Raw genomic sequence first — 62,427 nt, forward strand, 5'->3', positions numbered from 1 at the left:
TAAATTCTCCATCGAATAAACCATAAATAGAAACACAAATAAAAATGGCACATAAAAACAAAAGTGCGCGAATCATCTTTCTTGAAAAATTGGAGGAGAGCGATTTGAAATTTTTGAGAGAAGATGAAATGTTTTGGATGATGAAATGAAGTGAAAATGAGTTGTATTTATAGATGAAAATTACTGTTCATGACCGTTGGAGAAAGGGGAAATTTTTGAAAAAATTTCTTTGTGACCGTTGGGTTAAATCGAGTGCACCAAAAATTAGTCTGAAAATATCGTATTAAACGGTCAATCAAATCTATAAAATTTCATAAAAGTGAAAAATTATGACAATGAAATATTTATGTTATATGACAACAAATCATGCGACGGCTCAGCCGATCAATGCAGAATAATAAATAAATTATACGGCGGCTCGGCCGACCAATTAATAATAAACAGAATATAAGGCGGCTCAGCCGACCAATAAATAATAAACAGGATATAAGGCGGCTCGGCCGACCAATAAATAATAAACAGGATATAAGGCGGCTCGGCCGACCAATAAATAAATTAAATTACTAGTAAATAATATAGGCGGTATTCCGGCCATTATAACATGATATAAATAATAGTAGAGGCGGTATACCGACCATTATAACAGGGTATAAATGATACAAATAAATTTTACCGAATCGCAGAGTGATCGTGCTGATAACGTGTTATGAAATAACTTATAATTTATAGTATCGAGAAATTTAAATAAGAGTAGAATTTAATACCCGTAGGAAGCAAATAACACTACTATGAGTGAGAGAGTTTATTATAAGTAAGAAGAAGAAGATGTAATGGTTCTTTGATTATAAACTCTTGTTCTTGTTTTTTTGGTGTACAAAATAGTGAGATGAGTGATGATATTTATAGTGAACAACAATGCATAAAATATCAAAGATGGTGCTTGATTTGGTAAATGAGTGGGTGATCATAGTGCTTGATGAGTAGATGATCATAGTGCTTGATGAGTAGATGATCATAGTGCTTGAGTTGGTAAAGGAGTGGAGGATCATTTCAAAGTTTATCTTATAACAGTAACCACTAATATCAACCCTAAATTCTTTTTTGACGGAAAGTTATTTTTCTCTCCTCCTTTCCTCTCTCTAGCCAAACATAAGAAAGAACTAGATATAAAATTGATTTCCGGCGGCCGACGCCGTTTAGTCGTCGGTCTCCATCCCCTTCTTTTTTTGTGTTGTCTTCTCCTCGCCTCTCACCTTCGCTCCATCTCTACCGATATGCTCGTTGTTCTGGGATTTGGCCGTCACCGCGGTTCAGATCTGTCGGTCTTGGTCTTTGGAAGCACGGCAAGGTTGAGAAAGCTGGGGGCTCGAGGTCTCTTTGGTCGTTTGAAGGTGGCGGAAGCTCGGTCTGGGGTCCAGATCTGAGTGTTGAAGACGGCGGCCGCTTTCTTTACGCCCCTCTTTCCTCCTTCTCGGCTAGGGCGAGCGCTTCTCGCAGGTCTGTTCCGGTGGTGGGTTCGGTTTCGAGTCCGGGGGAGTGTTTCCTTGGTCTTGGCTCTCTTTGCCCTCTCCTGGTTTCTTTGGGCTTGTCAGTTGATCTCGTGGTGTCTCTTCCGGTGAGGCCATTGGCTCTGGTCTAAGGTTATCTGCTTTGGGTTCTCCGTGGTAGTGGCGCGTGGAGTTAGGATTTGTGAATTTGACAATTGCGGTCTTGTGCTCTGTGGCGGCGCGTGCGGTCCCATCCAGTTTTGGAGGCTTGATCTAAGGCGTGTCCCTGACATTTCTCTTGGGGAAGGTGCTGGTTTGGTCTGTCTCTTTGGTTTTCAGGTGCGGTGAGTGGAACTTCCGGCGGGTTCTCCTTCTTGAATAATCGCTCTTCCATGCTGCTCATCGTCTTATGTGGTCTGCCGTGTTGCTTTGCTAGCAGTCACCTGGTGAAGCTGTCAATGTTCGTATTGGCTCCTTTGTGTTGAGGTCATCCTTCAGAACCGGACTCTGGGCAAGCCGTATTCTACCGGGTACGGTGTCTCCGTGTGATATGTCGACCACCTATTGTGAGCTGTTGTGGCTCAGAGACAGCTTTCGCTTTAGCTCGCTAGCTTTGTCTTCTTGTCTTACTCCATGCGTTTGTCGTTGGTAAGGGTGGGTTAATGTAGTTTTTAGAGTAGTGCTGTCTAGTCTCTTATGTAACCTTCTGTCACAAATCAAAAATGGTAATAATACTTAACATGTTTATCAAAAAAAAGAAAAAAGAGATTTCCAATAAATGTGTTTCCAATGCGTTTTCCCAAGTTTCTAAGCGAATCCGATTCTAAAATGTTTCCGAAACATAAAACAAATCTCGGATGAAATTTCCATGCAACCTAGCTCCTCACAAACTATTTCGTAAGCTCCTCACACTACAAGAAAATACGCCGAATTCCAACGGAGGTTCCGACGGACACCAATGTCGTCGGACATTTGTGACGGATTACTGACAAATTTCTGACCAAATCCAAAAAAATGAAGTCGTCGGAATTCCGTCGGCCATTTCCGACGGAATTCCGACGAAACAAGGTTCGTCAGAATTTTCTGACAACTTTTCGACGACATTCCGATAAAAAATGTAACCGTTGTAGTCGTCGGAAGTTCGTCGGTATATTCTGACGAATTTCCGACGACATTCCGATTAACAGTAAAGTCGTCGGAATTCCGTCGGTATTTTCCGACGAATTTCCGACGAACCAAGTGACCGTTGCCGACAAATATATATGACCGTTGTATAGCCGTTTGAGATTGGACAATACCGACGAAATTCCGACGGACTGCTTTACATCCGTCGGAATTTCGTCGGAAAGTCGGAGGAGGTCCGTAAGCAATTTCCTATAAATACAACCCCTCCTCATTCAACTCATTCACACTTCATTCTCTCTTCATTCTCTTTAGTCATAACAATTTCGTGAAAATCATGTCTTCAAAAGTTTATTATCGTTCGTGGATGGATAAACCTCATTTGGATCCGAACACCAATTTGCTTACGGAAGAATACGTTCAAGGGATTGGAGAATTCATGAGGCTTGTTCAACAGCAACCGGATGCAAAAAGTGGTATGTTAAGAAGTCTCTGCTCTTCTTGCAATAATAATAAGGTTATAAAAGAATTTGATGTTTGGACTCATTTGTATATGAAAGGGTTTTCACGTAATTATAAAGTTTGGTACCTTCATGGGGAAACTGGTTATGAATATGGTAGTACTAGCGAACCTCAGCCTGTTAGTGAACTTCAGCCTGATATTAGGTTAGAAGAATCTAGAACGGATATAGATTATTGTGTAGGTACTGAGCAGATGGTACATGATCATTATAGAGGGGAAGAACCAAATCCCGAATCTAGGAGATTTTTTGACATGTTGGATGCAGGAAAACAACCTTTGTATCAAAATTGTAGAGATGGTCATTCAGTGTTATCATCTGCAACTAGATTAATGGGTATTAAGACAGACTATAATTTGGCTGAAGAATGTATGGATGCGATTACTGATTTTGTCAAAGGTATTCTACCTGAGGATAACCTTGCACCGGGTTCATACTACGAGTTTCAGAAACTTGTTGCAGGTCTTCAACTACCGTATGAAGTGATAGATGTATGTATTGACAGCTGCATGATCTACTGGAGAGCGGATGAGACACGGAATGTATGCAAATTTTATGGGAAACCTCGTTATCAGGAGACGAGGGGAAGAGTTCCGATCCCATTCAAAAGAATGTGGTATTTGCCTTTGACGGAAAGATTGAAGAGGTTGTATCAGTGTGAGCGCACAGCAAAAGTAATGAGATGGCATGCAGAGCATTCCACAAATGGTGAGATTAGACATCCTTCAGATGCGAAGGCTTGGAAACATTTCCAGTCAACATATCCAGAATTTGCGGAAGAGAGAAGAAATGTTTATCTTGGATTATCTACTGATGGTTTCAGCCCATTTGGAAAGCATGGAAGACAATATTCTCTATGGCCAGTTATTGTGACACCGTACAACTTACGGCCGAGCTTGTGCATGCGACGAGTGACGTACAGAGACGATCCATGGGTTACTGTAACGCAAATCAACCCAAGATGACGAGTGGATGGAACTTCTGATGATGATGAACCATTGCAACCAGAGTCTACCAGCAACGCCCAAGCAGTTGAAGATTTGGAAAATGTTCAACTCGTTGAGAATTTGACTGTGTTTGGACATGATTCTGTCGTACATTCAGAGCCAGAAGCCGAGGTTGGGGAGTTTGATGAAGATTCAGAAGATTCTGATTAGTTTTTTTTTATTTTTTTTATTTTTTTATTGGTCCGTCGGAAATCCCTCGCAATATACCGACGACATAGCGACGACATTGGGTTTCATTGAAATTTGGAATGGTCGTCGGTAATTCGTCGGAATGTCGTCGATATATTCCGACGAATTACCGACGACATGTGTTTCTATAAAATTTCAATCATAAAAATCTATAAATTTAGATGCCAAAACTATGAAAATAACACATAATAAGTGTTTAGTATAGTATTAGATCGCAACCGTTCAAATATAACAACTTATTAAAGTATTTATGTATGCATATCATTGTTTTCATAACATCTCATCTTAACATTATATACTTATACAATCATATTCATATAAGCTTACACTACAAAAAATGTTATTGTGTAAAATCGTGTTATAAAATATTTTTAATGTTAAATCTTTATGCAAATACTATATATATTATCAAAGATTTGGATTTTGCATTTAGAAACTTGAAATCAACACCCTAAACACTAAGTCGTCGGAATTCCGTCGGAATATACTGACGGACACATTCCGTCGGAATATACTGACGGACACATTCCGTCGGAAATTCAATTTGCCCGGGAGAACCAAACCGCTTGAAAATTTTCGCGAATCGGCATTTGGTATATTTTAATTATACCGACGGAATACCGACGAACCCGTGTCCGTCGGAATCCTCAGATATAATAACCCTCCTTCTTCCTTCTTCGTTATCTCCGCGGCCTCTCTCTCTCAAAACAAACACTCTCCGGCGATTTCTCCATCTCTCCGGCGATTCCGGCCCTTCTCCACCTCTCTTCACCGGCGAATCCTCTTCTCACCCTCATATCTCTTCCCCAAGCCCCAAATCATGTAAGAATCATCCCAAACCTTCTTTTATATCAATTGTTTAGGGTTTTGGAAGTTAGATCTCGGATTTTAGGTTGTTTGATTGAAAATGTTAGGATTGAATGGATAGTTTAGGATATATAAGTTAGGATTGTTGTTTGGATTGTTGTTTTAGTTTTTTTGGAACATTTTTTGATTTTTAAAAACGTTTTATGATTTTTAAAAACGTTTTTTGATTTTTTAAAACGTTTTTTATTTATTTTTTAAAAACGTTTTTCAAGTTTCCAGTAATGAAATATATATAATAAAACGTTTTTAAAATTTTTTAAAAATATTTAACAACATTTTTCTATATTTATAATTTTTTATATAATTTTGTATACATATATATATATATATATATAAATCATGTATAATAAAAATTTTAAAATTTTTTATAATTTTTTATAAGTTTCCACTAATAAACTATGTATAATAAAACGTTTTAAATTTTTTTTTATAAATATTTAACAACATTGTTCTTCATTTATAAATTTTTTATAATTGTGTATACATATATATATATATATATATATATATATATATATATATATAAATCATGTATAATAAAAAATTTTAAATTATTTTATTATTTTTTTATAAGTTTCTAGTAATAAACTATGTATAATAAAAGGTTTAATAGTTTTTTTTAAAACGTTTATAAAACTTTTTGTAAATATATAAATGAAAACATTAAAAATAGAAATGATTTGAAAATATGTTTGATGTATTAATTTTTTTTTTTAGGGCCGAGGATGAACCCCGCCCCGCAGCCCGTCTTCGACGTAGTTCGGTGAGCAGTTCCCGTGCATCGGGATCGTCTCATGACTCGGTTCCCGCATATATTCCCGCTCCAGCTCCCGCTGCCCCTCACGCTGCTGCTCAACAGGATCCGGGGGTCATGCCGGTTCATCTATTGGTTCAACAACCAGGTCGAGAGCATCTCTCGGTTCTCCAACCCAACCCACGACGAGGCTATAGCACTTGGTTAGTATTTTTTTTTATTTGTACCGTTATGTTTTTTTCCTTTAATTAACTTGCTAACTTGTATTTTTTTTTAAAGGTTCACCAAGTCGAAAAATGGCATTAGCCGGAGCATCAACCAGATGATGTACTCCATGCTCCGTTTTAGATATCCAAAGTGGAGTGTGATCCCTTCCGACGAACGAGAGTTGTGGTTTCGTCAGTTTGCGGTATAGTAACTCTTTATTTTTTTAAAGTTTTTACATTTTTTTTAATATATTTACTTATTAAGTTGTGTTTGTTTTGTAGTAAGAGTTCAACTGGCACTCCGATCTTACGAAAACAGTCCGTAAGAAATTCAACGAAAAGGCCATGGACTCTTATACAAAGCAGATAAACGCGTGGAAGACAGTTTGGCAGAAGAACAAGAGGCCACGGTTCATCAACGGTACGGTGTGGGAGCAGTTGATAGCTCATTGGGAGAAGGAAGAAACTGCAGAGACGTCTTCTAGGAACTCCAAGAACCGGAAGAGCGATCGTGGCGGGAAAGGTATGTATGTGCACAACCTCGGCGCTTGCTCTATGTCTACTAAGGAGGATGAACTTGTAAGTTTTTTATTATTATTTATCTTTATATTTTTTAAATAAATATTTTATATATTCCTTGGCTAATAATGGCGGTTTTTTTAGATCGAAGCAAATGACGGTAATCCCGTTGATCGTCTCCAACTCATTAAGGTGGCTCACACTAACAAGACGACAGGTCAAATTCAGGACCCCGTGATCAAATGTGTCGTTGATTTGGTGGAAGCTGAAATAGTTTCTCAATCTCAGCCTCTCTCTGATGACGGCGACTCTACGGGAGCTTCAACCAACTTGTCTCTATTGCAAATAAATGAGATGGTTGAAAAGGTAATTTTTTTTATTAATATTTTTTTTTATAATGTCGATTACTAACTTGTCCCTATTTACTTACTTTAAATATTTTTGTAGGCGGTTCCTAAAAGGAAAGGAGGCCGTTTAGTTGGGTTGGCCCACCGTGCTTCTTCGTATCCGGCATCTTCTTCGCAAGCTCCGTATGCCGATCCCATGATTCTCGAGGAGCTACATGACAAAGATGAACGGATTGGGGCATTGGAGGAGCAGAACACCACTATCCTTTCGGAGAATGCCACTATCCGTTCGGAGAATGCCACTATCCTTGCTGAGTTGGCATCCCAGAAGAAGTTCAACACCGAGATAATGCAGAAGCTAGATCGCTTGATGTCTTCGAGTTCATCATAGTTTTTTCGGCTTTTTAAAACTTTCGGAATGTTTTTTTTTTCTATTTCGGTTTGTATGAATTTTAAACTTTCTGAATGTTTTTTTTCTATTTCGGTTTGTATGAATTTAAATTATATAATATTATTAGTTTTAAATTTCTGATTTTTTTAATTTATTAATATAAAAAATATATAAAATTGCAAAATCAATTCGTTTTTAAAATTTATATAATTCGGTATATTCCGACGACCATTGTCCGTCGGAATACACATTGTCCGTCGGAATACACCGAGGAATCCACTACGTCGGAATTGTCCGAGGAACCTTCTCAGTCGGTACATAGTTTTTCCGATGAACTCTGGTCTCGTGTGTCCGCATCGTAATATCGTTGGAAGTTCGTCAGAATGACGTTTCTCGGTATTCGTCAGAAAGTCGTCGGAAGTTCTGACGAAATTCCGACGAATTTTTATTTTCCGACAAAATGATACCGACGGACAGGTTCGTCGGAAATTCGTCGGAATCGGTCTATTCCGACGAATTTCCGACGATTTCGGCCATGAGAATCCCCCTGTTTTCTTGTAGTGTCACAAACTATTTCGTAAACTACCACAGTAGGTATGGAGAATGTAACTGAACCTAAATAGAAAAACATGAATCTGGACCGATCTGATTTGTAAAAACATATAAACAGATTTTGTAAAGTGATATTTCAGGTTATAATATGAAGTACACTTTGAACGGATACGTGAAAAAACTGAAGCTGAATATTTGTATTCGAAACCTAAACAAGTAACATAGATGTTTAGTTTTATATTTGTTTTGAAATATATCTAAAATACTTAAATTTAACCGAACAGGAATGAGATCCAAATAGATATTTGACATATGTTTCAAAATTCATTAGAATCCATAATTTTATCAACTGAATCTGACCTAAACATATATAAAATCCAAATGAGAACTCCATAATCCCACATTTATTGATCTTCTTCGTTAGGCTTTTAATGGGCCTCAAACGGGCCTTAATAAACCATTCGACAGTCGTGTAATGTCAATCGGAGCATCGACTATTACGGTTACCCCGTCGACGCATATCTTCAAAAAACCAAATCACGATTCGAGCGACGGACACCAACTCGAAGGTATTCATTCGTCCATCTTCTTCTTCCTTATACTATCCGTCTATTCTCTGTTTGTGTTTAATTTAGGGTTTAGTCCATCTCTGACTTTTGATTTTGCCTTTGTTGTAGTGAAGATGAGCGTGGCGAGTGATTCTCCAGTGCATTCTTCTAGTAGCGACGATCTCGCTGCCTTCCTTGAAACAGAGTTGGATTCTGACTCTGATTCTTCCTCTGAGTCCTTCCCCATCGGGCAAGCCCAGGATGATGATGATGCTCAAGTTTCGAACCATAGGTAGATTCACGCGCACCTTTCAGAATATAACGCTACTATATATCTTCCATTCACTCTACTACTGCAGTGTATTTAATACTGGTTATCAGAACAAATTTTGAATTCTCGTTTGGTGGTTTTAGCATTGTGCTTGCTTTTGATGGCACGAGAACGTGAGTTGTCTGAATAGTATAGAATATTAGATTCAGGGAGAGAGAGAACAGAGTTGTTTCTGTGAGTTCTTCGTGTTGGTCATTATTTCCCTTTTAATTGTTGATTTTTAAATTCATCAAGGAAACTGTTTTGATTCTGTTCCTCACAGAAACATAGCACGGTTGCGTTGCTATCCTTGCCTAATGAATTGAATTCCGTTGTTTCAGATATTAAGTGGGTCAGAGAATCCATTGTCTCTTTGTTTTCAGTGTCGTGTATTTTTTTTTTTTTTTGGTGAGACTTTTGATCTGTGACGTCATGGCTGTTTTGAAAATAATGCCAACTTGGTCATCCGCTGATTGTGGAATGTGCCCTATTTTAGTTCATCTTGTGTTAGCTGTTTCTTCTACTCTTCTTGCTTTGCATCGATAATATAACTTATCCTTTAATGGAAAGTCTTTAATAAGTTCATAAACCATCCATGTTTCTCACTCGTCTTGTAGGTTAAAGAGACAGAAGTTGGAGTACCCAGAAGATGAGACTGAGAATGTAGCTTCCGTGACCTTTTCAGAAGAAATCTCAGGTGATAATCTCTTTCTTCAGCCTTACTTTGATGTCCGTTTATAAACTATATCATATTGAATTTGGAACTGGTTATTGCTTGCAGAAGCATCCTCGAGCAAGGTACCATGCGAACACCCAGGTACCTTTGGAAACATGTGCTTTGTTTGTGGCCAAAAAGTGGAAGTAACTGGTGTTTCATTTGGATACATACACAAGGTATACCAATCTATTCGATTTCCTTATAAATTTTCAGTAGAGCTTCAAGTCTTGGTTTTGATTTATGAGCTTTGGGAAATCTGTTTTCTTAGGGTTTTAAGCTCCAGCAAGATGAAGTCACCCGGTTGCGTGATATCGATATGAAAGCCTTGCAAAGCCAGCGGAAGTTATGTTTAGTTCTTGATTTAGACCACACTTTGCTTAATTCAACCGTACTTAGGGACCTGAAACCAGAGGAGGAATACTTGAAAAGCCATACGCATTCTCTTCAAGGTGATACATTCTGCTACATTGTTTTGCTATCAACAAATAATATCTCCGTACTTCAGTCGTTTGTTTGTTTTTGTGATCTTCAACTTTGCATGTCTTATGCACAGTTTTAAGAAGTTTGTTTTTTGGTTGATTTCAGATGTTTCTGGTGGCCATATCTTCATGCTCGAATTCATGCATATGATGACCAAACTAAGGCCATTTGTTCATTCGTTTCTTAAAGAAGCCAGCACGATGTTTGTGATGTATATATACACAATGGGAGACAGGCCATATGCACGACAGATGGCCAAGCTGCTGGACCCAAAAGGAGAGTATTTTGGAGAACGAATCATTTCTCGAGATGATGGCACAGTGAAACATCAGAAAAGTTTAGATGTGGTGCTGGGGCAAGAGAAAGCTGTTCTGATTCTTGACGATACAGAGAATGTGAGTTTTTGGTCTGCTTTGTCAACGTTTCATGTCATTTTAATAATGATATTATTTTGTTAGATAAGATGTTCTGATACTTGGTTTGATACGCAGGCATGGCCAGGTCACAAGGACAATCTGATCGTGATAGAGAGGTATCACTTTTTTGCTTCAAGCTGCAAACAGTTCGACCACAGATTCCAGTCTCTCTCGCAGCTGAAGAGCGATGAGAGTGAACCGGATGGAGTACTTTCCGCTGTTCTTAAAGTCCTAAAACAAACGCATAGTCTATTCTTTCAGGTATGCTTAATAATATATAAAGATAACTTTTCTCTTGTCTGGACTGTTTCTTTTCTTAATTATTACTAGTTCCTCAGGATGGAGGAGAAGACTTATCGAGCAGAGACGTCAGGTCACTATTGAAGCAAGTGCGTAAAGAAATCCTTAAAGGATGTAAAGTAGTGTTCAGTCGAGTGTTCCCAACCAAGTGTCAGGCTGAGGATCACCCGCTGTGGAGGGTGGCCGAGGGATTGGGAGCTACCTGTGCAACGGAAGTGGACGCATCTGTAACACACGTGGTGGCTATGGATGTGGGAACAGAGAAGGTGCGTTGGGCCATAAGAGAGAAGAAGTTCGTGGTGCATAGAGGGTGGATAGACGCAGCTAATTACTTGTGGAAGAAGCAACCAGAAGAGAACTTCGGGTTGGAGCAGCTGAAGAAGCAAGGAACGGATGATGTAACAGTTGAAAAGTAGACCGAGGAAGAATAGTTAACTTATGTAATTGGATTCTGATTATGTCGAAACTCGAAACAAAGCAAAGTTAGAAGTTTAGAACAATAGATTTTGGAGTGACATGTCTTGGTTCTTTGTGTATATACGCATCTTGGTTCTGTTGCTCGTTGCCTCTTCATATTGGGTCGAACCGGGCCGACTATTTATGAATTTGGGCACGTCTTCTTTTTAGTATTTGTTTTTTTCTTCGTTTTTGCGTTCTTTCCGTCTTCGTTAAGACTCGGAGAGATGGTGGTCGATGCTTATACTTTGTCGAACCCTAACCAGGTTCACGAAGACGTTATTCTGAAAGCTACAGATGCTTGCTACATGGGTCAGTTCTCTTTCTCTACGATGATGGGGGACTAGTGTCATCGTTGGACTGATCACTAGGGACACTGTAGCAGCGACACTATAGTGGCGTCGAGCAATACTGTTTATCAACGAGAAAAGACGAGAAGGAGAGTCGAGTATCAGACAGGACTTCATCCAAACGTAGATTGGCAGTTATCTCTTATCTGCATCGATGCTCATCACAAAAGTTAGGTTTTTTATAGTTTTATTTATTTATTTTGCCAATTTTGGACAAGATAACAATGGGGATATTGTTGTTTTAATCTGTGGGAAGTATGGATTGACATTGTATTATGTTTTGAGTGTCAATATGTTGTTTTGTTTTATTGTGTCAAAATTAAGTCAGTTAGACATGATAAATTTTTTTTTCTGGAACATACAACTTTACCACTTTCTAGCACTATTTTTTTTCTGAGTTATTAACTGCAAAATGTACCGAATGAGAACACCGATGCTGATCTACCTGCCAAATCTACTCTTACTGAGAATATTTGAAGGAATCAAAACTGACATCCAACATAATCTACTCAATTTACTTGTCTCGGACTTGAAATACACTCGATCGAATTCTTCTTTGCATGCATGCCTGTAAGGTAAAACTCTGTGTGTTGAAAAAAAAAAAGGGATAACAGTTACAAAGAAGGGAACATGAGCTGATGGCTGAAACTAATAGAGCTTGATTCATGGAAGTTTGTTTAAAAATTTTAGTCAACTAAAAATATAAAATGATAAATTTCAAAGAACAGTGTCTGAGTGGAGTGAGAAAAGAGAGAGGAAATGAATCAGATAAAACTACATGTACGTTCAGAAACATGTTGGGGTAAGAGTACATGTGTCCAGTGATCGATACTCCCAACAAAAAGTCTACATTTATCTCAGAAATGAGGACAGTAGATGGATATCTCAGATGGTATCTAATAAGTTGTAGGCTGGATGGTCAGGTTGCTAAGCTGATGCTAAGTATATGGAAGTGACTTCTATGGTTAGTACCAATTTTACGTGGTTCGGAACACTATGTAAGTGATGGTGGTTCTAAAAGCCGGTGAGTTCCTATGTTTTCAAACCTCTTCTACAAATTTATTCTATGATTTGATTGAGGTCAAGCAAAAGATAATTATGAGGGAATTGATCTATCATGGTTTTTACCAATTTTTGGCCATGATATAAGTCCTATTTAAAGTTTATATTATATGTTTGGAGACGTTTTTAGATTCTTTTCAGGTTCATGTACGTTTTGGACAATTTTAGAGATTTTAGAGCTATTTGAGATGCAAAATTGCACATATATATACCAGAAGTTTAACTATGTATGGAAGACTTTCCACAGTGCGATTGAACTCATATTTTGACCGAAACTAGAGCTTTGAGTTATCTTTCCAATGCCACCGGTGTCGAACAAACCCCCTCCTGACCAAGTGACCAATTTTTTTTATTAAAGTTTCAAAAATTGTAGTTTTAGCCCAAGGCTTACCTTATTTACAAAATAACACATAAGCGTTTTAAACCTTATATTATGTTTTGTAAGCCATCGTTGACAGCTACACTTTCATTTAAGTTTTGTTTTGAGATTGGAGAGAAGAGAAAAACTCCTTCGGGAGTCTTCTTGGAACTCCAGTGGATTTATCTATGATATTTCTTCATTCTATGATTATGTTTGCATCTATCATGTCTGAGTAATCACCTTCTAGATTGATGGATTTCATGTGGTTTATGTCAAACTGATAGATATTGATTTCTAGGATTATTCATTGATTCCTTCACCAGGACTGATCTTTATGCTTGTTACTAGAATACCTAACTAAAAGCCTGATCTTATGATAGTTGTGAGACACGAGAGTGTAATCAACACCTTAACTGACACCTGATGAACTAAGTTGTGAGTCGCAACTAGTGCTGGGTTCGCGGGTCAACCCGCCCCGACCCGCCCCGCCCCGACCCGCCCCGCCCCGCCGCGGATCGAATCATTTTTTCGATTCAAAAACTCGACCCGCATAACCCGCAAACAAAAACTTTTATATCCGCACCCGCCCAGCCAAAACCCGCGGGTAACCCGCCAAACCCGCGGGTAATATTAATTATATTAAAAATAGTTATTTTAATTAAAAATGATTATTTTCTAATTATATAATAATTATTTTATTTAAAAATAATTATTTTTTATTTATTTAATAGTTATTTTTAAAAAATACTATTAAAAAATATATTTATAATTAAAATTATACAAATATTTATTGTTTTTTTATATATTTTACGAAAAATGTTTTTTTTTCAAATTTTTTTTTTTTTTTAATTTGCGGGTTGGCGGGTACCCGCGATTCAAATTCGGCTGACCCGCACCCGCCCCGCTCAAAATAATCTCGACCCGCACCCGCAATTTAAAAATTTCAAATGGTTCGACCCGCACCCGTCCCGCGGCGGGTCAAACGGGGCGGGGCCCGCGGGCAATGATTAAAATTTCCAGCTCTAGTCGTAACGAGAGTTGATCTAGTACTTAGTAAACATATCAAATTGGTACTTAATGCTTGTCTAGAGTATTTGGATCGCACAACGAGAGTTTACCTTCGAGGATATAAGCATCTGATAGTAATCACTGTGAGATTTATATGGCTTAATTATGAATTTGAGTTCTAAGATTGTTCTTTATAAAACCCTTGACATCTGTTGATTTATGTTTTTAATTTCTTGTTTGATAAGTCTCTGAATCTAACACTTTACCTATCTATTTACTTTCTGTCTGTTTTATTGTTTTTTTATTTTCTGGCTTAACTTAGACTGAAACCATAAGTCTATTGTGTGATCTTCAGTCCATGTGGATTGGATCCTAACAAGGTACATGAAGCCAAAATCAATTTCAAACAGCCATGTTAGATTGAAGTTGGGGTTGCAGTTCAGCCGTTAAAGTCATGAACATAGCCGCAAGTCTGCATGTAGGATACTTAATGGTAATGTTGGGTTCAACAGTGTCAGTGAATCCAGTTCCCACACCGAAATCAAGAGCCTTGAGTCTCAATCTTATAGCCAAAATTTAGTCTTTTCATATATACAATACATTGATCTTTAGAGTTTTATAAGTCATTGCATATCTAAGTGATTCTTTCGTGCTTATATATTTATATAATATTTACAAAATATTTAAATTATAATAATTAATTAATTTCATTTTATTTGGTTATAAGTTATGAAGAGTACTTCTACCCTTTCTCCAACTAATTATAAGAACAAACTCTGGAAATCAAACCTAAAATGACATATAGTTTGATAAAAACACATTTGTATTAAAGTATTCTTATATTCATTTTTAATATTTATAACTTATTTGTGAAATAGCTTTTGATTACAAATAATAAAGAGACGCTTAATATAATTTTTAAATAAATTATTTATTAAATATTGATTATTGAAATTATTAGTTACTTAAAATGAAAATAATGAATATTTCCAATAAGAAATTATATGTTTCAAAAAGGCTAAAAGAACATCTAAGTTATATCAATACTCTTACATCATACTTTTACATAACAAACATAAGAAAAATATAAGAATTTTTTGAGAAAAACACGAGAATGTTATAAATCAATTGGTGGATGTCCATAACCGGTCCGGTCCATAACCGGCCCATACATTTAGAGAGAGAGACGGCCCAACCCTATAGAGAGAGAGGCGGCCGCGAGACTTGGAGAGGAGAGAGAGGTGGCTACAACTTGCATATTTCCTAATTTGTTTATGTTTATGATTTGTAATATTTCCTATTATTGTATTTCCATTTATCTCTCTTGTAACCCCTATATAAAGGAAACACTTATTCATTAATAATATACAGAAACTTACAGTTCTAAATCCTAAGTTTCACAACACGTTATCAGCACGATAGCCTCTAACACCCTGAGCCTAAAACCAAATCGCTAAAACCCTAAATGAAAAGGAATCTGCCTCGGAACTTCGAAGATGCCGTTCTCCCAAACCGTGAGGACCCAGAAAACGATCAAGATATCAAATCGAAGCCCTGGCCGAGACGAATCAGTCAGTGCAAACCGCTTGTCGATCTGACCACCGACGCGCCCTCACACACAAATACAGTGCGCGCTGATTTGCTTTGGAACCCTTATCCGAACCCGACGATACCGACGAGCCCTAATCTGTTTGCGACTCCGTTCCAGCTCGCGTCCAAGACAGCTCATGTCCAGCTCGCGTCCCAGCCAGCTCGCGTCCCAGCCAGCTCGCGTCCCGATCGTGTCTAAGCTCGAGGTTCATTCTTGGTGGTCCGGTTTCTACAAACAACTAAACTAAAGGTATTTCGAATTCTAAGAACATAATGAATCGAATTTGGTTGATTGTAAAGAATGAAACCCTAAAATATATTCTCTAAAATGAAAGCCATAGGAATATAGATCAATCCCTAAGCGAGTAAATCGAAGCTCTATAAGTTCGATCCTTAAACCCTAAAAATCGAGATTGATCCATTGATCAATTAAAATCATAGCCTTAAAGGTTTTGAATCTTAAATCAAATCCCTTTGATCTAAGATCAAATTTTCGAAATCCCTAAACCCTAATTCGAAACTATTGATTAATTAAACTGATTGATTGATTTGATTGAATTTGATCATCCTGAAATTGAAATTGCTTGTTAATAAAATCGAAACCCTAAAACCCTAATTCTGAAAATCGATTTTGATTGTTTAAAATTGAACATTGATTGGTTGATTTGATCACCTAGAACTATTGTTAGGATTGTTCAAACTCGAATCTGATTGTTTTGCTTGTTTAAACTAAAACCCTAATGATCTAGTTTAGATTATTTTAAAATCGAAATCTGAAACTACATATTAGGTTAAACTGTTCTAGACTCGATCATACTCGTGGCCATGTGGCCTTGTTGCATTCGTACCATAACTTAATCACATTGATTGATTGCAATTACACTTAGAACTTATTCTAGGAATGGTGTTGAATTGAATCAAATAGCCGTGTGGCTTGATCTTTGCTTGGCCGATAGGTTTGCTTGTTTTGATTGCATCATGAACTGATAGAAACAAACCATGTTAGGATTGCAATTACACGACAAACTAAATGCATAAAAACGAACTAGTTTGCATCCATGGTCGTGCGGCTTGCTCATTGGCCGTGAGGCATATATCTTGGCTGTGAAGGTTTGTTTGATTGTTTGAACATAAAACCCTAATCGTTTAAACATTAAAAACTATTCCTAAAAGATCTAAAAATATTAATCTATAACTTCAGATGTCAAAAATCAACAACCTTGATTTCGCTGCCCTAAATCTATCTGGAGACAATTACCTTTAGTGGGCGCTCGATGCGAAGATCATCCTGAAATCCAAGGGACTCGGTGAGTGTATCACCGAGAACAATAATGCCAATGAAAAGGATCGTTACAAAGCCATCTTGATCATTCGTCATCATCTAGCTGAGAGTCTCAAGGATCAATATCTAACTATTGAGAATCCACTAGATCTTTGGAATGAATTGAAATCGAGATATGATCACCAGAGGACGGTGATCTTACCAAAAGCTCGGTTTGATTGGACGAATCTGAGGATCCAAGACTATAAGTCTGTGGAAGAATATAACTCTGCACTGTTTAAGATTGTTTCATTAATGAAACTGTGTGGTGAAAGTATTACGGAACAGGATATGCTTGAGAAAACCTTTTCCACTTTCCATGCAAGCAATGTGCTGTTACAACAACATTACCGAGAGAAAGGTTTCAAAACCTATGCTAATCTTATTTCTTGTCTCTTGCTCGCTGAGCAGAACAATGAATTACTAATGAGAAACAATCAGATGAGACCACTTGGATCAGCTCCACTGCCTGATGCACACACTACATAGGAAAATAAAGAGTCCAACCACGTCCAAGGAAATGGCCAGCATGGCCGTGGTCGAGACAAATCGAACGGACGTGGCCGCGGTCGAAGATTCTTTGGCCGCGGGCGAGGAAATGGTCGAGACCATGGACGGGACCGTGGCTCATTTGGACGAGGCCATGGTCGTGGCCGTGGATCTTCTTTCAAACCCCAACACTCGACTAAATCAGAGAAATACGTGTGCCATAGATGTGGAATGAGCAATCATTAGGCTAAGTCTTGTAGGACTCCCAAGCATCTAGTTGACCTCTATCAAGAGAGATTGAAAGAGAAGAATCCTGAAGCCCATATGACTTACCAAGATGATGAAAACGACTTCAATCATGAGAAGGACGATCTTATGGATTATGAAACTTCAGATTGTCAAAAAAAAAAAAAACTGAAGATTGATTTCGACATTTGTAATCTAAATTATATTTTCTTTGTTTTGATGTTTTTTCATTTCTATGTTTTTCATTTCTATGAACTTTTTTTATTAAAACTTAATAAAAGGAATGAATGATTTTTGAAAACGCCAATGTGATTTGCGGGTATGGTACACATTAAGGGCTATGGCAAGATATGTATAAGGGCAAGCATTTAGATGCTTTATATTCACCCAGAAAAACCCATTGAGATTATATAGAGATATAAGAATGAATGGTTTCCATATTGAAACAATGGGCGAAGGAAACAAAGAGTTCCTTCTGATATATGTATAAAATCGCCCAAGGCCATAATGAGTCCTAAAAAAAAACTATACATGCATTCTCTATTGATCTAGACTATGCCAATATCAGCATGATAGAGGCAATAGTCATGGTAACCAAAATGGTTTACCCACGAAATTATACACTTTATGGTATGACCGGATTGGCCATCCTGGTCCAAAACATGATGCGAAATTGATATTGGAAAGGGCACAAAGAGTTATCCCATAGAATCTCACGTGTGTAGAGCATGAACACAAGGGAAATTCATTAGGCCATGATGTCCCAAAGCACTTAAAGATTATAGTATGTACATGAGGGGCAGTGAGGACAAATCCGCACATGTCCATACTATATATAGCTTGGCTGAATCCTTTATAAATATGTATTGGCCATTACCCATAGGTTCAAACTCTCAGACCAAGGCTTGGGGACACACAAATTTACATGCATCTTAACTAATAAACATCAGACCATTAAGTGAGCATAGATATTCCCATCTCAAATTTATTACAGGTCATGAGCCAGACATATAACATCTTGAGATATTTGGATAAGCCACCACAAATATATGTACCGTCTAAGATATATCCTTAGAAGAGGATGAGGATGGAGATATATGTTGGATATGAATCTCCCACAAATAATGAAGTACCTTGAGCCAAATATGGGTGATCTATTTAGTGGCCAAGAACACGGATTGCAAAGTTTAATGGATCCGATTATCCAACATTAGGGGGAGAAAATAAAAAGCTGGTAAGAGAAACAGAATGGCATCGACCATCATTGTCTTGGCAAGATCCTCGGACTAAAGAATGTGAAATAGACGTCCAAAGATTATACATTTACAAAGCTAGCTAATCAAATGCCAGACACATTTGCTGACCCGAAAAAGAATGACTAAGTCATATATAAACCAGCTTGTAAAGCACCAACTAAATTGATGTCCAAGAGAGACACAGTCAAGTTGTTACAGAGTCTATACAAGATAGACCAATAAGTTCCAAAAGATAAGAATCCTCGGAAACAAAAGAGAAAGATGCATAGAATGATAAAACAAATCCGAGGTCAAGGAAACCATACCAGACATAAAGATAAGGCCGGCCGGCTCTAAGGTACAGGTACCAAACAATGTAGCTTGGGACGCCAAGCTATAAAGTATTAAAGGTCCTGATAATAATGAATCTCAATCGATTATATCATGTTTGGAACATAATGGAACACAATAAGGAATGTCGACATAAGATGATACAAGTTAGCACTTGAATTTATGAATATAAGCGAGGATCATGAACCCACGTCAATATAAGAGTGTGCACTCGTAGAACAGATTGAATGAAAACGTGGGGTTAAATAGTTTAAAGAAGAAAGGCGTATTTGGCCATATGATTAAGACGCCATATGATGTTAAAACCAGTGGATATAAATGAGTCTTGTGAGGAATAGAAATCGTGAGATATACAGCTAATGTTGCAAAAAGATTCTCACAAAGACCAGTAATAGATTATGAGGAGATACACTCCCATGTGGTGGATGCAACTACTTTTAAGATTTCTCATAAGTCTGGCTATATAAGAGAGAAAATTAGACTTGCAGCAAACTGATGTAGTGACTCCATATTTATATGGTCCACTGGATAATGAAAGTACTAGAGGGTATTGAGCTGAATGTACAGCAAGTTCTCGAGAAAAATATTGATAATCATCAAAATATATGATCTGAATATCCTAGGAACCTCTGGATACAATTTCCCAAGCGGCTGAATACCTTAAGAAAGAATTCGAGATGAAAGATCTCGGAAAAACAAAATTCTGTTTGGGATTATAACTTGAGTACATAAATGATGAGATCCTTGTGCATCAGATGGAATACACTGAAAAGGTACTCAAGATATTCAATATGGCCGATTGCCATTCTCTGACCAGTCCCATGGTCGTGAGGTCTCTCGGCCTGGACACTGACTCATTCCGTCCCAAGATGGACGATGAAGATGACCTAGGTCCCGAAATACTATATCTCAGTGCCATAGGAGCTTTAATGTATTTGGCAACTCACACACGACCTGATATAAGCTTTGTTGTGAACCTACTTTCTAGGTTTATCTCCTGTCTGACCCAGAGGCATTGGAATGGGATCAAACATGTTCTTCGTTACCTGCAAGGAACGAAAGACTTGGGTCTATATTATACTAACCATAACAAAGATGGTTTAGTTGGCTTTGCTGATGCTGGTTATTTATTAGATCCACATCAAGCTCGATCATAGACAGGATATGTCTTTACAGATGGAGGTATGACCATATCATGGCGTTCCATGAAACAAACCATCGCGACAACTTCATCTAATCACTCGGAAATCTTGGCCATACATGAGGCCAGCCGCGAGTGTGTTTGGGTGAGGTCGATGACCCAACACGTCCGAGCTGATTGTGGGATGGCCGAGTGCAAAAACCCAACCGTGATGTATGAGGACAATGCTGCGTGCATTGCTCAGCTCAAGGACGATTACATAAAAGGTGATAGGACGAAGCACATATTGCCTAAGTTCTTCTTTACTCACGAGCTTCAGAAAGCCGGTGAGGTCCAGGTCGTCCAAGTACGATCCAGTGACAATTCAGCTGACTTATTCACCAAGGCACTTCCTACATGCACGTTCAGGAAGCTCACGCATCAGATTGGGATGCATAGGCTGAAGGACCTCCACTGAGGTTCACATCAGGGGGAGTAGTACGTGTTGTACTCTTTTTCCTTCATCATGGTTTTGTCCCACAGAGTTTTTCCTGATAAGGTTTTAATGAGGCAACATTAAGCGTATTACAATCTCTGTATCGTTATGGCATCCAAGGGGGAGTGTTATAAATCAATTGGTGGATGTCCATAACCGGCCCGGTCCATAACCGGCCCGGTCCATAACCGGCCCGGTCCATAACCGGCCCGGTCCATAACCGGCCCGGTCCATAACCGGCCCATACACCTAGAGAGAGAGACGGCCCAACCCTAGAGAGAGAGAGAGACGGCCGCGAGACTTGGAGAAGAGAGAGAGGAGGCTACAACTTGCCTATTTCCTAATTCGTTTATGTTTATGATTTGTAATCTTTTCTATTATTGTATTTTCATTTATCTCTCTTGTAACCCCTATATAAAGGGGACACTTATTCATTAATAATATGCAGAAACTTACAGTTCTAAATCATAAGTTTCACAACAGAGAAAAATATATCTTTTACATAGAAAACATAAACAAAATCTATATATATATATATATATATAATATACTTTTCTCTTTTCTCTTTAATCCACATCATTAAGTGGTCAACCAAAACTTGACAACTCATCACAACTTTTTAAAAGTTTTAAAATCTCTCATACCTATTATTTTCTTATTAACTAGACCAAATATATTATTGCAACATGTAATAGTTTATAAATATTTAGTAATCAATAATACAATTTAAAACCTAATTAATTTAATTTTTTTAATCATTTATTTTTTCACACAATATCCTAACAAAAAAATTACTAAGTTTAGTTATACTGATACACACACATATATATATATATATATATATAATGATAATTGAATTATATATATGAATTTAAGTATTCTCAAGATAACATCTTACTTTTTAAAAGAGATATGAAATCACTAATAAATAGCATCATCATCAACATATCGTTTTAATATTTAATTATATATATATATATAAGAAATTAATATGAAATTTTAATATTGGTTCTTAATTTTGATATATAAGTAGATTTATCTCCCTTCTCTTTAAGCCACATTATCAAGTGGTTCACCAAAACTTGACAATTCTTCACATTTTTTAAAAATTCATAAAATTTCTCATGTCTATTATTTTCTTATTAACAAGAACAATATATTAGTGCAACATGTATTTGCTTATAATATTTAGTAACCAATAACACAATTTAAACCTGATTAATTCAATTTCTTAAAATCATTAAATTTAACGTAATTTCCTAACAAACATAGAATTACTAAATTTAGTTATACTAATACATATAAATAGTGTCGTCATCTACATATCATTTTAATAAATAAATTTGTATATATATATATATATATATATATATATATATATATATATATATATATTTTTTTTAATATATTAAAATGAAATTTTATTTTCATTTTTTAATTTTTATATATGAATAAAATGAAAGAAATATGAAAGCTTATTTGACATTTATATATCATAAACCACAAAACTAGCATAAGTTATTAAATATAATAGAATAAATAAACTTAGTTATACTAATATATTATATTAAATTCAAAATCTTCTATTCGACGTTAATATATTTAATTACTAAATATTATTAGTTCAAAATTTGAGTAAAATAATATTATGTATAAAATAATTTATTTCGAACAAAAAAGTAAAAGTTTATATTAAAAATAAGATATATTAAGTTATCAAATTATACTTTTTTTTACAGCAAAAACATTTACAGACTCATGTAGACTCTGTAAACCAAAGTGGCAACTCTGCATCCATGTGTATGACGAAAGACGGTTATATCCGAGCACTGCGTGCCAAGCGATCCACCTTTATGTTTTTTCGTCCTAGGAACATGAACGATCTCTGAGTTGATGAAGCTTCTTCTCAAAAGCTTAATATCCTCCGGATATCTTTCAAATGCTGGCCATTCTTCTGGTTCCGAAACCATCTTCACCAATTGAGAACAATCCGTTGCAAACATGACCCGGTACTGTGTTAAGTTCTTCACGCATTCCATATTGTCCGAATTAATGCCTCCATCTCCGCATGAAGAGGTGAGAGACTTGCCCTTACATTCTTTGCCCCTAACAAACACTCAAACCCCGGTAGGGTGCTGAACCAGCCTTGTCCTAAAAAGAATCCTTATCTTTCCAAGAACCGTCAGTGAAACACCATCTTCCTGTAGTCTCTAAGGTAGATATGATATGTACTTCAGGTGCCAACCTAGGATTATTGATAACTTCTGCCTCAGCCCAAATTGTTGATTCCAATTCTGCTAAGTTAAGCGTTTCCCTCAGATCAATATCAATATTACTAAAAACTTTATTATTCCGGCCCTTTCAGATGTACCATAGTATCCATGCAAACTGATGATCTTCCATTTTTGGGTTAACTCTCCAAAACAGATGATCCATATTAGCAAATAGAGAGCCAATAGGAAAAATGTTTGGGTTCAATGGAATCTTAGATAGTGCCCACACTTGACGTGCCGGAGGACATTCGAAGAACACATGATTTATTGATTCATCCGGGTCTCCACGCCGTGCACAAAATGTATCTCCTTGTATTTCTCTTGATTTTAAATTTTTTGTCACTGCTATACAACATGTCAGCAACTGCCATAAAAATGTCTTAACTTTGGAGGGCACTTCACTCTCCAGCAGAATGCCTTAAGTATGTCCACATTGGGTCCATAAAATTCTGGTGGTTTTTCCTTGTCAGGATATATCCTTTCTACTTGATAACCTGATTGTACCGTGTATCTCCCATTATTAGTGAAGTGCCAACCATTCCTATCTTCCATCTGATTTCTACTCAGAGGAATACTTTCAATCATTTTTGCATCGTGGGGTTCCACCAAAGTCCTAAGTGCCTGGAAATTTCATGTTCGGGATTCCTGGTGAATGAGGGAATCCACTGTGAGATTCGGGTAACTGTTCTGAAGGTTTTTGTTAGCTGGTCTCGGACGAGTGGATGTGATCCAATGATCATTCCATACTGAGATAGATGACCATGTTCCCACCCTTTTGATTAGTTCTTTACAAACCAGAGATCTAGCAGAGATAATACTCCTCTAGCCATACGACGGGGAATATGAGCGAATCGGTTCCAGGGGTAAAGCATTCCTGTAGTACCGTCCTTTGAAAACTCGAGAGAAAAGAGAATTTGGCTTCTCGATCAGCCTCCACAATTGCTTACCAAGCATTGCCGTATTAAAATCATTCAAATCCTTGAAGCCTAGCCCACCATTATCCTTATGTACACACAATTTATCCCATGTTTTCCAATGCATACCTCTTATGCTTCCTCCTGGGCTCCACCAAAACTGAGCTACTGCACTCGTTAGTTTCTTCACTGTAGCTTTCGGTAACCGATACACAGACATCACATGGTTCGGTAGAGCCGTTATTACCGACTTAATAATCACCTCTTTTCCCGCTTTGGTAAAAAATCTAAAGGTCCAACCATTCACCATATTATTCAGACAATCTTGTGCAAAACCAAACACTTGTATCTTAGATCCTCCTAAACTTTCTGGCAGGTCTAAATAAAAACCCATTCCTCTTAGGTTCTGAATCCCCAAAATATCTCTCAACTCCTGACGGCTGGATTCTTCAATCTTATGTCCAAATAACATACTAAATAAGTTATATATAACAAAGTCAATGTTTAGTCTTATTCTAAAAATTAATCAATATCATTTACACTGAATATTCTAATAATGACTCCAAATTTTTTTGGATTACATAATTTATTTTGTGTGTAAATGTAATAACATATACAAAATTCAAACGAACATGTATGTATTTTAATTTGGTTGATTCATATAAAAATTTCATGATGGCTACCTAACGTAAATGTAATACCACTACAAGAAAACATATTTTTTACGAGGGCGGTATTCGTTGTAAATTCGTCGTAATAGGGGCTTTACGACGAATTAACATCGATACGCGTTTCGTTGTTAAACGCTCGTCGTAACGGAGGTTTCGTCGTAAAGTCCTAGTTACGTTTACGAGGAAGTCAATTCCTCGTAAAGCGGAAGGAAACTATTCGTCGTAATGCCCTCGTAAACGACGATGTAAATACCTCGTAATAGTTCGTTGTAAAAGCCACGTAAGGCTTCCACGTAAAGTCGATGTAAATTTTACGAGGACTTTACAACGACTTCATGTAAATTCCTCGTAAACGTTACGAGGACTTAACGTGGAATTTTACAACGAATTTACATCTCCATATTTAAAATATTAATTAATTATAATAATTATATAAATTTTATAAAACAATAATTTTAAAATTTAAAATATTTGAAATAAAATTAAATATGAAACCAAATAATTTTTTTTTAAAACTATAAATTCATTAATTAAATAGAATTTAAATTTTTTATACAAAACAAAAGAAATTAAAAAAGGAAACTAAAGGCCAACATCATGGTCATCGAAGTAGTTGGCTGAGGGGTTCGGGTCTGTAGACGTTCCTGCTTCGGGATCCGGCTGGCTCATCCCGAGAGCTGCTCGTCTCTCCGCCAAAGCTCTCTGCAAAGTTGGATTTCCCACCGCCATCACATCCAGCAAACCCTCGAGAGAGTCCAAACGCTGCTGCTGGGTATCCATGCGAGCCTGCATCCGGTCGTTGTCCTGGTCCCGTCTCGAATAGTATGACGAAGTCGCCCTTGCAACTTCGTTAACGGAACCTATTCCAACCGTCCTTCCCTTCTTTCTAGGAGCCACCTATATGTATATATATAAAACCGTATTTAGAGTTAATAATAAAATAAAGAAAAAAATTAAAATTATTAAATTTTACCTCCTCGAAGATCCGGTCGACCTCTACGGTTGACAACTTGACGGGTAATCCATCTGCAGACTGTTGGGTAAGTTGCGTCTCTTGCTCTTCAACCCGAGACGCCACAGCGTTGAAGAGTTTCTCGGATGCAGGATCCACAAAAACCCCATCTGGTGAGGCGTGAGTCATCTTGAATAAGTCCGAGAGAGATGGCAAAACTCCCGTCTTCTCCAACTAATAAACAACAATAATAAATAAATTAAATATAATTAATAAATACAAGTTTAAAATAATGAAAATTATAAATTTAAATAAAACTTACAGCTTCGAGACGAATTCCGGCATGGGGTTTTTGGCCGGATCTATGAACCATGGGCAAATGGCCATCTTTATCCCTCGTTCTTCGGGAAGCGGAGCAGGAGTTGGCTTTGCGGATGGAGCTGGGTTCGTTCCAATAGGTGATGAGGCCATCCCATGCTTCCTTTGTGACCCCGCTCGGCTTCCCCTCATAGCCGTAAATCTCCCACTTGTCCTTCCAATCGGAGACGGTGTTGCAAAGACGAGTTTTCGCCTTTGCAATAAATTCGCTCTTCACCCTCTCGGTGATTCCTACGGACCAGTTCCACCTTTGCTGAAAAAACAAACATTTTAAAAGATTAGAAAAAAAAAAATAATTATTTAATTAACAATATAAATATTAATAATATGTAAATATAATTACCGCAAAACATTTAAACCACGTCGTCTTGACGTGATCGGGAGTCATGGTCCAGTTGGGATAAGGGCCGTCATAATATCCCTTCATCGTCTCTGAAACGCTCCGGCTAACACGGTTGTTAGCCCCAAACCTGCAAATATAACAAATTTGTTAAAAAAATTGATCAAAGATTTTAAATTTAAAATTAATAATTTTATGTACTTACCAATAAGTACCCGGGGGTCTATCGGGGTCCAGAACGTGTAAACCCTCTCGTCCGGGCTGGGCAAGCAAATCCTCGACGGTGTATCTTGCGAATGGTGCATGAGCTGGCACCCGCAAATCGGGATGAACTGCAGCCGGTGGGGCAGGCTGATCCGGGGCGACAGGTGGAGCTCGTGGGGGAGGCATCTGAGATGGAAGAGGAGGAGGGGTCGAAGGAACTCTCCGAGATGTGTGAGAGTCTGGAACTGTCCCGGAAGAAGACGATGGACCGCTAGAGGAAGATCCATCGCCAAACAAATCCGCATACGTAGGTGCAGGAGCTGCTGGTCTCGGTCTAGGAGCCATCTAGAAAATTTAAAAAAATTAAATTAATATATATCCTAAACGAATTGTTTAAAATAATTTTCTAAACTAATCATCTAAACTAATTCCGTTAACTAATCACCTAAACTAATTCCCTAAACTAATCACCTAAACTAACAACCTAAACTATAAAAAAAAAAAAAAAAGATAGAGAGAGAAAGTTACCTTAGAGGGGGAGAGGAGTTAGGGAGGAAGATACGAGCAGTGCTCGTATCTTCGACTTCTCCCATATATATAAAAACGGTTTCCTCGTAACTTCCTCGTAACATTACGACGAAGTTACCAGGCCCGTGTTTTTCGATTTACGACAAAATTACGTCAAAACATTGGTTTACGACGAATTTACAAGGCCCACGTTTACGACGAAGTTACCAGGCCCGCGTTTTTCCATTTACGACGAAATTACGTCGAAAAATCGGTTTACGACGATTTTACAACGCTTAACCCTAAACACCGAGAATGAAATCCCTAAACCCCAAAGTCACATATCATCTAACATCATATCTCTTCTTCTCTACTACTTTGTGCTCTTTCTCCAACTTAAACTCTAAAACCCTAAAACTCCAAATAATTTTTTTAAAATTAACACAAATACATATTATATAAAACAACATTTGTTACACATACATTAGGATGGTAAAAAAACAATATTTCTTTAAACATACGTTACAATAGAGAAATACAACATCAGAGACATATATTACATCACTCTAAATCGTTTTCGTTCTCATCAATATTACATCACTCTAAATCGTTTTCGTTCTCATCACTATCATTACAATCATCATCGTCGCTTCTCTCGAACTCGTCTTCACGTGCTTCATCTGTCGCATCTTCGGGAATATCTTCATATTGAAAGTTTTGCGGGTCGATCAAAAGGATTTCATCAGTTGGTTGTTCTGGTACCTCAACTTCATTGATAGCGTCTTCTTCTTGCAAGGGCGGTTCTTCTCCAGCGACAATGCGTCCACGAGGTGTAATTTTGATAGCAGCTAACCAGTTTATCCCGGAAGTTCGAAGCCGAGGATAAGGAAGGAAGCTTACTTGCTCGGCTTGTGAAGCTAAAATGAAAGGCTCAAATTTGTTGTATCTTCTCCCAAAATTGACATCCACAACACCAAATTTGTTATACCGAATCCCTCGGTTCACAACAGGATCGAACCATTCACATTTGAAGAGGACGCATTTTAGCTTCAATAACCCCGGAAATTCCACTTCAATAATCTCCTGCAAGATCCCGTAAAAGTCCGTTTCACCTTTCACACATATTCCGTAGTTACTCGTTGCCCGATGTCTCCCATACTCGTATGTGTGAAAGGTAAATCCTCGTGTGAAATACATAGGTGATGTGGTGACCTTTGCAACTGGACCTTGAACCAATTCGTGAAACCATACGGGATAATAAGGATCGTCGTAATCAACCTGCAAAAAGCAGTTATTCTTAATTAATATTGAAGTATCAAAACACTTACTTAATTAATCAATGTATGAGATATATTACGTACCTGTGATTTTAACCACTTGACAAAGTGCTTATCTTTACGTGTCTCCACATCAGTTGCAGATATTCCTGGTATTGCTTCTTCAACTTGAGATACAAACATGCTGCAAATTAAACAAATAATCAAGTCATACATAATTAACTGCAATTCATATAATTAACATTCACAAAAATATTTACCTTTCAAAGTAACGGGTCATTGCATCCTCGCAGTTGAGCAGAATATAAGTGTGGGCACTATGTTTATCCTCTTCACATGACCACCATACTTCTTTCGTTTTACCACCAAACCTTGCAATTTCGCAGAAAATGTCAGGAACACCATCAATTGGATATGATGTCGGTACTCCACCATCATCATATCTTCTAGGAACTCTTTTCCTCGTACGAACAGTTGGAGCAAAGTAGTATGATGTGAAGTTAGATGTTTCGGCTGTCAAACTTCCCGCAACTATTGAACCTTCCACCTTTGCAAGATTTCTTGCTTTCCCCTTCAAATGTTTCATCTGTCGCTCATACGGATACATCCATCCGTTGTGAACAGGTCCACGAAGCAATGCTTCATATGGTAGGTGGACAACTAGATGCTCCATGACGTCAAAAAATGAAGGAGGAAATATCTTCTCCAGGTTGCACAATATGATCGGAATGTTATGATGAAGTTGTTCGATGACTTCTTCCTTGAACGTACGTGTGCTGAGATCTCTGAAAAAAGCGCCGATGGCTGTATATTGCAAAAGTAATCAAATTAATAACATTTCATAACATATGTATATATATTAACGTTTTATAATTACCTGCAAGTGCTTCATGGACATTTGCTGGAAGGAGCTCGGCAAAAGCAAATGGAAGAAGTCGTTGCATAAACACATGACAATCATGACTCTTCATTCCGGAGAACTTTTGACCTCGTTCAACACATTTTGACAGATTTGAAACATAACCATCAGGAAACTTAACTTCTGATGCAACCCAGTCAAACAAGGTTGTTTTGGCTTCTGATGACAACCGGAAGATGGGAACAGGAACGTTTCCATTGCTCTTGATATGTAACTCACTTCTTGAGCAAATATCAGGTAAGTCCATCCTTGACTTTTTGTTATCTTTTGTCTTCCCAGGGACGTTAAGTAATGTATTCATGATGTTCTCAAAAAAGTTCTTCTCAATATGCATGACATCCAGATTGTGGCGTAAGAGAAGATCCTTCCAATAGGGTAGCTCCCAAAATATACTCTTCTTATGCCAATTGTGAGACACACCATATCCATCAGGCATATTTCCAGGAACATGCCAATTTCCTCCAACTTTAACTGTTTCCTGAGCTCCGTAATAATCAATGTCTGCTTCGATCTGCTGGCCGGTGAGATATGGAGGAGGACCGTCTCTGACAATTTTTTTGTGCCGAAACAATGTCTTATTTCTTCTGTACGGATGGGCAAGTGGAAGAAAGCGACGATGACAGTCAAACCAACAACTCTTCCTACCATTCTTCAGTTGAAAAGCATCCGTCGATCCAAGACAATATGGACAAGATAATCTTCCATGTGTTGTCCAGCCAGACAACATCCCATAAGCAGGGAAATCACTTATCGTCCACAGCAGAACTGCTCGCATCGTAAAATTGTTTTTCAAGGAACAATCGTACGTCCACACCCCTTCTGACCACAATTGCTTTAGCTCTTCTATCAACGGTTGAAGAAAAACATCAAGAGACCGTTTTGGATGCTTCGGCCCAGGGATTAATATGGTCAAAAATAGAAATTCTTGTTCCATGCACATATCCGGCGGTAAATTGTACGGCGTAAGAATGACTGGCCACAAAGAATATTGTCTACCAGACATTCCAAATGGAGAAAATCCATCGGTGCATAACCCAAGATAGACATTCCGAATATTTGTAGCAAAATCTGCGTGTACCTTGTTGAAATGTTTCCACGCTCTTGCGTCTGATGGATGTGCAACCTCACCATCTCTCTGGACATGTTCCGCATGCCACCTCATCGATGCAGCAGTCCTCTCAGATTGATATAATCTTTTCAATCTGTCTGTAATTGGTAGGTACCACATCCTTTGGTACGGTACCCTATTCCTCCCACGGCCTTGCGGTTTGAATCGTGGTTTTTTGCAGAATCGACACTCTTCTAACTTGTCATCTTCTTTCCAGTAGATCATGCAGTTGTCGATGCAAACATCAATCATCTCCGAAGGCAACCCAAGACTATAAACCAATTTCTGAATCTCATAATAAGATTCAGCAGACACGTTGTCTTCTGGCAAATACTCTTTAAACAACTCCGCCCATGCATCCATGCAATTCTCAGGTAAATTATGATCCGTTTTAATATTCATCATCCTAGCTGCTAGAGACAATTTAGAGAGACCTTCTCTACAACCAGTGTAGATTGGTTGATTTGCAGCATCTAGCATTTCATAAAACCTTTTTGCATCCAAATTAGGTTCTTCTACATTTCCAGTTCCATCAGCTATTGTTGTAGTTGTTTCTAAAAATGCATCACTAATCATATCTTGAACCCTATCATGATCTACCATCTGCTCATGATCTTGATGATAATTATATCCATTATGCAAATGATTCGGTTCTTCACTATGATGACCATCCTCAAAATTATTATTACTACTACTAGCTTCATTTCCCCCATAACCCTCTCCATGTTGATACCAAATGTAGTACTGTGGTGTAAATCCTCTGTTTACTAAATGCTTCCATACAGTTTCACTACGTGCAAATTTTGAATTCTTGCATTTCCGACAGGGGCAGAACATCTTACCGCTTTCCTGTGTGATCGGTGTACAGCCCGCCTGGTGCATGAATGTCTCTAGCCCGCTCAGAAATGCGTTTGTCACCCTCCCGTCGGAATCTTTGTGCAAATACATCCAACTCCGTAACTCGTAAATACTACCGCCACCGGCCATTTTTTCTTAGATTTTTTTTTCAAATCTTTTTTTTTCTGATTTTTTTTCTGATTTTTTTCTCCCGTTTGTGTGTTGTGAGGAAGAGAGTTGTGGGAAATGACATATATATAGAGAAATTTTCGAGTTAGGTAGTTGAAAAATAACAACGATTTTACAAGGAATATTTTACATGGATTTTACATGGTTTTAACATATTATTTACAACGAATTTACGACGAAATTAGGTAAGTTAAAGCACATTGAATACACGTTTTCACCTAAATATAACGGTAACATGATTCGTTGTAATGTCGATGTAAAGTTTACTTTTCGACGTACTTGCGTCGTAATATTACATGGCGTTTACGACGAAATTTGGTTTCGTTGGTTTCGTCGTAATTGCGTTGTTAAGCCACCAGTTACTATTTCTAAGACGACGATAAGGAACCTGTGTCGTTCGTCTGTCTGCCAATTCAGTGGAATGACAAGGAGAAAGTGGACGGAAGTGCAGCTGGTTTGTACTTGAGAGGAACCTTTGACGATGGTTGGAGGTTCCTTTCAAGTATAAACCAACTGCACTTCCGTCCACTTCTCCTTGTCGCTCCACTGAATTGGCAGACAGACGAATGACTCATGTTCCTTATCGTCATCTTCGAAATAGTAATTGGTGGCTGAATGAGGAACATAGTCTAAACGCCATCAGGTTCGAGAGGAAGAGAGTTGTGTGTTGTGAAGAAGAGAGTTGTGGGAAATGACATATATATATAGAGAAATATAATAATGATTTTACAAGAAAAGTTTTACATGGATTTTACATGGAACATTTACAACGACTTTACAACGAATTTAGGTAAGTTAAAGCACATTGAATGCACGTTTTCACCTTTATATAACGGTAACATGATTCGTTGTAATGTCGATGTAACGTTTACAACTATTTCGCATTCCACGTACTTTCGTCGTAAACTTACATTGACTTTACGACGAAATCCTTTCGTCGTAAATTACCATGGAGTTTACGACGAAATAATGTCTCGTCGTAATTGCGTTGTAAAGCCCATGTAAAGTTACGAGGAAATAATTTCGTCGTAAACCGCCGTTGTTACTGCTACGTTTTCTTGTAGTGTACTGTTTTTGTGTTAAGCTCAGTCGACCAGAGTTTAAAAAAATTTCATTCTACTTAAATCCCCTGTATATTATTTGAGAAGCATTGCAACATTTGTTTGTAGTCACATGTCAACACTATAATGATTCTTAGAATCCTTAGAGAAATAGGTTGGTCCATCTAAATATATAATAAGCTTTTTATTAAACCACAATAAATACATTATTAAATGTGCTTCATTATTTTCTTAAATAAGATTACAGAATTGCCTAATGTGGCTAAAGTATATAAGACAATTAATGATTTTGAATAATAAAGATTTGATAAAAATAAGTGTGTATTATAATTATATTTGTTTAATTTTAAGCTATTAAAATAAATTAAACAATCATATTAACTATATAATAAAAATTTAAAAAATTATTTATATATTATATTTAAAATTTTTAAAAACGAGTATAAATTACTAAAACTGTTAAAAGTTTCACATTCAAATTTTGTGATCTATGATTTAAAACTTTTGTTATGACATGATACAAATAATTAAAAAATAATATAAGTTGAAAGTCTCATTTAATAAGTATCAAAAATAAAAGATATATAAATATATGTATCATTTTAAATTAAACTATATGCCATATAAAAACATATAAATATCTTAATTTTGAAATTTACTTTGAACATTTTTTTGATAAAAAATTTGAAAATTATTGACAACTTAATTTTTTAAAATATTATAAATTACTTAAACCACTAATCCCATAGTGAAAATTTTGTTATCAGTAATTTAGACTTTTTGCTATAACAGAAACAAATGATAAAAAAAATATGAGTAAAAATCATCATCTAATAAATATTAATATTAAAATATAACATATATATGTTACTATCATTTAAATTTAATTATATATCATATCAAATAAAAAAATATTTTTCGATTTATAAAATTTATTTATATGTTTGCACCAATTTAATTATATAAGTAGTAGATAATGACTTTTTAATTATTATATATTTATTATTTCATAATATGTTATAAACATATAATATATAAAAGAATTTATATATATAATGTTTATCCCGCGCAAGGCGCGGATCTTAACCTAGTTCAAAGTAAAAAAGACAAAAATAGAAAATAAATAATAAAAAAATTACATTTTTCATGACATTTCAATTGTGAAATAAATACATGATTTTTTTTTTGATAAACCATAAATACACGATTTGTAAATTTATAAACACCTACTACAAACAAAAGATTTATTTTTTTTGTTTTCTTGATATATATAAACAAGAGATATAATGTTATTTTACCAAATAAATGTAGAATTTTTTTTTTCCAGAAAGTTATGAATTTAAAGCAAAACTCAACCATACTTCCAATAATGATACATAAATAAATCTTCAATTCAAATGAGAAACACAATATAAAAAGACTCGACTGGAAACACATTAGAAAAGTATTATTTGATGATATAAACTAAAACATGCATATTAAAAATCTACATGGCCAAAAATGAAAATTGAACATACCATTCTTTCAAAACTATCTCAACAATGTATTAACAAATTTAATCAACCGCAACTATGCTTATATTAATTTCATTACATAAAACAATTTCAACGAGAACAGATGGTACAAAAAATAAAGAAAACTACAGAAATAACAATTGATACATAATATATATTAATATATTAATGTTAAAAAAATATATAAATATAAATATTTAGGGCGGTATGGGATAAAATATGGGATAGTAACTTCAGAAAACAGATGTAGAAAACATAGGCGTGCATGGGATTTCGATGGTGAACAAATAAGCAAAACACAAATCACACACTCAATAAAAAAAAAAGACTTTTGACAAGTCGATGTGTTTGCTTCATGCAACAAGAAGGAGGATACTAGTCGACAATAAACAAGCAAACCCAATTCAATACGCTAAATATAAAGACTTTGTCAGGTCAACAATGGTGAAAATGAGTACATGTGTTTTCTTGTGTTAGCTGTACAAAGGGAAGAAGCACTACAAGAAAACAGCGGCATACTGAGGGAAAAAATCGTTGGTATGTCGTCGGAATAACGCTATTCCGACGACATACCGACGAAAAAAATCCTCGGAAATTCATCTTTCCTCGGAAATCCCTCGGAAATTTCCGACGGAATTCCGAGGAAATGAATTTCCTCGGAATATTCCGAGGACTTTTTTCGTCGGAAATTCCTCGGAATATTCCGAGGAATATGTCGTCGGAATATTCCGAGGGATACACTTCCTCGGAATATTTCCAAAATTCAAAAAAAAATTTATTTTTTTAAATTGAAATTCAAAAATATAAAATTAAAATTGAAATAGAAAACATATTTAAAATACAAAAAATAATAAAATAGTTTTTATAAATAAAAAAATGTTTTATAAATACAAAATTAGTTTTAATAAATATAAATATTTTTATAAATATGAAATCATCTTTTTATAAATACAAAATAGTTTTTATAAATACAAAAAATAATAAAATAGTGTTTATAAATAAAAAAAATGTTTTATAAATACAAAATTAGTTTTAATAAATATAAATATTTTTATAGATATGAAATCATCTTTTTATAAATACAAAATAGTATTTATAAATACAAAAAATAATAAAATAGTGTTTATAAATCAAAAAATGTTTTATAAATACAAAATTAATTTTAAAATATGAAATCATCTTTTATAAATCCAAAAAACGAATTTATATACAAAGAACGTTTTGTATATTTAAAAATAGTTTTTATAAATACAAAAATAAAAAAATAGTGTTTATAAATCAAAAAAATGTTTAATAAATACAAAATTAGTTTTAATAAATATAAATATTTTTATAAATATGAAATCATCTTTTATAAATCCAAAAATTGAATTTATATACAAAAACGTTTTGTAAAATCGAATTTATATAAACGTTTTGTAAATACAAAAATAATAAACAATTTATAAAAAAAGTTCTAAATCAATTCAACACAACCAAATCACAATTCTAAACCTATTACACAACAAATCACAATCCTACCCAATCACCCTAACAAAAATCTATCAAAAAACTTCTAAAATCATCAAATCTACTTAAAAACCTAACAAATAGGACCTAAGAGAGTGGGATAAGGTCCTTACATGATTTGTAAAGGAATGGAAAGGATTCGCCGGAGAGATCGTCGCGAGAGAAGGTGGAGAACGCCGGAAGGAGAGAGAGATCGCCGGAGAGGAAGAAGAGAGAAATGGGGAAGAAGAGAGAAATGGGGAAGAAGATGCGGTTCGAGTTTATAAAACCTTGGGTCTGACGGATATTTTCCGTCGGAATTCCCTCAGTATTTTCAATTTAAATTTTCGCGAAATATTTGGCGGCTTGTTTGCCCGGTTAAATGAAAATATTCCGAGGAAATTCCGACGGCCACTTAAATATCCGTCAGAATTTCCTCGGAATATTTTCATTAATTCGAGGAAAAAGAATATCTTGTGCATGTATTTCTATTAATTTATATTGTTCCTCGGAATTTCCTCGGAATATACCGAGGAACTAGTGTTTGGGGTTTCAAAACATCAAAACGAATTGTAAGTATTCCCTTTACCGTTCATTAAAGTGTATAAGTGTTTCTCTTATGTTGTGGGGATTTCGTTCATACAATCGGAAAAGTGTTTATTATAGGATAATGAACAAATTTTTGACTTCATAATGAACGTAAGACACTTAATAAGGGTTATATAGGTGTTATTCAAACCGCAAAACGTTATTTTCGGTTTAAAACCCCTATTTCCTCGGAATTTCCTCGGAATATTCCGAGGGAATTCCGAGGAAACCCTTTTCTTCCTCAGAATTCCGTCGAAATATTCCGAGGAAATTCCGAGGAACTAGTGTTTGGGGTTTCAAAACGTCAATTTTTTTTTAAACGGATCGATCGATGGATATATGTCCAAAAACGCATCGATCGATCACTAAGATGGACCAAAGCGTAACAATGTGATCGATCGATGAGATTATCCCATCGATCGATCGAGGATATCAAGTGTTCCTCGGAATTTCCTCGGAATTTCCTCGGAATATTCCGAGGAAATTCTGAGGAACTAGTGTTTGGGGTTTCAAAATCTCGAATGTTTTTTTATAAACGGATCGATCGATGTATTTATGTCCAAAAACGCATCGATCGATCACTAAGATGGACCAAAGCGTAACAATGTGATCGATCGATGGGTATATGTCCAAAAACACATCGATCGATCACTAGTTCGTCGGAATTTCCTCGGAATATTCCGACGGATTGATGTTTCCTCGGAATTCCGTCGGTATATTCCGAGGAAATTCCGAGGAAACCCAAATTTTGGGTTTCCTCGGAATTTCCTCGGAAATTCCTCGGGAAATTTCCTCGGGAAATTCCGAGGATTTCATTTTCCGTCGGAATGTCCGTCAGAATACCGATGTTTTCTTGTAGTGAAGGTAGAGGTTGAGAGGACAAAAATATCCCAACATCACTTTCATTCACCAACTTACTAATGTTATTGATGGAGCAGACCCAGAAGCACGTTGAGGAACAAAGCGTTACATAAAAGACAAGTCCTAGAGTATTTTCAATTCTTTTTCACTGATTTCCTATTCATTTAGACAAGTCCATGGAGGATTTTAGTTCTTTGTTTGACAGTTCTCACTAGTTTGTGACTCTTTGTAAGTTTAGCGAAGGTGACGAGCCTAAGTATTTTGTTTAAGGGTACAGATAAGTGAATAAAAAGAAGTACAACCCATTTTTTTCTGACTTATTTTTGGGTTCACTCCCTGGGGTGAACCTCTAGGTTCACCAACCAATAGGATTCTATCATTTTATATTCGGTATCTTTTAAAAAAGGAAATAAAATATTGTCAAATTATATTATCTTTTTAAAATTAAAAGGTAAAAAGAAATAAATAAAAATAGTAGTAATTACAAAAAAAATATTTTTAACGTCGTCAGCAAAACATTAAACCCTAAATCCTATCCCTAAACCCTAAATCCTAAACCCTAAACCCTTGGGTAAACCCTAAACCCTAGGATAAATCTTAAACTCTAAGATAAATTTTAAACTCTAAATCAAAATCACTAAACACTAAAACACTCGAGGGTTTAGGGTTTAGGATTTAGGGTTTAGAGTTTTAGGGTTTAGTGTTTTTATTTAGAGTTTAGGATTTATCCAAGGGTTTAGGGTTTACCCAAGGGTTTAGGGTTTACCCAAGGGTTTAGGTTTACCCATGGGTTTAGGGTTTATGATTTAGGGTTTAGGGATTATGATTTAGGGTTTAGAGTTTTAGGGTTTAGTGTTTTTATTTAGAGTTTAGGATTTATTCAAGGGTTTAGGGTTTACCCAATGGTTTAGAGTTTACCCAAGAGTTTAGGATTTACCCAAGGGTTTAGGTTTACCCATGGGTTTAGGGTTTAGGATTTAGGGTTTAGGGATTAGGATTTAGGGTTTAGTGTTTTGCTGACGACGTTTAAAAAAAAATTAATTCTTTTTTTTGTAACTGCTATTTTTTTTACTTTTTTATTTTGAAAACATAATATAACTTGATAATATTTTGTTTCATTTTTTAAAAGATATCAAATATGAAATGACATAATCCTGTTGGTTGGTGAACCCAGAGGTTAATTCTTTCTTTCTACCGTGTTGTAGAGCACTTAATCTTCATATAAACTGGCCGATTTTATATTCATTGATTCCATATTGGAACCGAAACCACAAAACACTGTACCGATAGTCTGATACATAGAGGACACGCCCTGGTCATATATGCTATTACTCCACAAACTAACTTTTCCAGTCTCATGTTAGTTCATAAATTCTCATTCATGAATAGTGAAAATAGGATCTCTTTTTGGTTTGGAACCATACTTCAATACTGAAAGGCGTAATATATAACAACATTCACGGATATGGCACTAGGGTTCGCGGAGTTAGTGATTATAAGCCTCATATGCAAAACATGGTTTGATCCAAGCACATAGTTCAAAGAACAAAAACATCACCAAATAATGAAGAAACTGAACCTGAAGAGTGCAGCCATTCTAGAACCGAGTTTGTCAAAAACTGCCGCTCCTCCTGGGTATATATATCCTTTCAGTTTCAATTAGTTTGTGTTTCTTTGTTTGAAGTTGATGTAATGGAACAAATGAATTAAAAGAAAATTCGATAGGGAGTATTGTCGGAACGAAGAGAATCCAAAGGCTGTTGGATGATGGAGACGAGAGGAAAGGTCCTATGACATTCGCCCTCAGCCTTACACTTTCAAGCCTTCCCCTCCCTCTTAAATTCCTGGTACCTCCTCGTTCTTATTACACTCTATTACGATCAAGCTTAAGAGAGATGATGATGAAAAATGTTGTTATAAAATATCTTGTGTATTATTGAAATGAACATTTAAATGTATACTAGGATAAGACCTGCGCCTTGCGCATGGTGAGTTTATTTGTATATATTACGATAGTTTCTTTTATATATTTGATCATTTATTTATATATATAAAATATTTTTTGTTGTTATTATATAATTTCTTTCCGATGGATCGGATCAATTTTTATTAAAAATAATGAAACAAAACTATAATTAATACATTATGGGTTGATCGGATTGGACATTAAACAAATTATGACATAAAAACTTTATTTTTTCCATAGAACACATTCTTAAAAAAAGTGAACAGTATTGTTTTCACAGTTGAATTATTTTGACTTTTATCTTCCATATGGTTTTGAAAGCTTTCAAATCAACCATCGAATTGATACATGTCATTTTAATGTTTTTAGTCGTATACTTAAGGAAAACTTACATTTTTGTAATTTAAAGTCGTTTTAAAAAATTTAAAATATAACATATAAGAAAAAATCTAACATATAAGAAAAATATAACATATAAGGTGTCCTCTTTTTTGTATTTTAAAGTCGTTTAAAAAATAACATATAAGGTTTCCTCATTTTTGTAATTTAAAGTCATTTTAAAAAATTCAAAATATAACATATAAGAAAAAATCTAATTTTTTTTATTATATGATTAATGTGATTGTTTATTTTTTTAATAATATAAAATTAAACAAAATGAAGAAAGATGCAAAAATTGTTATCAAATCTTTATTATTCATAATCATTAATTGCCATATATATGTAAATCATATAAGGTAATTTTCGTAGCTTTTATTTAGGGAAAGAATACACACTTCTTATATTTTAGATTAATATAATGTTCTCTAGTGGACATTAAATAAATTATAACATAAAAACCTTTTTTTTTCCTCGAACACATTCTTGAAAAAGTGAACAATATTGTTTTCACAGTTGAATTATTTTGACTCTTATCTTACATATGGTTTTGAAAACTTTCAAATCAACCATCGAACTGATACATGTCGTTTTAATGTTTTTAGTCGTATATTTAAGGAAAACTTACATTTTTGTAATTTAAAGTTGTTTTAAAAAATTCAAAATATAACATATAAGAAAAAATCTAACATATAAGAAAAATATAACATATAAGGTGTCCTCATTTTTGTATTTTAAAGTCATTTTAAAAAAATATAACATATAAAGTTTCCTCATTTTTGTAATTTAAAGTCATTTTAAAAAATTCAAAATATAACATATAAGAAAAAATATAATTTTTTTATTATATGGTTAATGCGATTTTTTATTTTTTATAAAATAAAATTAAACAAAAATGAAAAAGGATGCAAAAATTGTTATCAAATCTTTATTATTCATAATCATTAATTGTCATATATATGTAAATCATATTAGGTAATTCTGTAGCTTTTATTTAAGGAAAGAATACACACTTCTTATATTTTAGGTTAATATAATGTTCTCTAGTGGACATTAAAAAAATTATGACATAAAAACCTTATTTTTTTCCATCGAATACATTCTTGAAAAAAGTGAACAGTATTGTTTCCACAGTTAAATTATTTTGACTTTTATCTTCTATATAGTCTTGAAAGCTTTCAAATCAACCATCGAATTGATACATGTCATTTTAATGTTTTTAGTCGTATACTTAAGGAAAACTTACATTTTTGTAATTTAAAGTCGTTTTAAAAAATTCAAAATATAACATATAAGGAAAAATCTAACATATAATAAAAATATAACATATAAAGGGTCCTCATTTTTGTATTTTAAAGTCGTTTTAAAAAAAAATATAACATATAAGGTTTCCTCATTTTTGTAATTTAAAGTCATTTTAAAAAATTCAAAATATAACATATAAGAAAAAACTAATTTTTTTATTATATGGTTAATGTGATTGTTTATTTTTTTTTATAATATAAAATTTAAAAAAATGAAGAAGGATGCAAAAATTGTTATCAAATCTTTATTATTCATAATCATTAATTGTCATATATATATAAATCATATTAGGTAATTATGTAGCTTTTATTTAAGGAAATAATACACACTTCTTATATTTTAGGTTAATATAATGTTCTATAGTGGACATTAAACAAATTATCTCATAAAAACCTTATTTTTTCCATCGAACACATTCTTGAAAAAAATGAAAAGTATTGTTTCCACAGTTAAATTATTTTGACTTTTATCTTCCATATGGTTTTGAAAGTTTTCAAATCAACCATCGAATTGATACATGTCATTTTAATGTTTTTAGTCGTATACTTAAGGAAAACTTACATTTTTGCAATTTAAAGTCGTTTAAAAAAAAATCAAAATATACATATAAGAAAATTCTAACATATAATAAAAATATAACATATAAGGCGTCCTTTTTTTTGTATTTTAAAGTCGTTTTTTAAAAAAAATATATAACATATAAGGTTTCCTCATTTTTATAATTTAAAGTCATTTTAAAAAAAATCAAAATATAACATATAAGAAAAAATCTAATTTTTTATTATATGCTTAAATCGATTGTTTAATTTTGTTTAATAATATAAATTTAAACAAAAATGAAGAAGGATGCAAAAATTGTTATCAAATCTTTATTATTCATAATCATTAATTGCCATATATATGTAAATCATATTAGGTAATTCCGTAGCTTTTATTTAAGGAAAGAATACACACTTCCTATATTTTAGGTTAATATAATGTTCTCTATTGTTATATAATTATGGAATAATGTGACACCATTAGAATTAAACTATACTTTATATTAGATGCTCTAGAATTCTTTGAAATGGAATTTAGAAGGCATTTAAAGTGCCACCTAGGATTTGGGGTTTTTTTTAATTAATACAAAATTAAGGTTCTAATTTTTCAAATGCTTCTCAATTAATATATAGGGGATATAGTAAGCTGCACACTAAACCATTAATCTAATTAACATCTAAACCAGTAAACCGGAGTATGTACCAATAGTCCCACCCCTCAGATGAGCTTTCGAAAATGTTATGAAGGCTCATCTTGGATATAAGATGATGAAATTGATGAGAAAACATTGTTTTAGTTATAATATCAGCAACTTGGTCATTTGTACGAACATGGAGAATCTTCAGAATACCTTGATCAAGTCTTTTTCGAATAAAATGACAATCATTCTCAATGTGTTTTGTTCGCTCATGGAACACATGGTTAGTAGCTATGTAAATGGTGGCTGTACTATCAGAGAACAATATACGTTCTTGCAACCGAGGAACCTTCAAGTCATTGATCAGCCAAACCATTTCCTTCACAGCTTGAGACAAAGATCAGTACTCTGCTTCTGCAGAAGAACATGATATTGTATCCTGCTTCTTTGACCTCCATGAGATCAGCGAATCTCCAAGAAACACAGACAAGCCTATTGTTGATTATTTACTATCACGGCAAGAGGACCAATCAGCATCAGCAAAGCCCTTTAAAGTCAAATCCGCAGAAGTAGAATAGAAAAGACCTTGGCCAACGTCCCTTTGATATATTGTAATATTCGATAGACTGCCTGAAGATGTAGCATCTTAAGAGCAGAAGAGTATTGGCAAGGCTTTTGATTGACCGCAAAGGGGGTCTCCCCTAGTTGATGATAAAACTGATTACAAACTTCAGAGACTATTAATGAAGCTCACACATCTAATCTATTAAAACAAGAGTACATTTTAGAAATAGCTCTGAGTTTTCCACAAATATTACATCCTTATGCCACTCTTTTAAAACACCGAGTTTTGATTTAAATTGTACCAAAACCAACGATTGTTTTTTTAATAAACCAACCCGACTTTTGATTCCCAAAGGTTAACCGTGCGTCCCACAATTAATCGATATCATAACTCACATAGTTAATGAATTGCCTAAAATTTTTTTACCTCCCACGATTTATTCCTATATCTTAGTGATTCATCCTAACAATTACATTATCATATCATTCACATTACTAGCAAAATATTCTGTTTTGATTTCAATATTTCGAATCACGCTAAATAAAATTATTAAAAACAAATATTCCTATTATTACGCTAGCTTTCAAACAACCTCATACAATTTGGAAATAAAAATTGGTTTGTATATTCGATATCTAATAGGAAATAATCACAACTACCACGATCATTGATTATTTTACGGCGTGCATCCCTAATGTAAACCCTAATTTAAGATACCGCTATATATATTTGCCCCAATAACATCAAAACCATATCAGTCTACGCACTTTCTATTAAAATATCGACAATGACTACTTTTCATCCTCTCACAAAACTTCGTCCTTTTAAGAATCACTGGCGAGTTCAGGTCAAGTGCTTACATTCTTGGAGGCAGAACACTCCTTTTGGTGATACATTTGAAATGGTTTTAGCAGACCAGTGGGTAAGTCACAATTTCAAAACGTTTGTCATTTATAATTGGTTTTGATTTAAGAACATGGACTAATTTTACAATTTTTATGTTTGTTAGGGAAACAAAATCCAAGCCTCTTGCAAACGAACACTCATGTACCGTGTTCAACGTGAGCTCCGACTAGGAAAATGGGGAGTCATTGAAAATATGCAAATGACTCCAGCCGGAGGCAAATATAAAACAACAAGCCACAAATACAAGATGAGTATATCCGATGAAACTATGGTACGAGGCTCCGATTTAACTGATGACCGTCTCTTCCTCTCTCTTGCCAATTATGAAGACATTCAAAAGGCCACAAGCAAAAGCAAAGAGGTTCCATACCTTATAGGTACTACGTTTTTCATTTCTTAACATAATTGTCTACATATCGTTTTTGTGCAAGATGTATTTATACTATTTGGAAAACTTTATTTATTATTTTGGTTTTCCGTTAGATGTGATTGGGAGAGTTCATGAACTTGGAAATGTTCAAACCGTCAAAGCACAAGGAGAAGACAGGAAAAGGGTCGAATTTAGGCTAATTGACTCACAGTAAGTTCTCATGAATTTTAACTTTCACATAACATTCAAGAGATTTCAGTTCATTATTAACTAAACTCTAACTTTACAGAGGAAACGATCTTGCATGTTGCCTTTGGGGATCTTATGCTGAGCAAATAGAAGCTTTCATTGATGAGTGCAAAGATCGAACTATTATTTGTTTGATAAGGTTTGCCAAAATCAACTTCTTCAGAGGTAACTTGGTTCTTCAGAATTATCTCATACTATTTACTCTATTTGATTTTAACTGTAAATTTTTATATGTACTAGGAGAGGTTCAAATCACAAACGCCTTCGATGCATCACGCATGTACCTTAATCCAACAGAACCTGAAGTTTTGGAGTTAACAGAAAGGTGAGTGACTTCGATTTTTAGTTTATATTGTTTACATAAACACATGAGTGAATGATTATTATGGATTTATATTTGTTTTAGGCTATCTGATCATCATTTACAACTTGCTCCTTTTGATAAATCTAATGGAAAGAAGGATCGTAAACGCATAACTTATGACTGGAATGATGCTGAGATCAGGTCTATTTCTGAAATCATTGACGGAAATCAGGTTCAAACTTATTAGTTTTAGCGTTTTGAATGATTTTGCTTATTACTTTTATGCGTGAAAAAAACTTATCTGTTGAAAAAATATATGTGCAGGTGGAGATTTGTAAGATCATTTGCACTATTGAAGCAATAGACACTGATTGGGCATGGTTTTACATTGGTTGTAACCGTCACAGTAAACGTGTCATTAAGCTCCCAAAGATTGATTATGAAAACATGACAAAACTTGACAAACCAATGTTCCGCTGTGAAGTTTGTAATGCTAATATCACTAATGTTGGACCCAAGTAAGTTGTAAGACCCACGTTTACATTTTAATATCTCCTGTACTTTTTTTTATATGTTCTTGTGTTTTTAATTAGGTTCAAGCTTCATCTTGTGGTGAAAGATGACACAGACACATGTAATTTAATGTTACTAGGCTCTGTTGCAAATTCCATCATTGGCCATACAGCTGAAGCCCTATGGGATGGCTCATATGCAGAAGTAAGTTTGTTTAATATTGTTGACTGTGGATAATACATATTTTTAATCTCATAGATTTTTTAATTGAATAAAAGATTGAAGATCCAGAGATACTACCAGAACCAATCCTTAGTTTGGTGGGAAAGTCTTTCTGTTTTGGGCTGTCTTTTGGCTCCGAAAATGTCACCAATGGATCAGGCACCTTCATGGTTTTAGAGGTTTGTTCTGGAGATAAAGTTCTAAGTATTGATACCAATTCTGATGCAGTGACTGAGGTTGGAACATCTTCATCTACCATGTCATCTGGTGATGTAAGTTTATTAGATTAATTTGTGTTGTGTTTTATCTTTATAAGTGTTTAGATTGTGTTGTGTTGTGTTTTATCAAAAACAATTTATGGCTTTTACTGATTTTAGGTATTGATGTTGGAATCAAGTTCACCAGAAGATCCTAAAACTCCCTTTTCAAAGCGCAAAGAAGATGATGCGGATCTAAATGACCATTCATCTACTTCCAAGAAACTGTGCACCAAGATGATCAAACAGGAAAAGACCAAAACTGAGTAATCTGAAGAGTTTCAACAAGTTCTCCCCTTCAATTTTTTCTAAAACGTTTTTAGTATGATTTTTTCTGGTTTTCCATAGTTTTCTGTTTTCTTTGGTTCTATTTTGTTATGTTACTTATTTTAATATTTGATTTCAATAAGAAGGTTGTTTTTTTTTAAATTTGTTTCTTTGGATCAAACCGGAAAATCTAATTTATTTAATATTCTAAACAATTTTATTAACTACACACTACAGCCTAACTAACCAATCAACTCATATAGTTCTAAACTGTCGAAACTAAAGGAGATAACTAACACCAAAGTAATGAGTTCATAAAAGAACTTACCTGTTTGGTCGAATATTAATGGCTGATTCTGTTACAGATTTAGCTCCTTTCACAAACCAATAAACTTCAGGACAGTTGACATCTCTTCATATCATCTTAACATATGTGACTGCAAAGAAAAAAACGATTGATTCATAGTTATATCAACCAGTTATTTTGGATTGAAATGCACCCTTTTTTTTTAACAGAAATAATTGATCATAAGTATCTATTTGTTACAGTATGAAGAGGTATAACAATTAATTGTAACAACTGTATAAATATATCAACATGCCTAAATATACATACTAATATTAACCATTTTCCTAAATTCAAGCTAACCATATATTGTCAATCTATAATTTTGAACCGAAAATACGAGATTACCTCAAAAATAGAGAGTTCTCATCGTGACCAGTCTCAATCTTGCCCCATTTCTCCAGGCTTATCGTCACACATGGTTTGATTTCTACATCGTCTTTCTCAAATCATGATCACGAAAAGAGGAGACAAAAGAACCGATTCCGACACTGCCAAAACAAATATAACAACACCATTAGATGATATGCCCAATCTTTCAAGGAGTCCGAGTAATTCTCTTCCCATCTCAAAACAGCCTATTCCATTAAGTTCTATTTACTACATACTGTTCGAAACCATTGAAAACCACCATGTTCCAAACTATACAATTCCTCTTTATCAACAAATAAGCAAGTTTTCACCACAAACACCAAGAAATAAACGACTAGATTTTTCACTTTATGTTTGCTATGTGTGTTTTTTTTTGTATTTAATTAAATTTCAACTTTTCATATTTGCAGATTTCAAACTGGTTTGGATGTTAATTCTGGTAGAAGATTGCTTGCTGGTTCACAATTTTTTTTAATGTATGCGAAGAACATTTGTTTTTTTTCTTTCCAATAATTCATTTCAATAAGATTCCTATGCGATGGATTTCTACAAATCTATGAATACTTTTATGTTATTTAACACCATCTCGACTTTAAACATGTGTTATATAAGACTATCATTAACATACACTCATTTATGCATCAGTGAAGCAAGTAAAAATCAAACTTCTATTCTAAAGCCAGGGTTCTTCAATCTAATAACATATTCTACACTGTGTTAAAGCCAGGGTTCTTCAATCTATTCTAAAGCCAGAGTTCTTCAATCTTATGGTTAAAATATATTAGATTATTACTAACCGTGTTATAAGTGCTTCGTCCCGTCGAAGTTGTGGTCTTCTTTTGCAACTTGGTTACTGGTACTTGGTTCTCTCCACGTTCATCACCATGGGATACGTTTTAAAGTGTTATTAGCATAATATTTGACCAGCACGCAATGTTGATATAATTTAACAAACTTACCAGATAACAACTGTGTTGTGTCCTCTCTTAGCTATCTAATCTACTCCAGATGTTTCCATTTTCTCTTTGCTTCACCATGACTCTGCTTCAGCTTTTCTATATCTCAGTTATGTCCTCTGTCGCTCCGTTTCTGAGAAAAAAGTGTTTGATCTCCTTTATTAATATATCATGCCTATATAATCTTTTGCCAAATTGAGCAGCGCACGATGTTTCCTCTTCATGATTAAACATGGGAGGGGATATGTGCTATCCTATAGATGGGATTTACTCTCCAAACTTTAGATTATGTTTAAGAGATTCATAACAGAGAAGGTATCTTTTGATCTTAAGTAATCGAAAAAAAATTAACCTAATTTCGAACCTGGATAGCACAGATCGGATGTAGTTATCAATAGATCTATCTTCAATCATCGTTTCAGTGATAACTTATTACCCAAAAACGACAGCAACAATAACATGCAGACACGGAGAAAGAGATATGAAAGATCGATCTTGGTTTTGGTTGGAAACAGAAAAGTCCTCGAAGGCAAAGTTTTTTTTTTTTGGTTTCGCGGAAAAAAAAGGATGGGCTTCGATATTTATAAAATGGTCCACGTTTAATTTTTTTTAATATAATGCATAAATTGGGCTATACAATATAATAGGAAATAGTTTTGATCATGTAATTATCCATTATTCAATTACTCTGTCTCTTCCTTTACTAAAGTGGCCCAATTAGTCAATTACTTTGTCTTGGGCTTCCAAATTAGAATTACCATAACTATATATATATATATATATATATTCAAAATTTCCAATTGTTTTTATTATTAATGTTTAAAGAATATATAATTATATCTTTTGAATATTAGTAAAATCACCATGTTTTAGTAAAATTTAATAAAACACACACTATCTAATCTTATAACAGTGAAACCTCTATAAATTAATAATGTTGGGACTACACCAAAACTATAATTTTTTTAATTAATTTATAGAGATATTAATTTATCGATATACTAATTGAACCAAAAACTCAATTTGGGACTATAAAATTATATTATTTTATAGAGATTTTTAGTGTATATTAATTTATAGAGTATTAATTTAAAGATGTTATACTGTACTTAAATATTTCAACACTTTAAAGTTTACATTACCACATAAAATGATTATTTCAACAACAGCATGCTTTATAATTGGACACAGCACAAACTGAACAAAATACCTCAATCTCAAAACTCTAAAAAAATATAATAGTCTAAAAAAAATGTTAAACATATAATACTTTATAACATACACCCGCGCGGGCGCGCGGATCCACAATCTAGTTCTTTATACTACTCATGACTACCTAGGTTAATTGACATAATAATGAGGCCCAAACTCATATCTTAATGGACCTTAATACCCCACGTATCAGATAAGTAGATAACAATGGCCATTGCACTCTCACCGAGTTATTCTTTAGTACTAACTACTGTTCCTGAAACATAGGAGTTGTTTGAGTTTGACCTGTTTTATAGCCTTGTCTTTATTTCAAGAACATGATTTTGTACCTTTGTCTATTTGTCCATAACATTAGTTGATTAATCTGCAAGCATTTAGTATACAATATGCTGAGATAGATCCTGATATCTTGGTTAATGAGTTACTGGAAACGTGGTTTGGTCATCACTGTTCTTGGAACTTCTTTAGGTATGTACATTCCGTCGATTCTAATTGATAAGAGTCTTATTATTGGTTATCCAATAGCCGGACCGGTTCATGAATTGGTAACCTAAGATATAGGGGGTGATTGGTAAGTGCTATGAGTGTTTTTCACGGTTCATTTTTTTTCTACTAGCTCCACTTTATTTTACCAATCATGCTTTAAAAAAAAATTTAAACCTACAGTCATAAAAACTAAAATAAAAAACAAAATAGCTTTGAAAATCAATTTTTCTAGAGCTTTTATATTTAGTGCTCTGGAAATAATTAATTTACAACTATAGTAATAAAATCTACCGTTATTATTCTAAAAACAAAAAATAAAAAACACGGCACTTACCGATCAATCTCCGTAATATTGTGTAATATTGTATGGTTTCTAGAAAGTGGGAGGCTTCAAGTTGAATATTATTATACTGGTTCCAGTTTCATTCGATTTGATCAAACACTAGGAACGTTGACACAAAGCGATTTGGGAAAGTAGTGGGACGCATGCCTCTTAGTTTTCGGTCCCACCACCTCTCTTCTGTATCTACAACCACACACGTATACACGAGTGTTCATGTCGTGTCCGGTATGTTCGTCGTTGAAAATATTTTTTATATATTTATTTATGCTTAGTGAAAAAAGTCAAATGGATATTAGCGTTTGACTTAAAACGGAGAAAACAAACACGTGAAAGATCCTGTGGTTCATGCCTTGGAGGCAGATACATCATCCTCCATACAAGTGGAGGCTTCAGGTGCAGCTGCAGCTGATGCTGATGCGACGGCTACATTTGCCTCCTCAGCCGCAACTACATTTGAGCTGGGGTTAAAGAGAGCCCCACGAGAATGATTAGAGGTAGATGATATTGCAGTTGCGAGGGAGATGGGCATTAAACAAAGCCCCTTTCCTTGAAGGTACTGCATTGCAGATCCCATGTCTTCTTCCATCAGTTTTGCAACTCTCTGTTCTGTTGATCTTAGGCTCTCACTGGATGATCCCGTTCCGTTTCCCTTCCCGTTTACGCCATTGCTAGGTCCAGATAGGGCGTTGAGACGTCCTCCTGCCTACAGTACCAAAGACCATGATGATGATGATGGTGATGATTGGTGGTGATATGACATGCCACTTAACCTAAAAAGGGAAACTGACCTCGGAGGTGAGACCATTGAAGCCTGGGCCACCAGCTGCCCTCGCACCACCCAATCTGCTCACGCTTAGTACTTTGACTTGAAGCTGAAGGAACCTAACATACTCTATGATCTCGTCCAGCATTGATGCTTTATCCGTCTGCATCAACCAGTATGGGTTATTACGCAGATCAAGACAAGAGTTGTTTATACAGAACAAGAAAGTATTGTGTACCTTGTTGGTGTTGGGAACTAGTTCTTGAAGAGACTTCATTCTCTCAGCAATACGTTCTCTTCTCAACTGCACAAAAGCCCATACAATCAGATCAACACAAGATAACATAAGAGATGGGGAGGTAAGTGAATAATGGAGATATACCCTCTCAGCGATGCTGTGAGGATCAGTTGCTTGGCCTCTCCTAGCTCGGACCCTAGGCTTCTGACGGGCCACAGGTGCGCTCGTGGTAGAGACCGTCCCTTGTGCTTGCAACCCATCTTGGCTTGGACCACCTGACTCCTGCATTAACAAAAAACAACACAAAAAGATGTCATGTCAGGAATCAGAAAGACTCTTAAATTTGAGTGTTTTATGCCTGAGGGTGATGGAACTGGTCGGGGAAAGAGGCGTCGACGGTGAGAGCGTGGAGGAGAGATTGTGGTGGTGGAGGATGAGGAGGGGGAAGAGAAGAGTCCCAACAAGGAGGAAGAGAAGAGAGCATTGACATGGAGTCGAGGAAATAGTCGCTATTGTTTTGGTTTATGAACTCTCCCTTTCCTTCTCCATTTCCATTCTCCATCTCTTCTGTCTTGTCTTCTTTCTTTGCTTCCCTCTCACGCATTTTTATCCTCATTTTTTTTGGTATTGTTTAAACTGTTTTTAATTTACTGGCCGTTTCATTATTCTATTTTTATATTTATATATACTCTCCTATGTATATCTTGGGATATTAATGATTGAGTTTCGATCTCTCTAATATATTATTTCACAAAAGTCGTACGTGGCTGGCCTCTTTGTATAATTTTTGGTTCTTGTTAATAATCTTACAAGCCATTTCACGATTTATTCGAATCTATATACAATCAATTTTACATTTACTTTTTTGTTTCTGTTTCTTCAAAAAGTTTCATTGTCATGTCAGGTAGGTAAACACTTTGAATGATTAAAATGTTCTTAATTTTGCAAATCCAAACTCAAGGGGTTGTTTATATGAGTGTATAGTATATCAGGCCCAAGGCCAAAATTTAAAGCGGTCCATTTCGTTGACAAGTCGGTCCAGCTATATATATATGAATACTATGTCGTTTTATTCCCTCTCTACTCTCTAGCATCTTCTTCTTCTTCTCTTCGATTTCCAAAAACTAAATCACAATTGATCGGAAACCTAAAAGTATCTTCCTCTTGCTCCGCCACGATGCACAACCGTCGCCAGATCTTCGTTAAATCCCCTTTCAATCAACAATCCGTCGCTCTTCAAGTGGATCCTTCGCAATCCATATTAACTCTTTCAAATCTCACTTCCTTGCTCGAACCCACGCATCGTAGATCATCGCTATCTGATTTCTCCGTCTCTCTCGATGGAAAGCCTCTGAACGCCTCCACACGGATCCAAGTATCCAACCTCCCTCCCGTCTCCATGCTCGCTCTCCACCCTCGTCTCCTCGGAGGCGGAGGAGACGGCGGCGCGACGGGAGCAGAGTCACGCGATTGCTACCTCAAGATGTACGCGGAGAAGAAGCCTGACAAGGTCGACCCCAACGAGCAGAGGCTATCAAAGTGGCTGAACTGCGCTTTGTCTAACGAGCCTTTGGCTGAGCCCTGCGTGGTTGATCTCCTCGGGAACTTGTTTAACAAAGAAGCTTTGGTGAACGCGTTGTTGACTAAGAAGTTGCCTAAGCAGTTCTCTTACATCAAGGGTCTGAAGGATATGGTGAATATCAAGCTCACGCATGTGGCTGGGGGTGATGGTTTGTCGGGAGATACGACCAGCGCTCAGTTTCAGTGTCCGGTCTCGGGGCTTGAGTTCAATGGGAAGTACAAGTTTTTCGCTTTGAGGGGGTGTGGGCATGTGATGAGCGCCAAGGCGTTGAAGGAAGTTAAGTCTTCGTCGTGTTTGGTGTGTCACGCGGATGTTAAGGATTGTGATAAGATTGTGATAAACGGTACGGAGGAGGAGGTGAGCTTGTTGAGGGAGAAGATGGAGGAGGAGAAGGCGAAGGTGAGAGAGAAGAAAGGTGGCTCGAAGAAGAGCAAGAAAGGCGTTGCTGTGGTGGCTGATGCAAGTGTGAAGGTGGCGAAGAGACAGATGGATGATGTGAATGTGAATGGTAATGGCGTTAGTGTGAAGAAGTTCAAGGCAGGGGATGCAGTGCCGGTTAATGCTACAAAGGAAGTCTATGCTTCTCTCTTTACTTCCTCCAAGAAGAAGTCTGATTTCAGGGAGACTTACTCTTGCAGGTCACTGCCTCTGGGAAGGAACTGATTTGTTTGAACACTTGTTGTCTGTTTCCTTCTTTGCATTGTGATTTTGTAATTTCAATATTGGATGATATCACGTTTTTACTCACTCTTCTGTCGCAGTTGGCATAACTATGTTTGCATTCCACTGTAATAAAACTTGGACGTAATTGTTGTATCATCAGCTGGAACTGTAAGTGTGTATGTATGCTGTTTACATGAATTATATAAGTTATCCAAAAAAACAGGCGGATCTGCACAGACTGTTTTCATGCAAGGCCCAGAGTTCCCAAATCGTGGCAACTTGTGCTAAAAAAGTGCTCTGATTGGCTTAGCCGTGCCTCTCTTATTAGCACCTGTGCCAGCATTGATGTAGAACAATTGTCAAGATTGAGTCCTTTCATGAGGAAAATAAAATGACACAGGGGATTTAGGCATTAACCTCATCAGCAAACTTGATCAAGATAGTAGCACGAGGGCGTTGTTGTCCTTCAATGGGCACAAAATGAGCCGTGGCCACAGCAGGAAACCTGTATTATCCATAGGGACGTTAACCGCATGGTTAGGACCCAACCCTCTTTTGTTTATTATAAGTCCAACCCTATTTTAACCCAGTCCTATTTTAACCTTATTATAATCAAGGGTTAGGCCTGGTATCAGGGTTAGTCCTAGGCCTGGGCATAAAATCCTGAACCCGAAATCCGAACCGAACCCGAACCGAAAAACTCGACCCGTTATCCGATCCGAAATGTAAAAATACCCGAACGGGTCTTGTAGGGTGGTACAAAAAATATCCGAATCCGAAGTATTATTAACCGAACCCGAACGGGTAACCCGAAAATCCAAAATTAATAGTTAATATAAATATTTTAATATATATAAGTATTTCAATTATTAAATTCAATATTTGTGGTAATATGATATATAATAATAAATATTAAAATTTTAATAAATAATTTAAGTACACAATTAGTTATAAATAAGTATTTTATAATTTGCTCATTGAAATAAAAAAGTTTACTCTCTATAAGACAATACATATTGTTTACAAATGATGTTTGTTTTCATGCTTGATTTAACATTTTATTGTTATTTTATCAATTTTATATGTGATAAATTAATTTTTATTTAATTTAGATGTTTTTCTTTATGTTTTGCTTCAAGTTTTTTTTTTTACTTCGGTTATATCCGAACCAAACCGATATAACCCGAACGATATATGATTACTTTATGGGTTTTAAGACGCAATACAATTTTGAACCGAACCCGAAGTGTTATTATCCGAACCCGGTCCATATTAATAAAATTTTAGTATGGGACCTAGGAGCGTAAACCCGAAAACCCGAAAACCCCGATCCGAACTCCAACGGGCACCCGAACGCCCAGGCCTAGTTAGCCCATTTAATTGAAAAAAAATATTTCACTTTTTTTGTTCTTAAATTTTAAAGATAAAATTAGAAAAATAAAGATATGATATGATTATTTCCTCCAATTTGTTGAGCATCAAAATCAAAAGTTTTTCTGCCAAAATCGCAAAATCGAATTTTTGCCCCACAACTAAAAATAAAGTTTTTCCGTCAAAAACAAAAATTGTTTTTTTTTCCGCCAAAACCTAATTTGATTTTTTCCACCAAAACCACAAAATCAAGTTTTCTCGCCAAAACCGGAAAATCAAGTTTTTTTCGCCAAAACTGCAAAATCAAGTTTCCCGCCAAAACCACAAAATCAAGTTTTCCTGTCAAAACCACAAAATCAAGTTTTTCCGCCAAAACCGAAAAATTGATTTTTTTCTCGCCAAAACCGAAAAATGAGTTTTCCCGCCAAAATTGCAAACTTGAGTTTTTCCCGCCAAAAACAAAAAGTCAGATTTTTCGGAAAAAATCACAATTGGGGTTTCCCGCCAAAACCGCAAGATCGAGTTTTCCCGCCATAACTTAAAATTGAGTTTTTTCGGTTTTGGCGGGAAATTTGATTTTGTGGTTTTGGCGAAAAAAATCATTTTTCAGTTTTTGACCGAAAAAACTCGGTTTTGTGGTTTTGGCTTGAGAAGTCAATTTTCCTGTTTTGGCGGAAAAACTTGATTTTGTGGTTTTGGCTCGAATATTCGATTTTTAGTTTTTGGCGAGAAAAACTCACTTTTCGTAACTCAGTTTTCATTTTTTTGCGGGAAAACTTGATTCTTAGTTGTGGGAGAAAAACTCGATTTTTAGTTTTTGGCGGGAAAACTCGATTTTCTGTTTTAGCTAAAACTTGATTTTCTGTTTTGGCAGAAAGATTTGATCTTTTTTTTGTTTTTGAAATTTTTACGGAAAAATTATATTTTGCATTATTTAACAAATTTAAAATTCCAGTATATATTTATATATTGTATAATAATTTTGTAGATCAAAATTAAAGGGTTAAGATTTAAGCCCTAGAACTATTAGGGTCATCCCTTTTTAAACTTACATGAATAAGGGTTAGGGCTACGAATGGTTTCAAAGGGTCAGGGCTAACCCTTCGGGGTTGAGCCCATATTAACATCCCTACCCAACACCCTCACCTTTTTCGCTTGTAGCCTTGTTGGATATATAAAAGAAGCTCATAGCCACTTTGATTTGATGGAAAAAGAGTTATGGAGTAGGGCGAGCATTAGGGTTTATGCAGGACGGGGCATCTTCAAGAGGACAAAGCACTATTATCGATAAGACCAAACAAAGTAATCTGGAGTTACTAAGAGTTGTTGGCTCCAGAGTGTCTCTGTCGAAAATGGGAGAAAGTTTCAAAAGACTGTGAGAGAGAGGATTCAGAATAAAGCTGGATGGAGTTTGTGACAAAGTTGCGACTGGCAGAATTTATTGTGGGAGACATTTCACATCCAGAAACAGAGGAAATATATGCAAAGTTAGAGGAGATAAGTGAGGGAGTAGACACAGGTCCTGTTGCGGATTGAACAAGAGTAAAAGCAAGAAGTTGAATTGGAGAGGCATAGTGAGACATCCGCCAAACTAAAGCTTACTGTCTACTAATTAAGTTCATCAAACGGCAAGTAAAAGTAATGATTGCCATTCTGTAACTAAGCAGGGCCGGCCCTGAAAGTTTGGAGGCCCAAAACCATTTAGTAAAGATTTTAAAAATTTGGGGGCCTAAAAAATTTTTTTTTACAAATTGGGGACCTATTTACATATAAAGATTTTCAAAAATTTTGGGGGCCCAAGGCGAATGTTTCATTGGGCTTGGCCCAGGGCCGGCCCTGTAACTAAGTTACCGTCTTTGTATCTTTCAACGAGAGATATTGTTGTGAGAATTCCAAATGCAATGACATTATGGTGTGTCAGTGTGTGGATTCACAACATTTTGCAATTTACCATCTCAAACTCAAACCAACCTAACCCAACTGGAAGAGAAAAAATCATCTATTGGATTGCTCAAAGTTACACACTCTACTGGAGTTGAAACAAGACAAAGCATATACTGATCCACCAGAAGACATTGCTTTGCTCAATTTTTGGCCAAAGAAAAGAGTAGAGTAAACAGTATATACGATTTCCAAGGGAAAACAAGAGGAGTGCTATGAGGCTATAGACACAATTATTACATATATGAAGAGATTATTGAAGTCAGTTATGTTGTAGGAAAAGGTTCTCGCAAGCCGTGAGCTTAAAGTAACTACCATCTTCAAACCTTGGTTTTAGATTTAAGAAGAACATGATATTATTTGCCCTTTTTTTTCCTTTTTTTTTTTAATTTCGTAAATGTTCAAAGAAAAACTTTGGTTTCTTCTTATGAATAAAGTTTGTTAATGCAGAGATTTGATAACAAAAAATACGCATAATAAGATGTCAAAGGGTGTTTCAAAAAAAAAAAAAAGATGTCAAAGGAAGAGATGGAAATAAACAAAGCCAATGAAGAGAGCAAAAGGCCAAGAAAGAAATATAACATTAAAGTCAATACCTAGTTACAAAATAAATAAGTTATTAGCTAAACAAAGAGAAAGACGAAACAGGATGATCTGATCGAAGAATGCCGTCCTCATCCTAAAAAGCAGGATCAAGATTCGAGGTACTTGACATTCTCAGTCGGATCCATAAACTCCACGTCAAAAGATTTGAAAAAACTATCCATAGTAAACCAGTGATCCGGTATCCCACTGATTTCAACCTTTTTGAGATGATTGAGTTGCAAATCATAGCAGAGAAAGTAAAAGGGAGGAATCAAGTATTGTGGTACCAAGATAACTTGACCTTTTAGAGTTGTACCTTTTGCCGTGAAAAAACAGTGAGTGACTAAATGCATTTGACAAGGCTGCAAAAACAGAGTCTTCCTTGACCATTCCTTGTTCCTCCAATGTTCCACAACCCACAGATCCACCAAGCCATTCTCTTTGAGCAAAGAGAAGTCAAAGACAGCTACTTTGCCACCGTAGTTTATTAGAGCCAACCTCTTCCCAGGGCGAGGAGGTACTTTAATCATACTCAACTCTTCAGACCTGATGTCGAAACTCACAGGAACACAAGTCTGTGAAGAATCAGTGACAGCCAGATAATATAAAACATTCTTCATAGTCACTTGAAGACAGGAAGGATGGTGAGGAGTTTGAAAATCTTTTGCAACCCTTTTCCACGAACCACCAGCTTCTAGTACAAAGACCCAATGCTCTGAAATAGTCTCTGGGACACTTGCTAATTCTTCCTTTTCTTGTTCGTCTAGTCCTTCTCTAGACAGTAAGGCCGTAATTACGCAGAGTAGCTTGTACTGATCGCTGACTGGGTCGTGGCAGATAAAGTAGAGACTGAAATAATGGGGATATCCTTTGACAAAAGATTCTTGTATGGAAGGCAAGATGACAAGTTGTCTGGTGCTGGGGTTATAGATACGCGCCTCTGACTTCACCCTGAAGCAGATGAAGCCATGGAGAACGCGTAGTAAGTTGCCCACCATCCCACGGATGGTGAGGTCTTGGTGGAATTCTAAGGAGGAAGACGGACATGGGGTTGTTGGAGTGGATGATAGAAGTAGAGATTTTGTGTGTTCTAGGCGGTGCACTAACGACATGTAGAAACGAGGTTGGTGGGATTGGTACGTAAGGAAACGGTTGCAAAAGTGTGTCGACAAAGGGAGAGATGACCAGAACTTTGAGATGCACTTGAACCTCATCACCGATTTCGCAGGCAATCTCGCCGCTATTTCGATCATGAGATCCTGAGGAATCTCCCCTGCTTCCGAATCCTGCATCTTTCTCTCCACCTCCTCTTCCTGCAAATACTCAATTCACCCACCACTTTGGACCCTTAGATCTTAAAGAAGTTTTGGAGATTCCAAGGAAACATATATATATACACAGATCTAGATCTATACAGCCCACTTGATTCTACTCCTTAATCCTATACGAAAACCAAACTTAACCTTTTTTTTTTTTTATTTATGGAAAAAAAGAAGGACAAGGAAGAAAAAGGAAAGTAATAGGTATTTCATACCAACTCTATCAGCCTGGTTTGGGGTTTTTGGCTTATCAATGAATTTAGACAAAAAAAAAAAAGCTCTACTTCCTCTATTTTAACTAGGCCCAGGCCTGAACATTTTACCCGAATTCGAAGATCTGATCCAAAACCGTCTAGTAAAAAATTCGATCCGGATAGTAATCAAACCGATCATTTTACTCTATTAAATCTTGTTATAGATAACCTGCAAGTCTTGCATCTGACATGGCTCAAATCCGAGATCGGATAGAATATCCGAAATATCCAAAACTTTTGGTATATATTAGGTGCATATAAGTGTTTCAATATATTTTAGGTATTATGGAACATTTTTTAAGTTTTGATTTTGGGTTTCAGGGTATGTTTTTGGGTTATTCAGATAAAATTTTAGATTTGCAAAAATATAATTCGGATAATCAAATAAAATTTCGGGTATTTTTCATATCTTCGGATCAGATTTTAAATAAAAATTCAGATACTTTCGGATAATTAAATATTTTCAAGTATTTTTTGGGTTAGATCAGACAAGACCCGAACCAAATCTAATCTAAATCCGAAGTGAATCTGAACCAAATAATTCTAATTATTCTATTAGATTTAACTATCTAAGATCCGAAAAGGATCCGGACCCGACAAGACTCGAATGCCAGGATTAATTTTAACTTTCGATTTTTAGTTTTTTTGTTAATATTTGGTACATATCTATTCTATTAAAATAGAAATCACAACTTCTATTCATGTGTTATTTTTTGAATTTGGATCTTCTAGAAATTTTATTAAACATATTTTGTTTAATCTATAAATATATCAAATTTTAACCCCAAGAGAGAGAAATCTATATAGAATCTGAGAGTTAGTGGAAATCATTATCATCACCATGCTTTCTATGAGAAAATCAACAGAATATGATGCCCAAACCAAACCCTAATCCATAAATTGAAGAGACGAGCTTCAAAGGATGCAAAATCTTAGCAACATGAATCTCTCCCAACATCCGATCATAAAAAACCATCCATAACTCTAAGTCGGCTCAAAAATCAACTCTCCAGCTTCCTCCCTCACAGCAATTTTCCAGGTAAAATCATTTCCTTCCAATGATTAAAAGATTAGGGTTTGAAATTCACTTGATTTAGCGTTTATGATTTTTCCTTTGGAATATGAGTAATTATGAGTTGAAATTAAGGTTCACAAATTCTTTATAGAAAAGGGTTTTCAGGGTTTATGATTTTTTTATTCTTGGCATTCAAACTGGAGAACACGGCTCATGTTATCTAAAACAAAGGTGTCAGTATAAAACATAGAAAATGTAAGCGAGAGAGGTTGATGATTAGTGAAGGGTCAACGCTCGAGGTTGACTCTTTTTCTTTTTACAGGGGAGTCATTGTCAAAAGAAAATAAGGTCGAATTTGTTTCATCATCATCAGAGTCGGAAAGAGTTTTCTCCTACAAGTGATTACAGTTGTGTCATCTTTGCCTCTTCCAAGAACTGGTCTTGTTGGACAGAGTCACAAAGAGCATCAATTTTAGATTTAAATATTAAAAAAAAATCAGTTCAAGAAGTTTTGCATATTTAAGGAACAAAAAATGAATTGTATGTAGATTATATCATGAAAAAATTTCAATTTAACATATTAGAAAAATATATCAGTTTTTTTTTTTAATATTCAGTAGTGATAATGTTCAAATATTAGTGCAGATGAATATTCTAAAAATTTATAAATACAAATAAAATTACTAGAATAAGTTATTTATTTCTATTACTTTCAATTTTAATTAAAAATTACATGTAAATATTTGATTTCAACAATATATAAGATAAATACATATAATATTTAAATTCGTTGAACTTTTCATATATTAGTTCGCAAATCTAATAAAATAAATATATAATAAAAAACCATAGAACATGTCATGTAATTATTTAAAACAATTAACTGAAAATGGACAACTATGTAAACTATAAAATTATTGTATCTAAGAGAGTCATACAAACATAAAGTAAATGATTAGTGTTAAAAATATATATACCATAAATGATGTAAAACCAAATATTAATGTATATAAAATGAAAATAAATACCCGCACATCAAATCTAGTATATATATTACAAAGTTTATTAAACCAATGGTAAGATCTTTGTAGTCCCACCTTCTTTTCTTTCGAATTGATATATAGCCTTTGTGAATCGTGTGTGCTGTTAAGGAGTTTTTCGAAGTTTGGATTGTTATTAGTGATCTGGCTGTTACAGATTCAGAATGCCACTCCTTCTTCGATGACTAGTCAACGCTATGGTAGTTCATGTCCCTTTTGCCCCTTTGGACTGGTTGATTGGGGTCGGCAGTTGAGGTTCTCTTCATGGGCTTCTCTACATCATGTCTCAATCTGTCTTCTAATCATGGTTTTATTGTGGGTTTTTTGTTGTTTCTTTTATTATCTTTGTGAAGTTGTTCATGTTCACTTCTTTGAGCCTTCGAACGGTTTCTCTGAGTGATGCTTGTCTTCGTTCAGATGTTATATCCGGCTGTGCTCTTATCAATTCATCGTCTAAGGCTTCCCTTCTGATTTTTTTGTTGGTCGGGTTGGTGTCATTCTGGTTCCGATCCGCCTTCTTCTCAGGTTTGTTTTTCTTGAAACTTGTTTAATAGAGTTGTCTCCATATTTGGTTTGTTCCTCCTGTTGCTCTGGACTCTTTTCCAGTTTGAGTAGTTGAAGCTTGTTCGCAATGTTACATATGTTATGTTTCTTGGAGCTGAAATCAGGTGACAGCTTGTATTGCCACAAGCGTGGATTAATGACCTCATTATGTGTGCTTCAGACTTGAGTTTAGGACATGCTCTCCTAAAACTCACTCTCTATTAATGATGTCTTGTCTTTGACTCGCTGGAATTTATGTGTTACATAGATGCCTACTAGTATCTTGATCTTTCTACAACTTTTGGTTTTCTTTGCATTTGTTCTTGTTGGTCTTTGGCTATGTACGAACCTTACCGGTTTTATTCAAATATTACAGTGTTAAAAAAAACAGTAGTGTGTTGGATGCCGTCTACTTCTGTGTTGTAACAATGACAACTGTTGGTTATGGTGACCTTGTCCCTAGTAGCTCTGTTTGTGAAGTTATCATACATGTACGCAACTACAAGAATTAAAGAGAGTGAATTAGTTTTCTTTTGGAAATGTTGTTTGTTTATATTTGTGTTTTGTACTGTGTTGCCGTAGACTCACTCTTGACTGTTTTATGATGTTTGAGTGTATAATATACATGGATTTACGTGTATACGTTGTATAAGCAAACTGAATCTTGTTATTTTTTTTTTTTTTTTGTTTTTTTTTTTTGATTAACCTGGAGGGACTTCCATCCCCAGGGGCCAACCCTCGGCGCGAGGCGGACCATTTGGTACTATGGGGAATTAGATACCCCAATTGCCTGGCCAGCGGTTCGAACCCGAGTGCGTATTGAGGCCGAAGCTCTCTCAACACCACCAGGCCAACCCCGCTGGTTAGAATCTTGTTATTGGTCTGATATGAAACTATGTTTTGTTCTATTAATGTTGTTATGCTCCTTAAAACATGTTGGTTTGCATTTCTCTTACGAGTACTCTTGACCCAGAATCCAACATTCGTTCGCTCAAAGGATAGCTGATGATAATGGTAACTGTTTCAATTGCATTGAAATATCTGGATATTGACACAAAACGTTTACAAAGAGAAAAAGGGCGTTACAGTTGTCGACGTTTCTCAAACTCAGACTCATGGCAATGTGGGTCAAGCCAGTCTCTTGAGACACCTTTTCACAGGTTAGTTCCTTTCTCAACGCCGCCTACAAGCTCCCTTAAGTTAGCCACTTTGTTTTCCCGACCAGACACATTCATTTTCTGGTCTGCTTCCTTGAGCTTCTGCTTAAACCGCTGCTTCCTGCTCGATACGTTGCCGTCTTGTAGCTGTCGCAGCTCCTCCATGTCACTACAAGAAAAAAGGCTTTTCTTATCGGACGGAAAACGCTATCTAACGATACGATAGCGGTTTATAAAACGCTGTATCATCGCCCGTCATAGTAGGTCAAACACATTAGATAGCGGTTTTTTTGCATTGCTATCTTATTGTTATATATTATAGCGTTTTTTTTTCTGTATGCAATTAAATATTTTTTAATAGCATATCTTTAACGTTATTATTTACATAAATTATTTATTTTAGATTAATTATTTAAAATTTATTTATTTAAAAATTATTTATTTAAAATTTTATTTATTTGTAGGTTTATAATTAAAAACATAATAAATTATTTTTTATTTAACAATATAAATTACATTTGATAAAAGATAAGAATCGGTTTACACTTTAACACTAACCAAATGTTTTAAAATTAAATCTAATCTAACAATTTTTATTAAACCTAATCAAAACCTAATCTTCTTGAGCCAGCCTCCTCACGAACTTCTCCGTTCCTCGCCGCAAGCCCATGACCACAACCTCTTCTCACGGCCACCAACTTCTCCGTCTCCTCCTCGCTGCAAACCCCATGACCACCACTCTGCTCCGACTACCCACTTCTCCTCGTCGCCTCCTCGCCGCAAGCCCATGACCACCACCTCTCTTCACGACCACCAGCTTCTCCATCGCCTCCTAGCCGCAAACCCAATGACTACCACATCT

At 35.5% G+C, this 62,427-nt stretch overlaps 6 protein-coding genes and 1 long non-coding RNA gene across 9 annotated transcripts; 3 read left to right on the forward strand and 4 right to left on the reverse strand.

Annotated features, from left to right (window-relative positions):
• Positions 1 to 8,362: 8,362 nt before the first annotated feature.
• LOC106425997 (RNA polymerase II C-terminal domain phosphatase-like 4) lies at positions 8,363 to 11,251 on the forward strand. Of its 2 annotated transcripts, none has more exons than XM_013866713.3 (8): positions 8,363 to 8,531; positions 8,640 to 8,802; positions 9,438 to 9,517; positions 9,602 to 9,714; positions 9,807 to 9,987; positions 10,124 to 10,413; positions 10,510 to 10,695; positions 10,773 to 11,251. In XM_013866713.3, exons 1-8 carry the CDS (start codon positions 8,438 to 8,440, stop codon positions 11,148 to 11,150), a joined length of 1,485 nt encoding a protein of 494 aa, XP_013722167.2. In that variant the 5' UTR covers positions 8,363 to 8,437; the 3' UTR covers positions 11,151 to 11,251. The 2 variants fall into 2 exon arrangements, with proteins under 2 accessions (XP_013722167.2, XP_013722168.1); XM_013866714.3 differs by having other exon boundaries at positions 8,395 to 8,531; positions 8,645 to 8,802.
• A 14,778-nt stretch (positions 11,252 to 26,029) lies between these two features.
• LOC106426004 (inverted formin-2-like) lies at positions 26,030 to 27,310 on the reverse strand. Its single transcript, XM_048768841.1, has 2 exons — positions 26,553 to 27,310; positions 26,030 to 26,477 (listed from the first exon to the last, which is right to left on the reverse strand). Exons 1-2 carry the CDS (start codon positions 26,894 to 26,896, stop codon positions 26,327 to 26,329), a joined length of 495 nt encoding a protein of 164 aa, XP_048624798.1. The 5' UTR covers positions 26,897 to 27,310; the 3' UTR covers positions 26,030 to 26,326.
• Positions 27,311 to 41,661: 14,351 nt separating this feature from the next.
• LOC106426043 lies at positions 41,662 to 45,541 on the forward strand. 2 transcript variants are annotated; one of them, XM_048768843.1, is made up of 9 exons: positions 41,662 to 43,213; positions 43,301 to 43,777; positions 43,857 to 43,981; positions 44,057 to 44,141; positions 44,223 to 44,352; positions 44,445 to 44,638; positions 44,714 to 44,837; positions 45,084 to 45,127; positions 45,233 to 45,541. In XM_048768843.1, exons 2-8 carry the CDS (start codon positions 43,629 to 43,631, stop codon positions 45,084 to 45,086), a joined length of 810 nt encoding a protein of 269 aa, XP_048624800.1. In that variant the 5' UTR covers positions 41,662 to 43,213; positions 43,301 to 43,628; the 3' UTR covers positions 45,087 to 45,127; positions 45,233 to 45,541. The 2 variants fall into 2 exon arrangements, with proteins under 2 accessions (XP_048624800.1, XP_048624799.1); XM_048768842.1 differs by having other exon boundaries at positions 41,668 to 43,213; positions 44,912 to 45,127.
• On the reverse strand, positions 45,542 to 48,526 carry LOC125593005. The gene is made up of 4 exons (XR_007328874.1): positions 47,418 to 48,526; positions 46,895 to 47,186; positions 46,074 to 46,216; positions 45,542 to 45,816 (listed from the first exon to the last, which is right to left on the reverse strand). It is a non-coding gene; the product is annotated as an uncharacterized LOC125593005 (long non-coding RNA).
• A 301-nt stretch (positions 48,527 to 48,827) lies between these two features.
• Positions 48,828 to 51,024, reverse strand: LOC106426057 (transcription factor LRL3-like). The gene is made up of 5 exons (XM_013866771.3): positions 50,454 to 51,024; positions 50,240 to 50,377; positions 50,096 to 50,161; positions 49,883 to 50,020; positions 48,828 to 49,797 (listed from the first exon to the last, which is right to left on the reverse strand). The coding sequence occupies exons 1-5, from the start codon at positions 50,709 to 50,711 to the stop codon at positions 49,438 to 49,440; spliced, it is 960 nt and encodes a 319-aa protein (XP_013722225.2). The 5' UTR covers positions 50,712 to 51,024; the 3' UTR covers positions 48,828 to 49,437.
• A 137-nt stretch (positions 51,025 to 51,161) lies between these two features.
• Positions 51,162 to 52,496, forward strand: LOC106426067 (replication termination factor 2-like). Its single transcript, XM_013866778.3, has one exon. The coding sequence runs from the start codon at positions 51,273 to 51,275 to the stop codon at positions 52,338 to 52,340; it is 1,068 nt and encodes a 355-aa protein (XP_013722232.1). The 5' UTR covers positions 51,162 to 51,272; the 3' UTR covers positions 52,341 to 52,496.
• A 3,682-nt stretch (positions 52,497 to 56,178) lies between these two features.
• Positions 56,179 to 57,782, reverse strand: LOC111210007 (F-box only protein 8-like). Its single transcript, XM_022710191.2, has one exon. It carries the CDS (start codon positions 57,527 to 57,529, stop codon positions 56,345 to 56,347), a length of 1,185 nt encoding a protein of 394 aa, XP_022565912.2. The 5' UTR covers positions 57,530 to 57,782; the 3' UTR covers positions 56,179 to 56,344.
• Positions 57,783 to 62,427: the final 4,645 nt, after the last annotated feature.

The sequence above is a fragment of the Brassica napus genome, chromosome C9 (assembly GCF_020379485.1).
Source record: "Brassica napus cultivar Da-Ae chromosome C9, Da-Ae, whole genome shotgun sequence".
Lineage (NCBI taxonomy): Eukaryota > Viridiplantae > Streptophyta > Magnoliopsida > Brassicales > Brassicaceae > Brassica > Brassica napus.

Coding starts and splice junctions, on each gene's coding strand:
- LOC106426067 (XM_013866778.3), top strand. CDS start 51,273: ATGCACAACCGTCGCCAGATCTTCGTTAAATCCCCTTTCAATCAACAA.
- LOC106426004 (XM_048768841.1), bottom strand. CDS start 26,896: ATGGCTCCTAGACCGAGACCAGCAGCTCCTGCACCTACGTATGCGGAT. Junction 26,478..26,552: donor AGACCCCCGGGTACTTATTG/GTAAGTACATAA, acceptor TTATATTTGCAG/GTTTGGGGCTAACAACCGTG.
- LOC111210007 (XM_022710191.2), bottom strand. CDS start 57,529: ATGCAGGATTCGGAAGCAGGGGAGATTCCTCAGGATCTCATGATCGAA.
- LOC106425997 (XM_013866713.3), top strand. CDS start 8,438: ATGTCAATCGGAGCATCGACTATTACGGTTACCCCGTCGACGCATATC. Junction 9,715..9,806: donor CATTTGGATACATACACAAG/GTATACCAATCT, acceptor CTGTTTTCTTAG/GGTTTTAAGCTCCAGCAAGA. Junction 9,988..10,123: donor CCATACGCATTCTCTTCAAG/GTGATACATTCT, acceptor GGTTGATTTCAG/ATGTTTCTGGTGGCCATATC.
- LOC106426043 (XM_048768842.1), top strand. CDS start 43,629: ATGTATTTATACTATTTGGAAAACTTTATTTATTATTTTGGTTTTCCG. Junction 43,778..43,856: donor TTTAGGCTAATTGACTCACA/GTAAGTTCTCAT, acceptor CTAACTTTACAG/AGGAAACGATCTTGCATGTT. Junction 44,838..44,911: donor GGGATGGCTCATATGCAGAA/GTAAGTTTGTTT, acceptor ATTGAATAAAAG/ATTGAAGATCCAGAGATACT.
- LOC106426057 (XM_013866771.3), bottom strand. CDS start 50,711: ATGAGGATAAAAATGCGTGAGAGGGAAGCAAAGAAAGAAGACAAGACA. Junction 50,378..50,453: donor ACCAGTTCCATCACCCTCAG/GCATAAAACACT, acceptor TTGTTAATGCAG/GAGTCAGGTGGTCCAAGCCA. Junction 49,798..49,882: donor TCAATGGTCTCACCTCCGAG/GTCAGTTTCCCT, acceptor TTGGTACTGTAG/GCAGGAGGACGTCTCAACGC.